The sequence below is a fragment of the Capra hircus genome, chromosome 4, assembly GCF_001704415.2.
Source record: "Capra hircus breed San Clemente chromosome 4, ASM170441v1, whole genome shotgun sequence".
Lineage (NCBI taxonomy): Eukaryota > Metazoa > Chordata > Mammalia > Artiodactyla > Bovidae > Capra > Capra hircus.
Genome location: NC_030811.1, coordinates 2,700,049 through 2,770,420, shown reverse-complemented (window position 1 = coordinate 2,770,420; position 70,372 = coordinate 2,700,049). Strand labels below are relative to the sequence as shown.

General features: G+C 55.2%; 1 protein-coding gene and 1 long non-coding RNA gene across 2 annotated transcripts; one reads left to right on the top strand and one right to left on the bottom strand.

Annotated features, from left to right (window-relative positions):
• INSIG1 (insulin induced gene 1) lies at positions 12,618–23,404 on the top strand (the record flags this gene model as incomplete). Its single annotated transcript, NM_001286088.1, is given in 5 exon segments — positions 12,618–13,030; positions 15,589–15,713; positions 16,898–17,064; positions 17,601–17,700; positions 23,218–23,404. Coding segments are annotated over 5 exon segments (831 nt in total). The 5' UTR covers positions 12,618–12,621.
• Positions 31,817–36,015, bottom strand: LOC106502073. The gene is made up of 3 exons (XR_001295643.2): positions 35,873–36,015; positions 35,637–35,790; positions 31,817–32,186 (listed from the first exon to the last, which is right to left on the bottom strand). It is a non-coding gene; the product is annotated as an uncharacterized LOC106502073 (long non-coding RNA).

Below are 70,372 nucleotides of genomic sequence, written 5' to 3'. Positions count from 1 at the left end.
AGTAGCACCACCCGTGTGCGTCCAGTCCAGAGCGCCACAGCCCCTGGTGTGGCTTATAGGTAACCCTGACCTACAGGTGTGCCTGTCTGCTGCTGGTTTCCCGGGGCCTCTGGAACAAAGACAAACCTAGACAGCATATTAAAGAGCAGAGACATCACTTTGCTGACAAAGGTCCATACAGTCAAAGGTATGGTTTTTCCAGTAGTCATGTATGGATGTGAGAGTTGGACTATAAAGAAAGCTGAGAGCCAAAGAATTGGTGCTTCTGAACTGTGGTGCTGGAGAAGACCTTTGAGGGTCCCTTGGACTGCAAGGAGATCCAACCAGTCCATCCTAAAGGAGATCAGTCCTGAATATTCATTGGAAGGTCTGATGGTGAAGCTGAAGCTCCAATACTCTGGCCACATGATGCAAAGAGCAGACTCATTGGAAAAGACCCTGATGCTGGGAAAGACTAAGGGCAGGAGGAGAAGGGGACAACAGAGGATGAGATGGTGGGATGGCATCACCCACTTGATGGACATGAGTTTGAGCAAGCTCTGGGAGATGGTGAAGGACAGGGAAGCCTGGCATGCTGCAATCCATGGGATTACAAAGAGTCAAACACAACTGAGCAACTGAACAGCAACAGATACCTATCCTCTCACAGTTCTGGAGGGCAGAAGTCTGAACTTGATTGCAGGATATAAAATCAACACACAGAAATCGCTTGCATTCCTATACACTAACAATGAGAAAGCAGAAAAAGAAATTAAGGAAACAATTCCATTCACCATTGCAACGAAAAGAATAAAATACTTAGGAATATATCTTCCTAAAGAAACTAAAGACCTATACATAGAAAACTATAAAACACTGGTGAAAGAAATCAAAGAGGACTCTAATAGATGGAGAAATATACCATGTTCATGGATTGGAAGAATCAATATAGTGAAAATGAGTATACTACCCAAAGCAATCTACAGATTCAATGCAAGCCCTATCAAGCTACCAGTGGTATTTTTCACAGAGCTAGAACAAATAATTTCACAATTTCTGTGGAAATACAAAAAACCTCGAATAGCCAAAGCAATCTTGAGAAAGAAGACTGGAACTGGAGGAATCAACCTGCCTGACTTCAGGCTCTACTACAAAGCCACAGTCATCAAGACAGTATGGTACTGGCACAAAGACAGACATATAGATCAATGGAACAAAATAGAAAGCCCAGAGATAAATCCACACACATATGGACACCTTATCTTCGACAAAGGAGGCAAGAATATACAATGGATTAAAGACAGTCTCTTTAACAAGTGGTGCTGGGAAAACTGGTCAACCACTTGTAAAAGAATGAAACTAGAACACTTTCTAACACCACACACAAAAATAAACTCAAAATGGATTAAAGATCTAAATGTAAGACCAGAAACTATAAAACTCCTAGAGGAGAACATAGGCAAAACACTCTCCGACATAAATCACAGCAGGATCCTCTATGACCCACCTCCCAGAATATTGGAAATAAAAGCAAAAATAAACAAATGGGACCTAATTAAACTTAAAAGCTTCTGTGCAACAAAGGAAACTATAAGCAAGGTGAAAAGACAGCCTTCAGAATGGGAGAAAATAATAGCAAATGAAGCAACTGACAAACAACTAATCTCAAAAATATACAAACAACTTCTGCAGCTCAATTCCAGAAAAATAAACGACCCAATCAAAAAATGGGCCAAATAAATAAATAGACATTTCTCCAAAGAAGACATACAGATGGCTAACAAACACATGAAAAGATGCTCAGCATCACTCATTATCAGAGAAATGCAAATCAAGACCACAATAAGGTACCACTTCACACCAGTCAGAATGGCTGTGATCCAAAAGTCTACAAGCAATAAATGCTGGAGAGGGTGTGGAGAAAAGGGAACCTTCTTACACTGGTGGTGGGAATGCAAACTAGTACAGCCACTATGGAGAACAGTGTGGAGATTCCTTAAAAAACTGGAAATAGAACTGCCTTATGACCCAGCAATCCCACTGCTGGGCATACACACCAAGGAAACTAGAATTGAAAGAGACATGTGTACCCCAGTGTTCATTGCAGCACTGTTTATAATAGCCAGGACATGGAAGCAACCTAGATGTCCATCAGCAGATGGATGGATAAGAAGGCTGTGGTACATATGGAGTATTACTCAGCCATCAAAAAAAATACATTTGAATCAGTTCTAATGAGGTGGATAAAACTGGAGCCGATTATACAGAGTGAAGTAAGCCAGAAAGAAAAACACCAATACAGTATACTAACACATATATATGGAATTTAGAAAGATGGTAACGATAACCCTGTATGCGAGACAGCAAAAGAGACGCAGATATACAGAACAGACTTTTTGACTCTGTGGGAAAGGGAGAGGGTGGGATGATTTGGGAGAATGGCATTGAAACATGTATAATATCATATAAGAAACGAATCACCAGTCTAGGTTCGATGCAGGATACAAGATGCTTGGGGTTGGTGCACTGGGATAACCCAGAGGGATGGTATGGGGAGGGAGGTGGGACGGGGGTTCAGGAGTGGGAACTTATGTACAACCATGGCGGATTCATGTTTATGTATGGCAAAACCAATACAGTATTGTAAAGTAAAAATCATAATAATAATAATAATAAAAAGAAGTCTGAACTTGAGGTGCATCAGACTGTGCTCCCTCTGGAGGCCCTGGGGGAGGCTCCCTCCTGCCCCCTCCAGCTGCAGGGGCCCAGGGCTGCCCTCAGCTTCCTGGGCTCACAGCCACACCCTCCCTTGGCTCTCTTCCATCATAGCCTGGCCTTCCCAGGAGTCTCCTCTCTCCGTGGCTCTTCCCCTCTTATGAGGACACCACCGTACTGGGTTAAGGGCCAGCCCTGCTCCGAGATGACCTCAGCATGACTAATCACAGCTGCAGTGACCCAATTTCCAAAGAAATCCTGTATTTGTCTTCTGAGGTCCCAGGAAGGACCTGGAATGTGGGGGGACACTCTTGCCCAGGGTCATCCTCTCAGCTACAAGCCCACCCCCCCCCCAAGTCATGGGGCCTTGAGGGCAGGCCCAGGCCTCCTGCACAGACCCTCTGGCCTAAGCAACTCCATCTCAGAAGAGCCAACCCCCGGGTCCGCCTCTCTGACCCCTGATCCCGTGGCCCGGGTGACTCCTCTGCGGCACGGCACCGCCCAACCCCAGGGCCGCTCTGTGACTTGTTACATCTGCAGCTGCTGTCCCTCTGAATCCTCCTGTCTGGCTGGAGTCTCTCCTCCTCCAGACTCCCTATCCAGTAACTTGTGTGTAGGTGCTGGGTCATGCCAGTGGACAGAGCGCAGATCCCCGCACGGAGGAGGGAACGCCGAGTTCTCTGCCTGACACCCCGTCCTGGGAGGGCAGGGGGGTCGCTGTCCCTCCCTGAGCCCACTCTCGGCTTCCTCCTGGCCCTGTTTGGACTCTGAGAGCGCCACGAGCCACTCCTCAGTTTGCTGCCCTTCCAGCCCTGGGGTTCTTCCTTTGTTCCACTTGGAAAAGCCCAGCTTCTCATGCCGGGGATGCTGGTACAAAGGACTCACCTCACCACCCTGCAGACCTTGTGGAATCACGTCCCAAAAGGCTGAGGAGGCCCCCAGGCTGAAACGCAGACTGCTTTCAGTCCAGCAGCTCCTCCTTCCTCCCCAACACCTCCCACACGCCTGAAACCCTGGCCGGCAGGCCCACCTGGTGGCCCACCCACCTGGCCCCAGGCCTCCCTGAGGGCACCCTCCTGGGGACAGCAAACATTCTCATCCAACCTCCCTCCAGCCTCTGCAGGCTCCTTGGGGGAATTGCCCACACTTTCTCCTTTCTTTCTCCCTTTGTCTACTGCAATCTTCCATAAGTGCTGAAAAGCCTGTCTCTCTCCAGACCACGCTCTGCTCCAGCCTGGTTCTCCCCTCCTCATCCACACTTGCCTCCTCATAAAGTACCAGCGTGACTCTTTGCCGTGCCCCAGCCCACATCACTGTGTCTTTCCGCCAGGAGCGAGCCTTTGTCCCTGCCGACTCCCCTTCCTGCAACACACCTCCCTGGATTTCTTTTTTTTTTTTAACATGGAAGAGATGTCTATAAAGTTTGCTTGTAATCCTTGCTCAGGGGCTGCGCTGATCTCTACATCCTCCCAGGTTAGTGCGCGTGCTGCCAAAGGGAGCGCCTCCCTGGCTTTCTTAAACATCCTTTCTTCCTGCTGTGAGACCTTCCACCCCAGTGCCCTCTGCCACCTCTTGGTCTCCTCTCCACCCCTAGGCCGTCGTGTCATCCTTCGTCCCACGTGCTCTGCCTGGGCCCGTCCTCGCCAGTGGCTCGGGTCACCATAGGGAGTGGTCTCAGTGAGACTCACCAACAGCTTTCCACATCAAAGCCATTTGAAACAGGAGGGCAGGGGGCAGGGCACAACTTTTGAAGGAATGACACAGTCTGAGGCCACAGCAGAAACTGATTAGAATCAAGTCCGTCCAAGATGGCAGACAAGTCGACTAGACCTTGATCCTCAGTATAAGCTCGTTGTAACACATCAGCAAGCTAAACGACACACCCAGTGGTGCCATGACAGTTCCAAGGTCAGCCATCAAAGATCAAAAGGGGGGCGGTGGCCCAATTTCTGGAAATCTCCACCCCATTCCCAAAATATTGTTGCTCTTGTTCAGTTGCTAAGTCTACGTCCAACTCTCTGTGACCCCATGCCCAAATTATTAACAGCTGGAATAATCTTCGCACTCATTAGCCTATGGAATCCCCCAGACCATAAAAGCTAACGGCAGCAGATTTTGAGAAGTACTCGCCCTCTGTGATGGCACACTGTGTCTGTGGAGTGTGTTTCTCTCTGAATAAACCCACTTCTTACTTCTCACGGTGTCTCTCACTGAATTCTCTCTGTGATGAGACACCCAGAACCTGAACCACGTCTGTGATCTCAGGCGGAAGGCCATGGTTTTGGCTCAGCTTGAATCCCGGAACATGGGTTCAGGGTTTCCCGGGGTGACGCTAGTGGTAAAGAACCAGCCTGCCAGTAAAGGAGACTAAGAGACTTGGGTTCCATCCCTGGGTCGGAAGATTCCCTGGAGGAGGGCATGGCAACCCACTCCAGTATTCTTGCCTGGAGAATCCCATGAACAGAGGAGCCTGGTGGACTATGGTCTGTAGGATCGCAGAGTCGAACACGACTGAGCGACTTAGCACACATGCTCATGGGTTCAAGTCCCAGTCTGAGGTAAAGGGATTCCGGCATCGCTCCTGAATCTTCTGTTCCCTTTGTGAGTGACTCTGACCCACCTGGATGTACAGCAGCAGCCCTGGCCTCCTCCCACCACTGCAGAAACTGAGCTGCACTCACTGTTGGCATGGACCCTGGCTGCCCAGTGGACACACGGGGGAGTTGAGTACCCATCAGGACAGCAGAGGACACACAGTGACTGCGAGGAAGATGTGACCAGCCAGAGAAGGGAGTCAGAAGGCTAAAAGACACTCTTTCTTTTCTCCAAAAACATGTTTCTTTCTTGCAAAACATGTTTCTCCATAACCCTTATGGGTGACGTTGTTGGCACGACCAGCCCAGGGGATGGGTTTTTCTTGGGCTCCAAAAATCACTGCAGATGGTGACTGCAGCCATGAAAATAAAAGATGCTTGCTCCCTGGGAGAAAAGCCATGACAAATCTAGACAGCATATTAAAAAGCAAAGATATTACTTTACCAATAAAGGTCTGTCTAGTCAAAGCTATGGTTTTTCCGTAGTAAAGTATGGATGTGAGAGTTGGACTATAAAGAAAGCTGAGCACTGAAGAACCAATGCTCTTGAACTGTGGTGTTGGAGAAGACTCTTGAGAGTCCTTTGAACTGCAAGGAGATCCAACCAGTACATCCTAAAGGAAGTCAGTCCTGAATATTCACTGGAAGGACTGATGCTGAAGCTGAAGCTCCAATACTTTGGCCACCTGATGAGAAGAACTGACTAACTGGAAAAGACCCTGATGCTGGAAAAGATTGAAGGCAGGAGGAGAAGGGGACGACAGAGGATGAGATGGTTGGATGGCATCATTGACTCGATGGACATGAGTTTGGGTAAGCTCTGGGAGTTGGTGGTGGACAGGGAGGCCTGGCATGCTGCAGTCCATGGGGTTGCAAAGGGTCAGACACAAGTGACTGAACTGAACTGAACTGAAGGCTGGGGAGTGGAGGCTGGCAGGGTGGGGTGAAGAAAGATAAAGGGAATGATGTCTAGGCACAGTTTCTTTTTGGGTTGATAAAATGTTCTCAAATTGACTGGGGCTTCCCTGGTGGCTCAGATGGTAAAGAATCTGCCTGCAATACAAGAGACCTGAGTTTGATCTCTGGGTCAGGAAGATCCCCTGGAGAAAGGCATAGCTACACACTCCAGTATTCTTGCCTGGAGAATTCCATGGACAGAGGAGTCTGGTGGGCTACAGTCCATGGGGTCACAAAAAGTTGGACACAACTGAACAACTTTCACTTTCTTCTCAGTTGACTGTGGTGATGGTTTCATAACTCTGTGGATGTACTAAATGCTATTGAATGCTCCAAAGGACTAATTCCACTGTATATGAAGTATGATTCTCCTTGTGTTTTGTTTTAAACACACATACGTGCATAGGAAAAATATCTGGAAATACCCCAAGAAGTTATAGTGAGTATCTCTAGATGATGGCATTATGGATTTAAATATATTTTTTCATTTACTTTCTGTATGTTTTATCTTCCCTGGTGGCTCAGAGGGTAAAGCGTCTGTCTATCATGCAGGAGACCCGGGTTCGATCCCTGGGTCGGGAAGACCCCCTGGAGAAGGAAATGGCAATCCACTCCAGTACTATTGCCTGGAAAATCCCATTGACAGAGGAGCCTGGTAGGCTACAGTCCATGGGGTCGCAAAGAGTCGGACACGACTGAGCGACTTCACTTCACTTCTTCTGTATGTTTTATAATAGGCACATAATCGCTATTAAAAAATAATATACTTAATCATCTACCCTATTTTTAAAAATAGATTATTTAAATAGGTTATTTTTTAAATGGCTATTAATGTTATCAAAAGTATATCAGGAATAGAGACTAAAGTCCATAGAGTGCTCACTGCATACACAACATCTCAAAGTCCTTAGAACACGTCCCCCTACCCCCCCCGACACACACCCCCACGATCCCATGATTTGTCTGGGTCCAGAAGACCTACTCAGCATCATGCCCTCAGTGACTGATCTGGGGAGACAGCACAGTGCTGGGCTTAGTTCGTAAGCGAGGGTAAACTCCCCTTGTGTAACAGCACATCTATAATTGAAAACTGTAATAAATGGTACCCTCGTGAGCATATTTCCTCAGATAATCAACTCCGAGTCACTGGCTGGGGCTGGAAAGAACAGATCCCATTATGCTCAACAGAAAGACTCCATCAATAACAGCCTCACTGCAGATGATGGCACTTCAAACCCCAAAATACCTGGATATGGTTTCTGGTAGCGAGGCTCTGGTCTCCAAGGCAGTAAACTCAGCTCCTTCCATCGTCATTCCCTGGACTGACTTCTCCATTCATGGCCCAGACTCCACAGGCATTTAGGCAAACCACACACCTGGGGGTGCAGTGATGAACACCAGGTGGAGGCAAGGCCACACCGACGGCCCTAGCAGGACCTGGCGAAACGCAGCCCACAGGCATACCTCCTGCCTTCCCCCAGGTCCGTGGGGTCTCTGTGTGACTCGAGGGGGACCCTGGTTCAGAGTGTCACACAGGAGAGGGGATGGAGGGGCAGAGGAAGGGCTATATTAACCTCGGCGTGGGTGGAGAGAGGAAGGTGACTGAGTGAACAGACCTTGATATGCCAATTACCTAGGAGAATTGACAGCACTCCCCCAGACAGCAGAGACACAATGCAGGAGCCCATAGCGTTTTTATAAGGCATGTACTTGGTATTAAAGATACTGGGATAGTCTGGATGGCCAGGCAGAAGGGCACAGGGAAAAAAGATGAAGTAAACAATCTCAGATCCCGCAAGACAGGTGAACTGCAATCCGTGCTGTCGGGAATGCCTGTGAACAGCAACTTGGTAGCTAAACACTGACCTGTCACCTCACTGTCTTAAACCTCACACATCTGAAAATACCAGGTTTTGAAAGAGGATGTGCGAAAGAGAAGCTCCCTGAATTTTCTAGGGTTTCCCAGTTGAGTCCATGGCACACCTACATTTCAGAGTCATGGCCGTGAGGCACATTCGTCTCCCTGAGGTTAAGAGCTTGATTTCTATCAGTGCTTCCTGACCTATGTGCATGGGATTTGAGCCTGAGGTTGGAGTAGGGGAGACTCAGCATAGGCTTCTGATGGTTAAAGGAATGGCTCTCAGTTACACAGCATCTCATCATATTAGTGTGCCATCATTTATCGAGCCAGTTTCCTGTCAGTTGATACTGGGCCAGCTTTTTGGAACTTTGTGGGTCCCAATGTTACTGTGATGGTATATATATGTATATATATATATATATATATATATATTACATGCATATATACACATATATTACATGCATATTTATGTATATATATATGTACTCTTTGTGACCCCATGGACTGTAGCCCACCAGGATCCTCTATCCATGGGATTTCCCAGGCAAGAATACTGCAGCAGGTGGCTGTTGCATTTTCCAGGGGATCTTCCTGACCCAGGGATCGAACTTGAGTCTCCTGCATTAGCAGGAGGATTCTTTACCACTGAGCCATCTGGGAAGCCCACAGACATCCTTGTTGTTGTTGTGAACAACAACTGACTGTTGTTCAGTCACTAAGTTGTGTCTGACTCTTTACAACCACATAGACTGTAGCATGCCAGGCTTCCCTGTTCTTCACTATCTCCCAGAGCTTGCTCAAACTCATGCCCATTGAGTCGATGATGCCATCCAACCACCTCATCCTCTGTCACCTCATCCTCCTCCTGCCTTCAATCTTTCCCAGCATCAGGGTCTTTTCCAATGAGTCAGCTCTTTGCATCAGGTGGCTAAAGTATTGGAGCTTCAGCATCAGTCTTTCCAATGAATATTCAGGGTTGATTTCCTTTAGGATTGACTGGTTTGACCTCCTTGCAGTCCAAGGGACTCTCAAGAGTCTTCTCCAACACCACAGTTCAAAAGCATCAGTTCTTCGGCGCTCAGCCTTCTCTACAGTCCAATTCTCACATCCATACATGACTACTGGAAAAACCATAGCTTTGACTATACATCCCTTTATTGGCAAAGTGACGTCTCTGCCTTTTAATATGCTGTCTACTTTTGTCATACTTTCCAAGGAGCATCTTCTAATTTCATGCCTGCAGTCACTGTCCACAGTGATTTTGGAGCCCAAGAAAATAAAATCTGTCACTGTTTCCACTTTTTTCCCCCATCTGTTTGTCATATGATAATATATATATTACCTGTGTGTGTAGTGGCTCAGCAGTAAAAAATCCTCCTTCAATGCAGGAGACACAAGTTCAACACCTGAGTTGGGAAGACCCCCTGGAGGAGGGCATGGCAACCCACTTCAGTATTCTTGCTTGGAGAATCCCATGACTGAGGGGCCTGGTGGGCTATAGTCCACAGCGTCGCAGAGTCGGACATGACTGAAATGACCGAGCATATATATATATAACGTGTATTAATATATGTATATATACCTACAGAGAAACATATCTCCATGGACTTATGTAGGAAATGGAAAGAATGGCCAGGATCCCAACTCCCTTAAGTCAAAAAAGCTTTGAACTTTTGGGAACAAAGTACATAGTGGTGACCAGGGCAGAGACGGGAAACCTGTCCTGCCCACTCAACAGGCAGAGCAGAAGACCGAAGACTCTTCTGCACACACTCCTGCTTTGGCTGGGCCAGGCTCAAGAAATGAAAATAAGTCACATTATTAGCAAATGCTGTCTTGATTGAACATAACCATTCAAAAGCAGTTTTGGTTATAACCCAGTGTCAGCATTCTTTTACGCTTTTATAGAAGTAGATTAGGTGAGGTTCATGCCAGGTTGGCACCTTGGACCGAGGTGGGGGAGGGGGTAAGGGGGGAGGCGGGGGTGTATGACATCCACACAACCAGGCTTTGTCTAGCCAGTCAGGCAGAAGAGATTTAGAGAAACCAGTTCTGACCCTGGTATAACAGGAAATGTCTACTCAGCACTTCTCAAGTTATGTAGTGAAACATCCTTATGGTCCAGGAGAGTAAACACACCCCCTGAAAGCATTACTTTTCCTTGAAGTCTCTGGATTATCATTCATGTGAATCCCATCCTCACCTCCACCCCCAAAATGAAGTTTGAGAAATGTTGGTGCCTCAGGAAGGCTTTTTTAATCTTCTGGCATTAAGTCAGAAACCCCAGAGATCACACAATATGGCATTTCACACTGCCTAAGCCTGTAGGGTCTCTTGGCTGTGAGCGGATTTGCTATTTAGAGCACAAACTTCCTCTCAATCTCTGCTCACCCGCAGACAGTGGGAAAAGGCCAGAGTTCTTCTACTGTTGTTCAAGGACATCTTAAAAATACAATCTTGCTCAACGAGATGTGGATTTTCAGTTGGCATGGGGCCTGCCCTCCTATTTAGATGGCCAGACTTATGTGGCAAACAGGATATAAATATATGACATCAACAAGATAAAATAATCTCTTACTTTTACCCCAAGTGGTTTTGATGGTTTGTTTTCCACTGAGAGACAGTTAGAAACTAGAAGAAACTATTTTATGAGTGAAGATTCCATCATTTACCTTTTCGTAAAGGGGCTTGTGTCAGAAAAGTTTTCTAAATCACTCTGGTGCCTCGGAAACAAGTCTGAGCCCTTAGACGTGCCAGCACCTTCTGGTCACTGCAGGCACTAACCCACTTTTTATCAGCAGGTTTGGTGGCCGGTCAGGAGCCTCAGACAGCAGGGCATGGAACGGAAGTCAGAGCATCACCACGTGACACGCCGGGGCAGAGAGTGACCATCTGGAAGGGAGGCTTTTGAACGGGTCATGCCTGGGACAGGGTCCGAAGACTAAGGTCTTCCACCACCGGACGCCAGGCCCGCGGCTGCCAACTGCTGGGAAGCCGTCCTCCCGCGGCCGCCGTCCACCCGAGGCCCCGGGCGCTCTAGGCCAACCCCGTCCGTCAGTCCGTCTGTCCCTCCGTCCGTCCGTCAGTACTCCCTCCCCTCGGCCGGTCCATCGGCCCGTCAGTCAGTCAGTCAGTCAGTCAGTCAGCGCTCCCTCCCCTCGGCCGGTCCATCGGCCCCGTCAGTCAATCAGTCAGTCAGTCAGTCAGCGCTCCCTCCCCTCGGCCGGTCCATCGGCCCGTCAGTCAGTCAGTCAGTCAGTCAGTCAGTCAGTCAGTCAGTGCTCCCTCCCCTCGGCCGGTCCAGCGGGCCGTCCGTTAGCCAGCCCCCCTCTCCCGCTCCATCCTCTGCTCAGTCCGTCGGTCCCCCCGCCTGCCGTCTTCTCGCAGCTCAGTCGGTCGACAGCCCGCCCCCTCCCCTCGAGCCGGTCGGTCAGGCCGTCCCCCGTCAGCGCCGTCACCCGCTACCCCCCGCCCTCAGCTAGCGTCCGGCCCCCGGGCGCGCTCAGCCGGCCGGCCGTCCGTCCGCGCTCCCGAGCCAGCGCGCCCGGCGCGGGGCGGTGGTGGCGTGTGGTGACGTCATATGGGCCGCCTGCCCGCGATTGGCCGCGGCCGCCTCACCAGACCCCGAGCGGCCGGGCGCGCGGGCGGGGCGGAGCGCGCGGAAGCCACGCCCCCGGGCGGCGGGCCCGGCGGCCTGCCGGACGCGGCCACGTGACCCGGGGCCCCGCCGCCCGCCTTATAAGCGGCGCGGCGCGCGGACCGCTGCGGGCCCGACTTCTGGCGGTCTGGGCCGGTACGCTCCTCTGCGTCCCTCCTCGCTCGGCGAGCCCGCAGGCGGGCGCCCCTCGGCCAGGTACGCGGGGCGCGGCGAGGGCGGCGGGGTACGGGCTCCGGGACGGGCCGGGCTGGGATGTCCGGGTGCCGTCCCCTCCACTCCAGGCAGCCGCCCCTCTAGGCCGCCTTCCTTTGGGGGACCCTCGGGCCTGGGCGCCAGCCCTGACCCAAGCCCCGGACCTTGCGCGGGGGGCCAGCACCCCCGACCCCCAAGTGCGCTCTGCCGGTGCGCCTCCCGGACCGGGAGGACCCCAGCAACTTGTCCTGGGACGACCTGCCCCAGGTCCTGCCAGGCTGAGTCCGCCTCCTGCAGGCGGCCGGGGTCTGGAAAACTTCTGGACTGGACGGGCCAGAACTTCAGGGCTTCTGTGGAGGGGCGTCGTGGCGGGAGCGCAACGCCCAGGTTAACCTGCCTGCCGCGGAAAGCAGTCGGTGCATTTGCCTGGCTGGGGCTGTGGGCAGGGTCCTTGCAGCTGCTCCCCACCCCGGGGCACCTGCCCGGTGTGACTAACTCCCGGAGGGCCTTAGGGGTTTTCCTGGACCTGCTGGTGGTGAACCAGAGCAGAGCCCTCCTTCTTGAGTGGACTTCCCTGGACCTGACCTGCTTTGGAAGTGAACTTGATCAGGGTTCCACCTCCACGCCCCCTTTTCGTTCTAGGAAAGCCTGCAGGCTGGTGGCTCATGCCCAGACTGGACGACCACCTCTGGAGAGGTCCCTGTGCCAAGGGCACGAAGCACAGAAGCCACCCGAGGGCCAGCGCCAGAGGGCTGGTGGCCAAAGCGGGAGAGATGATCAACTCCTCGGGGTCAGGCCCCTCTCTGCTGGCAGCCCATGGCGCCCCGGGCACTGACCCCACTCACGGGCTTCAGAGCACTGATGTGGGGGGCCAGGGCAGCAGCGGCCACGTCAACAGCTGGCATCACCACTTGGTGCAGAGGAGCCTGGTGCTGTTCTCGGTGGGGGTGGTCCTGGCCTTGGTGCTCAACCTCCTGCAGGTCCAGAGGAATGTCACCCTGTTCCCGGACGAGGTCATCGCCACCATCTTCTCCTCCGCCTGGTGGGTTCCTCCGTGCTGCGGGACGGCAGCGGGTGAGTAGACACTGGAGATGTCTGTTGGGTTAGGAAGTGTGTTCAACCTCTGAGAACTGTTTATTTGAGAATGGAACCATCCACAGAGGGGCGGTGTGCCTCTCCAGGGAGCGTATCTAGAGGAGAAGGGGTGAGAGGCAGAAGCCCAGATGCCAGGACTCTGGACACTGGTGATGGGGATCAGGCGGGGCAGTGACTGGCTGTTCCTCGCCCGAGCCAGGCTGACTGAGGTCCTTCACTCTTTCTGATCTGGCCCTGAGGACAGTGTTGAGGGGCCCACAGCTGTCACCCCGAGCGAGCCGTGCCATTGGCCACCAGCGGAACTGGTGAGCCGAGGAACTGCCACGCGATTGGCTGGCCCTGGGAACACGCTACCCGCCGGGCAACCGAAAACAAACTGTCACGTGGGCGAGTGGGCAGAGCTGCCCCAGTGGCCTCCCGCACTTCCTTTTTCTGGATGGCCCTGTGAATGTGCCAAAGCCAGGCCTCGCCCCCCCCCCCCCCCCGCACAAAAAAACGCCGGGGTCCCTGGATGAAGGAAAACAAATGTCTTATTCAGAGTTCAGCCTTTAGTGCACCTGGCCAGCCACAAAGCCTGACCCAGAGTCTGCAGTCTTAACAGACTAGACAGATGGACTGTATCTCTGAGTAAAATGTCTTGGTCGTCTGGCTGGTTTTAGGAAAAAACGCTGAATTGATCTCTTCCCAATAGGGCGCTTAAGACTTCTCTGGCACCCAGCATTTGCTGTGGCCTAAGGTCTGCCGGTGGTTGAAGTGCAGTGAGCAGCCTGCCTTTGGCAGGCGTCCTGGGCTGGGGGGCCGGACAGGTGTGGACCTAGGTGACCAGGCCGGCTCCTGTCTGCTCCGTGGCTGGCATTTACCGACTGTTTGATATGCTTTGCTCCCCCTGGTCCTTACGAGACTCTGCTGCAGCTCCATTTCACAGACGTGGGAAGCATAAGGGGCCACGCTGAGTGGCAGGCCCGCCATCCATAGCTGGCTGTGTCCCCTGCACTGGGAACGCAGTGCCTTGTCAGCAGCCTCCCTTAGAACGGGGAGGCCCCAGGCTGGAGTGGGGACCCTCGGGAGCGGTGCTGTGGGGAGAAGGTTCTCGTCGTTCTCAGGCAGTTAGGCCCCTGCTCTATTTTCTAAGCCCCGTCAGTACGCCCTTTTACTTTTAAGACGCCTCTTGGGGCACTGGGCCTAGGTGCACACTCCAGTTTTTCATTCTCATGTGATATAATAGTTTCTTTGACTGGAACAGTTGATCTCAAAACCATTGAACCATTTGGTTTAGGCTTTATTTGTAACAGAAGCTTCAAGGAATTCCAGGGATATCTGATACATGATGTCTGGTACCCTAGCTGCTTTTTTTAAGCCATCAGTCAGGAGCATAAAGGGAAAATTCCATAGTACGTTTTCACCTACTTGAATCTGAAAGCCTAAGATTAAGATATAGTGACTTAAGTGATGGAACTGTTTGGGTTCCATTTTTGGAGACTCCAGAATTATGGGAGTTCCCTGGTGGTCTAGTGGTTAGGACTTGACGCTTTCACTGTGGTGGTCCAGGTTCAATCACAAGCTATGCCATGTGGGTCCCCAACCCCCCAAAAAAAAGTCCAAAATCAGAACTTGATAAAATGTATTATGAAATTGAAACAGTCTCGTCGACTCTTGGGCTGAGGCCGTGTTGCTTGTTCTCTGTTCGGGACCTGAAGTGGGCCCTTCTCGTGAGACACCAGGGGCGCCGTGCATGCCTCTCAAGCCTGGTACCTGGCTGACTCCACCTGGCCTGCCTCCCAGCCAGCCACCACGCGCCCCAGTCCCTCTTGCTTTGGCTTTTTCCACTTTACTTCGCCCCGGAACACTGAGCCTCCCCTCATCTAAACCCTCTGGGAACTCTGAGGCTTTAGAGTCCTGTGTCTGTGAAGACAGTTCCCGACCACACAGTAAGCTCCTCCTGCGTCCTCTGGTTACGTAACCCTCATCGTTTTACACACGAGCGCCAGGTTCCAGCAGGGCGAGCGGGGCGTGAAGCTGTGTGTCCCGTGCTCTGCCCGTGGTTTGGGGCCTGGATGCAGGGACGGTGGGGCGAGGTTGTGCTGAGCGCTGACCCATGGCAGGGGCGCACAGTGCACATGCGGGTCTCCTGCAGAAAATGCTGCAGAAAACTCCCCTTAACCGTCAGGGGCAGGGCCGCCCTCTGGGACCGTGGCACAGATGGGTCGACACAGGGGTGCTGGGCCTGGGTGGTATCAGAACGGGTGCCGTGGCCTCCGGGCCCTGCGGGTGCTCCCTGCACACTGGGCCAGGGAGGGGCACTGAGGCTGCAGTTTTATTTAAAATTGTACAAAATGATGTGGATTTTTCAGTTTGCATTCAAGGAGAACAAAGATGTGACATTAGTTTAAAAGCAAAAGACGCAGAGTTAGTTTAAGCGTCTGGTGACTGGTAAGCCTAGGGAAGGGGATGGCTTGAATAGCGCGGTAATGATCCCCGCGTGGCAGCTGCATCTCTGCCAGCGTGCTCAGACCCTGCCGTCTTGTCTTCTCCCGCAGCTGTGGTCGGCCTGCTGTACCCCTGCATCGACAGTCACCTCGGAGAGCCTCACAAGTTCAAGCGGGAGTGGGCCAGCGTGATGCGCTGCGTGGCCGTCTTCGTGGGCATCAACCACGCCAGTGCTGTATCCTAAGGCGTTACTGTCAGTGGGTGTCCGCGCGTCCTCGGTCAGTTGAGTGGTCCTCTTACAAGTATGATTTCAAACCACGTTGCTCAGTTTCCTCTCAGCAGAGCTTTCGAAATGGTCCTGAAAAGTCTTTTCAGTTCATTTCAGGAAACAGTTAAAAATGACCCTGGGAACAGAGTGGACATCTTTATATTCTGTCCCTTTCTTGGTCACTACCTGTTGGATCCTCGGAGATCGTTTGGTAAATTCCTCGTACAATTCTGCCTCCCATCCTTCCACCGTGCACACCTGGTTCCTGTGGTGCAGTGAGAAGTTGCGAGAGCTTCACTCTTCTTGGCCGACCCTTCCAGAAGGCAGAGCAGAAGCCCATCTGCTTCTCCGCCTTTCCCAGTCATGACCAGGGAAGGCCCAGGGCTGATCAGAGGAGGTGGCCTCAGGAATAGGGTTCCCAGCGGAGGTTACATTCAAGGTCAGGTTCTGGCATCCACCAGTGGGCTGCCTGGCGAAACACAGTGGAGTCTTTAGGAAGATGGGCCATGGTTTCCCAGGTCTCAAGAGATTTATGGTTTATTTCTCACAGCAAGATTATATTTTTAAATTCTGGAGAAAGCTGTTTTTAGAGTTTCTGCTGCTTAAATCTGCTCTACCCTGATTTTAATGATAAGAATGTTAAGAAAAGGTATTACAAGAGAGCCTGGCTCTGACGCATTTGTTTTGTCCCCAGCTGATAAAGCGGTGTTGTGAAGGAGGCCAGCTGTGTCCCCATCAGCTGTGACCGTGTTGTGTTGAATGCCTTTCCGATGAGGTGTCTCCTTGCAGACACAGTAAAGACTGTGCTTGCTCAGTTCAAACTGCTAATAAGAACAGGAAATAAAAGTGGGACTGTGGATGACTTATTAGAATATAGTTGTTTAGTGGTTGAAATAAACCCAAGCAGGGTTTTATGCATAGCTTTTAGGTCTTTGACTGGTAAGGTCAAGTTTTCGACACAGGGGTCCCAGAGATGCCCCAGGTCATCCTGATCAAGTAGCCCTGTACCCAGCACATGCTCTCTGCAGCTCACCTGGCAGCTTCTGTGGCTGGAGAATCCGGTGGTGCACATGTGTAGGCCCCGGGGCTCGCTTGCATGTCTTTGACTGTATTAGAAATTGTTGCACTTTTCCTTAACTTTGCGTCACCAGAAACTGGATTTTGCCAATAACGTTCAGCTCTCCTTGACATTAGCAGCACTGTCTCTGGGCCTCTGGTGGACATTTGACCGTTCAAGAAGTGGCCTGGGGCTGGGCATCACCATAGCCTTCCTGGCCACCCTGATCACGCAGCTGCTGGTGTACAACGGAGTCTATCAGTAAGCACGTGCTCTCAAGTATCACTTCTGCCTGGAAGCTGTTGCTCCACTTTTACTCGGAATACCCACGAAGCTGAGATACCATGTTCTGTTTGTAATTACACGGCATGAGCTTAGACCTGAAATCTTCAAAAGTGCTGTTTATTGTTGACTCACATAAAAATGCACCATCTATAATTTAAGGAAAACCAAGCCATGGTGGAGAGCTCTGCATTGCTCTTCAGTCTCGTAAGCCGTGTCCAGGTCCTTGTGACCCATGCTGGGCTGCAGCACAGCAGACTTCCTTGTCCTCCACCATCTCCCGGAGCTCGCTCCAGCTCATGTGCATCGAGTTGGTGACGCATCCAGCCATCTCATCCTCTGCAGCCCCCTTTTCCTCCTGCCCTCAGTCTTTCGCAGCACCAGGGTCTTTTCCGAAGCGTTGGCTCTCCGTGCCAGGGGGCCGCGGTGGGTGGTGACCGTGGGTGTTGCTTGCTAGCGTGGCTGGTGTGTGTGTCTGCCCGCCACGCAGGGCTCATGCCTCCCTCTCCCTCCAGGTACACGTCCCCAGACTTCCTCTACATCCGCTCCTGGCTGCCCTGCATCTTCTTCTCGGGAGGTGTGACCGTGGGAAACATAGGACGACAGCTGGCCATGGTGCGTAAAGTGGTCACATTGGCGCCTGCCGGGAGCTTTCCGCTTGATCAGCTTGTTTGCCTAAGACATTATCATTTGTGTCAATAAATGTATAGTCAGGAGCAACAGTTATTCAGATAAGCATACACTTTAAAAAAAGGCACATCCCCAGGTCATTCTTGGCTAACTTGTAACGGTTCAGGGATTTGTAAGCTCCCAGTGAGACCAGCAGAGGAACCAGAGCTCCCCTCCCATGGTGGATGCTATCAGCACAGGAATGGCTAACTGAATGATTAATGATGAGTTTCCTCCTGGGCTTCACAGCGCGGGTATAGACAACGCCGTGCTAGGGGAAGGGTGCCACACCAGGCCCATGAGAGCGTGGGCAGGGCTGGAGGCCGCTGAGTGTCCCTGGGTGGGTGGACTCCGTCCTGGACCTTGTCTAAGGACTAAAGGGAGAGACACTGAGTCCTGAACGGAGCTGTTTCCCAAGAGCCAGAAAGGCAGACAGTCAGGATGCCTTGGCAATTCTGTTTGGGAGTGAAAGATCGCGACACTTGAGCACTTTGGTGAAGGAGTGTGCAACATGGACATTTAACTGTTTTGAATGGACTTCAACTCAAAGGATTAAATAAAATGAATTTTAAAAAGAAAAGGAAACTAGAGTCTTATAAGGGCCATTTCTCTCAGAGACACACTCTGGGACTTTCTTAGAAACTTGTCTTGGTCCCTCATGCTTTTATTTGTAAAAAGAGGACATTTATTTGTGCCCGCTGAGCTTGGCTTGGGAACCACCTGCTTGGCTGTTTGACAAGAATGGAAATAATTTAAAAAGGGGAATTTGTGATGTGTCCCACTGGCTCCCGAGTCCACGCCATCCTTCCCCCACCCCGACCCTTGTGATTGTCTGGACCCGCCGCCAAAACAAAAGCTGACGATGGTTTGTCTCTGGACCCCTTGTGAGCGTGCGGGCGGCCCTGCCCTGTGACCACAGCCTCGCAACACCCTTGTGCTGATCCCTGCGGCCCCTGGTGATTCCAGGGAGAATGAGGCAGCTGCATGCTCGCCATCCGCCTTGAGATGTTCATTTTGGTAGTATTTAGTTAGTATTCTTAAGAAGGGTTTTGAGATAAGGTTGTCTTCAGCTCCTGTGACTCTGCATGGAGTTAAAGTTGACACCATTCAGCCAACTGGTTATTACTTCAGGAGGAGGGGTGGATGCTGTCATATGTCTATGATGAAGGTCTTTTGACAAATTTTGTAAAGAAGCGTCCTTTCGATAGAGGTAGACACGGCACGCCACGCACAGGTTCGTAACACCAGAAATGGTCGGAGGAGACTCACGGGAGCGGCACGGCCACGCCTGTGGCAGCAACGCTAAGCCAGGGTGCTTTTAGTAGCTGTCCTTCCATCCTTGCCTTGCTGCTGCTGTCCAGTCGCTCAGTCGTGTCCGACTCTTTGCAACCCCATGAACTGCAGCTCGCCAGGCTTCCCTGTCCTTCACCGTCTCCCAGAGCTTGCTCAAACTCAGGTCCACTGCGTCGGTGATGCCATCCAACCATCTCATCCTTTGTCACCCCCTTCTACTACCTTCAGTCTTCCCAGCGTCAGGGTTTTCTCTAGTGAGTTGGCTCTTTGCATCAGGTGGCCAGAGTACTGGAGCTTCAGCTTTAGCATCAGTCCTTCCAATGAATATCCAGGGTAGATTTCCTTTAGGATGGACTGGTTTGTCGTAGACACTTTCATTTTTTTTGAAAAGATGAGTGAAAGTTTTAAACAGAACTTAAGATAACTGGCATAATGGTTATTCCCCCTTCTTAAAGGTGTTTCTTCTTTTTTACTCTTCAAAATTGGGGACAGTCTTATCTTTGGATGTTACTGTTGTGTTTTGAAACTGGAAGAGGCTGGTGAGCATTGCAGTCATCAGAGGGAAAGAGCCCCGCCCCAGTCTCTGAGTCCAGCCCTCCCGCTGTCTTTCCATCCATGCACATTTATTTGTGTGTGTATTTGGCCACGCCTCACAGCTTGGTGTGTTAGTCCCCAGCCAGGGCCTGGACCCCAGCCCCAGCAGGGCGAGCTGCTGACGGGGAGACTGGTAGACTCCTCAGACGTGTGAAGCCAGAGGGGCAGTCACAGCTGGTTTTACAGATGCCCCCTCTGCTGCCAGCCGCTCGAGGGAGGGCAAGAGCAAAGCTCCTTTCCCTGAGTCCTCAGACCCCACCAGAGGACACGGTCCACGTGATCACAGACAGGGCGGTCACGGCTCGGGTCGCAGCCCTGTTTCTGGCAGAGTCGGGGAGAGGATGAGGAAAGGTTACTCCTGTTAGAGCTACTTGGGGCCCAAGAGTGAGGCTCGCGGTTCAGATGGCCTGAAGGGGTCAGCCGGTCGGACTGGCAGAGGCGGGCTGTAGTGAGGAGCCGTGTTGGTGGGGGTGGGCCGGGGAGCGCTCTGCAGGAAAGAAGTGGCTGCTTCTGACAAGTAGGTGGTTGGGGTTGTTCTTTTCTCTTTTGCAATTTTAAAGTTTTCCGTTGTTCTGCAGTTGACCTTTGAAGAACAGGTGGATTAGGGGCACCAACCCTCCTAGAAGTTGAAAACCTGAGTGTATTGGATGAATTGTATATTGACGGATACAGCCAACTAGGGACTGTATTGAAGCCTTGCTCTCAAAGCCTTGTTGTTCAAGGGCCAGCTGTACTTGGTAACCGGAGCACCGGCCTGTGTACAGGAGCCCGTGGCCGTGGTCTCTGCAGCAGGCAGACCTGTGTCGGGAGGGGGGCAGGCCCGCGTCTGGTGTGTTCAGCGGAGGGTGTCCGTGGGATGGTCACCGCAGGACTGTGGCCCTCTGCAGCGGGCAGACCTGTGTCAGGAGCGGGGCAGGCCTGTCCGCTGTGTCCCGCGGAGGGTGTCCGTGGGATGGTCACCGCAGGACTGTGGCCCTCTGCCTCCGCATAGCGCCGTCTGTGCACTGGGAGCAGGGCCTTGGCCCTGGGCTGTGGGCGACAGGAAGGCGGGGAATCAGGCCCCCACCCCTGGCGACAGGAAGGCGGGGAATCGGGCCCCCACCCCCGGTGACAGGGAGGGGGGAATCGGGCCCCCACCCCCTGCAGAGCCCCTAGACCCTCATCCCCACCCCGGCCTCCCCTCCTTCAGTCCATCCTGCCTGGCCCCTGCCTTTCTGTTTGTCTCTTCCATCCTTCAGGGCGTCATGAATGAAAGTGACGTGAAACTCACTCGGTCTTTGTGACCCTCGGACCACACAGTCCATGGGATTCTCCAGGCCAGAAGACTGGAGTGGGCAGCCTTTCCCTTCTCCAGGGGATCTTCCCAACCCAGGGATTGAACCCAGGTCTCCCGCATTGCAGGCAGGTTCTTTACCATCTGAGCTGTGAAGGAAGCCCTCTGTAAATGACTCTCCCCTGAAAGCAGTAGGGAATCTTAAAAAGCTCCCCTTTGTCTGGCAGGAATTACACAGCCTTCACAGCCTATCAGTTGACCTCTGAACCTGACAGTGACCCCTCTTTACAAACCCTCCATCCACTTCAGCCTTTCCTGCCATGTTCGTGGGATGGCAGACCGCCTTTCCGCAATGTGCTGTTGTTGCAGGAGCAAACAGATAAGTGTGTGAAGCCAAAATTGTATTTTTCATGAGACTAGAATTGGAAGTGTAGGAAGTTATATTTGCTTCAAATTGCATCAGGGCTGAAGAACGAAAAATATATTTATAATAAGGTTTGTCTTAGAAAGCTATAACCGCCCGTGACTTGACCGTCCCTGCCGGAAGGACCTTCTGCTTTTCCCCACCACCCAGCGGCCAATGGCTGTGATGGGCTGGAGCAGGGCCGTGGCCTCTGCCCTCTGCCCCTGCCTGACCACCCACCGCCCAGTCCTGGTCCCCCAGAGCAGTGCCCAGGGCTGGGCACAGAGGCTCGTGCCCCTCAGCGCGCTGGGGTGTTCGTCCTGACGGCTTGGGTTTGTGTCTCTGTGGGGTCTCAGAGCTCGGCCTGGACAGCGCAGCACCTCACTAGACTCTCCTGAGCAAGTTAAACAATTTTTTAAAGAAAGAGTTCGAATACTTTAGCCAGGTTTTTATTTTGTTTCTTTGAAGAAAGGGAAAATACTAACAGCTGATATGTGACAGTGAGCTTACTCTTCACTTGGAATTTGAAAGGACTCAGAGCCTTAGAAATGGGGTCGCTTGGCACCTCGCTGATGGCCCTGTTCACACGCCCGTGGCCACTGTCCTTGCTTTCAGAGCAGCCTCCCTGCCGCCGTCGGACAGAGGACACTTCTGACTCATATTCCAGCCGCAGCGTTTCAGGATGGATTTTTGGTTTCAGACATCTCCAAGTGAGGCTTTGTGGCGGAATGCACAGAAGACAAAGGGCTGAAGGCGTCGACGCGAGGTGGGCGCCGGTCAGCATGGGGCCGGAGAGTCCCATGTGACGCGCCTGCAGCCCGCCCCTCCCGTCCACTCAGTTCTGCCCTTAAACGTGCTTCCTGGCCTGAGCAGGCGTGCCGCAGAGCCACAGGCTGGCTTTGCTCGAGCGATCAGTGGCTCGTGTAGCTTTTTCTGCGGTACCTGCCCCCGCCTATGGGTTTAGACGTGCTTCCCGGCCTGGGCAGGCGTGCCCCAGAGCCACAGGCTGGCTTTGCTCGAGTGTTCAGTGGCTCGCGTAGCTTTTCCTGTGGTGCCTGCCGTCCGCCTGTGGGTTTAGACAGGAGTCTGCAGCCTCATTTTATCGGGCTCGTGTCTGTTGTTCACAGATCAAAGTCTCTTCTCAGAAACAGTGAGGCTTTGCACTGCCGCGTGAGCAGCGTGGCCCTGTCCCCAGAGCCCCGGCCCCGGACGCCACGTCCCCAGGGTGCCTCTCCCGTCTGCGATGCAGCGGCTCCTGGCCATCATGGCTGTGGTGTCGTCAGGGGCTGACGTCTGTTGGCACTTGGCCGAGTCCTGTGGCGGCGGTCTGGGGGCAGGACTGTCAGCCCGCTTTGGAGATGGGGGTCGGAGCCCAGGAGGCTGAGCGCCTGGCATCTGGTGCAGAGCGGGCTGGCCCATGTGGCTTGCTCGGACTCTCAGCAGGGGTCAGGGTGGACGCAGGGGGCTCTCCTCACACAGGCCCGTGACCCCAGGAAGGTCAGCCTCTGGTCTGGGACCTGCTTCTCCAGTGGGGTGTTTGTCCTCGATTGAGGGCCCATCAGGCTGGGCCCAGACAGCAGCCAGAAGCACAGGGTGCCCTCCCCGGGTGTCTGCACTGATCGGTGACAAGACGTGCATAGACACGGCTTCTGGGCAGCGGTGCCGCCTCCCATCCTGCCTAAGCGGGACAGACCGGGTCTGCTGAGACGGCGGCTCCCAGCTCAGGGCCCCGAGGGCATCGCTGTGGGGCTGGGGGAGCCCACCTGCCGCCCCTCTCCACCCTCGCCTTCAGCGCAAAGGAATTCTTCATCTCTCTTTGTAGGGTCCGCTTAAATTGCTAATTAAAACACACACACATCCAGCGCTAACATCCTCTCTTTTTTTCTCTTTCCCCACATAGGGTGTCCCCGAAAAGCCACACAGTGATTGAACCTTCAGACCCACGGATCCTGAAGAGTGGCAAGGTTTGGGAGGAAAATCCATGATACTGGGTAGTGACGAAGACTATCTCTTTTCCTCAGTAATCTTTTCAGATGGGGCTGACTGTACCAGTGACTCCTGGAAAACACTTCACCTGTTTCAGAGCAGCCAAGCGGGTGGATGGCCGCTGGTGTTGAGACGGCACCTTGTGGGACAGTGTCTGGGCCCGCGTCCGCCGGGGGGCACCACAAGCAGGCCGGCCGGGCACCAGGCCCTGAGGACTCAGTTTCCCGTGTTATTAAATGCCAAGTTGCCATATTTCCTAAGCCTCGAACTAAAGCCTAACTGCCAGCTCTGGTTCCATGTCAGGGCCCTGGGGATGGCTTGGTGGTGCTTATGAAGATGAAGTGTGGTGAGATAGGAATATTACTCATCCAAAAGATTTTAAAAATAGGGCTGTGTTGTGAAAAAGAGAAGGCAGTGGTGGCAGCAAGTGCTGGGTGGCCATGCCGGGCAGGCGGGCACGGCGTGCCCTCGGTGCCCGAGTGGGGCCCCGCGCAGACAGTCCTGCAGAGGAGGCAGTGAGTGGGAGGTCGTGGCTCTGCGCTGTGATGGGTTGGACTTTCCACCCCGGTATTCACAGGGTTTGCCCGGAATCCACGTCGTCTCGAAGGGGGCACCCGCCAGCCACACGTCTCCGTCTTGGCCCAAAACTTGCGTTTTCTCTGATACTCGGGAAGAAGAGACAGCTTTTTCCCCACAGCCCTAGGAGATCTGCAATCTGTGATTGCCTTGTAAAAAGAAGAGTGCGCACGTCACTGCATCAAACATTCGGTGTCTCTAAACCCTCAAAGGACGCGGTGAGCACAGTGCACTCACTCGATGGCACAGCCCACGTTGGGCCCGGTATGCAAGTCCTGGGCCTTCGACTTCAAGTGCAATGTATAGGAAAACCAATCTGAGCCTTGTATTCTCTTTAAATATTTATTATTATTTTTTTAAACGTATGCGGTGTTAAAGAGGGTTCTCCATTTCAGTGCTGCATGGAGGCAAGATTCAGCAATAATTTCTTTCCACTTGTGAAGTTACTTTGTCATGCCCTCCCGCTGAGCCCCAGTCTTTTGAAATACTCCTAGTTTGGGGGGTTTAGTAAACTTGTAATTTTTACTTACAAATTCACCCGTTCTGTATTTTGCAATTTAAAACATTTAGGTTGTTTCGAATCCTGTGAATGTGGCTTGATGGTAAGATTCCTCTGGCAGCTGGCAGTCGGGGGGCTGGGGACATGGGAGCCCCTACCGGCAGCTGTGGACTCTGTGCGTCCCCGGCTCCTCTCACCCGATGGTCCCCATCTCAGTTTGCTTTAGTTTTAAGGAGAATATCCTGGAGTAAATTTTAGGTTACTGTAGCAACTTTGTTTTAGAGGAATTTCGTTTAAAAGAAAATAGGACCATTCTGAGCTTTGTAATGACCCCCTGATGACATTTTCTGAAAACCATCAGCTATGCGAAAAGATTTTTCAATGAGGATGTCAGCGTTTTTGTGAAAAAACCAGAAGTTATTAGATGAAAGCAGTCATTGAATCTTTCCAATATACTTGATCATGCACAGTGAGTATTTTTCTCTCTTAAACTGGAAATAAATCTCTGTCTGTTAGAAGCAGTATAGCCAAAAGATGTGAATCTGAAGAATTTCGTTGCCAATATTTTCTAGCAAGTATGTGAACCAAAGTCATTTGAGTTCGTGAAAATGTTAAAATAGTATGAGCAGAATTTGCACTATACCAGATTGGAACATCTAGTGAGATTCACATTCATACTAAGTTTTCAGCATTGTGTTCTTTTGAATTCATTTTTTTACTTTTATTAAAGGTTCAAAACCAACCATTGGATTTATGGGTTTTTCTTTAAAGGGAGGAGGGGGAATTCCCTCTGTAGGATAGTCACATTTGGAATGGAAGAATATTTTATAGCTTTCCAAAATTTACTAAGTTGCCACACAATCTTGGGAATAATATTTTTTCCCTGTGGTGGAAATGGAGGTGTTTAACCTCCCGCCCCACCCACTGATTCTGGGAAGTGGGATGTCTTCTCCGGCCCGCCGACCCCCAGGAATGCTGTCCTCCGTCTTGAAGTGAGAGGGAGGGCCCTTCTCCTCGTCCTAGGAAACGGGGTGTCTGGGCACCCAGGAAAAGGGCAGAGGGAGCCTCCAGGCTGTTGGCAGCCAGTGCGTCCAGGGGCCCCGAGTGAGGGTCCACATGGCAGAGGTCCGCTGTCCCTGGCGCCCGCTGCACGTGGTCACCCCAGTTGAAGTTGTCACAGATGTGGTGCGTGCACACACACCGCCCGCTGTAAACGCCCGCGCTGCCAGGGCTGGGTGGACAAGAATCAGAACTGGCCTCAGAGGCTCTCATCCCAGGGTGAGAAGCACAGGCCCCTGGGCCAGGCTGGGGGGGAGGTGGGTGTGACGGAAACGACCAAGTCAGGTCACTTTCACTCTGAGACTCCCAGCACAGAATAGCACGTCCCCTACCTAACAGTGAGTGGTGTTCTAAGAGCGAGTATGCCAAGGCCAGTTTGTTCTGAAGTCCAACAGAGCTAGCCTAGGTACCCAACTAACACAATCAACTGTACTGTACTGTAATAGGTTTGTAATACTTTCCACGCAAATAAGACATTAAAAACCAACATTTTAAATCTTAGGATACCTTGCAAAGTACAGTAGTACAGTACATCAGGGGCCTCCCAGGTAGCGCTGGTGGTAAAGAAGCCACCTGCCCATGCAGGAGACGCGAGAGACTCAAGTTCAGTCCCTGGGTCGGGAAGATCCCCTGGAGGACGGCACAGCAACACCCTCCAGTATTCCTGCCTGGAGAATCCCATGGACAGAGGAGCTTGCTGGGCTACGGTCCACGGGGTCATAAAGAGTTGGAAACAGTTGAAGCAACTTAGCGTGCATGCACAGTACTGCAGCTGGCATCAAGTGAACAAGAAGTGTTCGCATCTTTGAAAATTTGCACTCAAAGGTTCGTATGTAGGGGCCTTACTGTGATGCCTGCTCTGAACTAGTCTAATCCTGTGTTTCAGAGTAAAGTTTGGGGAGTGAAATGTTTTCTGGAATTTTTCTGGTCTGTGAGCAGGTAGCTAAATTACCCCAGTTCACTAAGGTCGGTCTGTGAGTCAGCAAGGAATTCCATGTCCTGTCTCTACAGGTGCAGATGCGCGGCTGAGCAACCAGGAGCTCACGATGGGGATACAGGTATTGTGTTTATTTAGCCAGTTTCCAGAGTCTCCTGAGATCCTACCCAAGGAGTGCTTCTGGAAGTTCGTCTAAAGAACAGGATTAGACATAATCAAGTCGTGTGGATTATAGACAATGCCTTTATCTTGGTGGTGAAAAGACAGGAGGGAAAGGGGCCAATGTAAATCTAAGCCTGCCTTTTCTACTCCATGTTTTAAAATAGAGCTTTTGCTAAGAAAATTCACCTTCTGAGAGTTTCAGATATCTTTGTAATACTATAAGTAGCAGATAAAGTCTTAGAGTTGGAATATACCTTTGAAAAGTGTTAATATTGTTGTTCAGTCACTAAGTCGTGTCCAACTCTTTGTGACCCAGACTGCAGCACTCCAGGCTTCCCTGTCCTTCACTATCTCCAGAGTTTGCTCAAATACGTGTCCATTGAGTCAGTGATGCCGTCCAACCATCTCAAACTCTGTCGCCCCCTTCTCCTGCCCTCAATCTTTCCCAGCATCAAGGTCTTTTCCAATGGGCTGGCTCTTTGCACCATGTGGCCAATATCATAAAGTATTAATAAACATATTCAAACTCAACTCATACATCATATCTTATACAGAACCTGGCCAACTACCCAGTTACCTACTTACTGGATCCCAGTTACTTCACGCTTACCCCTGAAGAGGCAGCAGACTGACTGACAATAAACGGGCCACAGGGGGAGTTTCACACTGATCGCTGAACACAGCCAAACCATGCAAAGAGAGATGCGTGAAATGTGCTTCCAAGCCGTAGGACCCACTTGTTCCTCTGTCGGTTTTCTGTATAGATCTTTAGATACTAATGGGAAGAATCTCGTCCTGAACGATTTTAACACCGAGTGTCTGGCTCAAGGCTGCTGGCTCTGGGAAGAACAGGGCTGCTGAGACGGTGTCCTGGGTGTGGGGGTTCCTGCCTAGGTCTGTGAGTTAAAGACGGTGGCATGTGAAAGGCAGTTACCACCTTTTCATTCATCAGCCACCGTTTTTCCAGTGCTTCGGCTCCGTCTCATGAGTTCTCTCTGTGGGAGAGACCATGTTGTCCCCTGTGATATGCCTCCCACAGTTCAGGGTATAAGGCAGTCAGGGGCGATGAGTTGAAAGTTCACTAATTTTCTCATCAGAATCTAGCTCCTTGCGTTGTGTGTCTTCTCTCAGGTAAGTTCTCTGTTGAAAGTTTTAGAGTTTAGCTTTGGCGGAAAGTGGCCTCAGTTCAGTTCCGTCGCTCAGTCGTGTCCAATTCTCTGCGACCCCATGGACTGCAGCACGCCAGGCCTCCCTGTCCATCACCAACTCCTGGAGTTCACGCAAACTCATGTCCATTGAGCGGATGATGCCATCCAACCATCTCATCCTCTGTCGTCCCCTTCTCCTCCCACCCTCAATCTTTCCCAGCATCAGGGTCTTTTCAGATGAGTCAGTTTTTCACATCAAGTGGCGAAAGGATTGGGGTTTCAGCTTCAGCATCAGTCCTTCCAGTGAACACCCAGGACTGATCTCCTTTAGGATGGACTGGTTGGGTCCTTGGAGTCCAAGTGTCTCTCAAGTGTCTTCTCCAACACCACAGTTCAAAAGCAGCAATTCTTTGGCACTCCGCTTTCTTTATAGTCCAACTCTCACATCCATACATGACCACTGGAAAAACCATAGCCTTGACTAGACCGACCTTTGTTGACAAAGTAACGTCTTTGCTTTTTAATATGCTGTCTGGGTTGGTCATAGCTTTTCTTCCAAGGAGCAAGCATCTTTTAATTTCGAGGCCTCTAAAAACAGTTCGCTATTCACTTGACCCAGAAAACGCCACGAAATCACGCAAATCAAGAGGTTCAAGCTCTGTGTTTACTTCAGGAATCATCGTGATGCTGCCCGGGGCCGTGAAGGGTGTGTGGAGACTGTCCCCGGGCCCAGGGCGCCCCAGCTGCTTGCTGTCCTCCTCATGTGCTGGGTCACGTGACCGCCGTCCTGCCGCCCTTCAGACTGCGTCTCATGTGCCATCCGACGGCTCCCAGGCCCATCGTGACCCTCCTTCCTGCCCAGGGACCCTGTGACTGTGCCAGTGGGAACTGCTGGCATCACCCTTTCCCCTAATTCAATCTTGTTAGTTGCGAAAGGACCCAACTAGGACGGGGCCAGGGGGGCAGTGGCGGTTGGGTGGGCATGAGCAGACAGGCTCTGAGGGAGTCTGAGGTGAGGGGGCGGCTTGGCAGGAGCCCCCCAGCCTACCCCTAACGGTCTGCTCTGGGGCCACGGCGTGTTTGGGCGGACCAGCCCACCACGGGGCCTGGCTCCGGGGGGCCCGCCGACGGAAGGGCAGCATGCCAACAGACCCCTGGAAAGATCATTTCCAAGCTCCCAGGTCCGAGGTGGGAGTATGCACTTCACTGCCCTCACGGGATCAGAAACGGCCCTCAGGTCCTCTCAGAAGCTGGGGGTACACGAGGAAGCCCTGTCCGGGGGCTTCTCACGAAGGAAACCCTTGTTTCCCAACATCCACAGACAGCTCTTTGTACCCGTTTAAATGGTCGTCGAGAAACAGATAGAAGGTTCCTGATCCCTCAACCAATGTGCACCAGCAGGTACAGCGTGTGCGCCGGGGTCCAGCTCTTCACCCAGGGGGCCCAGTTTACGCTTCCAGAGACACAGAGATCTTTGGGGACCCTGTTTCTGCTTAGCAACCCTGACCCTTCTCCGTAACAGGTTGGTGAAAGGAATCTGGGAAGGAGGAAGACCGGTAGGTAGGTAGGGTGTCAAACACTCAGCTGCCGGTCATCATGAAACCAACTTTTAACTTCAAATAGCCCAGAGTTTTAAATCCAGCACCTAGCACTTGGCTGTAGGATAAAGGCATTGGAAGCCCTTGGCTCTCCACTGAGCAAGAAGAAAAGTCAGGAAAAGCTTTCTTTTTTGAAACAGTGTTGCCTCCTGTTTTCAACCCAAAGGCTGCTTCCTCACAGACTCCAGGGGTCTCGCCATCCTTCACCCTGTGCGTCGTGGGAGGCCTACCCCCAGCCTCGGATGGGACCTTACTTGGGAAGAGCCTTTGAGGATTTAAGCTGACCCAGCAGGATGAGGGGAGCCATGGGGGCCTTCCCTGGTGGTCCAGTGGCTGGGACTGGGCGCTTTCACGGCTGGGGCCCCAGGGTCAAGCCCTGGTTGGGGACAGCGGACACAGACCAGGTGGAGGGGGCAGGGAGGACTCCTCTGAGGCCAGAGGATTGGCCCCGAGAAACGCCGGAGGCTGTCCCAAGCACAGGAGCCCTGGGCCTTCCTACACCTGGACGTGAGATTTCTGGCCTCTAGAACCGGAAACAACAAATCTCTGCCGCTTTCTTTGGTATTCTATAGCTCTTACTTCTCCAGAGGCATAAATGGATGTCCTATGTATTCGATCATTTCACCTGAACTTGGAGAGCTGCTTTTTCTGTACACTGTGTTGAAATCTGGGAGTCTCTTGTGGCTCAGCGGTGAAGAATCTGCCTGCAATACAGGAGACACGGGTTCAATCCTGGGTCAGGAAGATCCCCCGGAGAAGGAAATGGCAATGCATTCCAGCATCCTTGCCTAGAGAATCCCATGGACAGAAGAGCCTGGCGGGCTATGGTCCTTAGGTTCACAAAGAGTCAGACACGACTGAGCGACTAAACCACCAACCCCCACCATGTTGAAATCTGATTCGAGTCATCCGCCCTGCCCTAAGGTGGGCTCTCCAGCCTGCACTACAGACGGCTGAACACAACAGAAGTATTTGTCACTGAATTGACTCTGCCAGATTTCTTATTTGGAAGTCTCTCTTGTGTGGACCCACTTTATTTCTCAGGGAGGGAAGAGAGACAGGTGGGAAAATGCCGCCCAGTAAATCAAGTGGAACTAAGAGACTCGACTTAGTCAACAAGGAAGAGTTTGCAGCTCTTTGAAAACTTAATTGGTCAAGATTAAAATCAGCACTAACCAGGTAGGATTTCAACACCCAGGGTCGAATTCTCCTGCTGAGAAGCTCAGTTAATCTCCTCTGTGCCACTGGCCCTTAGGCAGCTGACTTGAACACGTAAAATGGGGAAAACAGAGGCCAGGGCTCCCTCCCCTGGGGCCCCTCACCCCAGGCTCAGTCCAGACTTGGCAGCCAGTCCCTCTCCTCCTGCCCCGCAACTGCCCAGGGGCCCACAGAAGCTCCGCCCGACCGTGGGGACACAGGGCTGGAATGCTCCTTTATTACTGGGCACACAATCAGGGTCGAGGGGAGCATCTCAGGAACCGCCCACACCCTCCCCTTCCCCACTTCCACATCACAGCTGAGGAGCTGACCGCCCAGCAGGAGACTGCGCGAGCCGAGCCTGTCTAGCCAAGATCCCCGGACCTTCTCGACCTGGGGACTGAGCCTGAGTCTCGTGGGCCTCCTGCGTGGGCGGGCGGGTGCTTTACCGCCGCGACACCCGCGTCCCCGGCTGTCTGTTCTTCCTGCTCAGTCGCTCAGTCGCATCCGGTGCTTTGCGACCCCGTGGACGGCAGCCCCCCAGGCTCCTCTGTCCCTGGGGATTCCCCAGGCAAGAACACTGGAGTGGGTTGCCATGCCCTCCTCCGGAGGATCTTCGTTTGGTCTTTAGTTGTCAGTGTGTCTCACCTGTAGGGCCTGCTTGTGTATTAAGATGCTCACTCTGTCTTTCCGCTCAGGGGGCTGCATGTTCTGGCTTCCTGGGACAGTCCCAGCTCCTGCCTATTTTCTCAGCGTGATTGCTAAGTATCTCTCCCTTCATGCCCTGAAGTGTCTGAGTTGGAGGGATAAATAGTATCTAATGAAATTAAAAGACGCTTACTCCTTGGAAGAAAAGTTATGGCCAACCTAGATAGCATATTCAAAAGCAGAGACATTACTTTGCCGACTAAGGTCCGTCTAGTCAAGGCTATGGTTTTTCCAGTAGTCGTATGGATGCGAGAGTGGGACTGTGAAGAAGGCTGAGCGCCGAAGAATTGATGCTTTTGAACTGTGGTGTTGGAGAAGACTCCTGAGAGTCCCTTGGACTGCAAGGAGATCCAACAAGTCCATTCTGAAGGAGATCAGCCCTGGGATTTCTTTGGAAGGAATGATGCTAAAGCTGAAACTCCAGTACTTTGGCCACCTCATGTGAAGAGTTGACTCACTGGAAAAGACTCTGATGCTGGGAGAGATTGGGGGCAGGAGGAGAAGGGGACGACAGAGGATGAGATGGCTGGATGGCATCCCTGACTCGATGGACGTGAGTCTGAGTGAACTCCGAGAGTTGGTGATGGACAGGGAGGCCTGGCGTGCTGCAATTCATGGGGTCGCAAAGAGTCGGACACGACTGAGCAGCTGAACTGAACTGAGCTGATAGCAGCACCTGGTTGTCTTTAACTTCATCGGAAACAATTTTGTTACATTGTATTGTGACAGCTGTCATATCAGCATTTAAAAAACTTATCAGAAGTGGTGAATTTTTGTGTGGCCATTTTAATTTAAAGATGGAAGGAAGAAAGCAACATTTTCAGCATATTATGCTTTATTATTTCACTAAAGGTAAAAACGGAACTGAAATGCAGAAAAAGCAGCTCTGTGCAGTGTATGGAGAAGGCGCTGTGACCGGTGGAACACGTCAAAAGCAGTTTGCAAAGCTTCATGCTGGAGGCTTCTCGCTGGATGATGCTGCAGGATCGGGCAAACCAGCTGAAGTTCATAGAAACCAAATCAAGACATTGATTGAGAACAGTCAACGTTATGCCACACAGGAGATAGCCGACATACTCAGGAATATCTAGATCAAGCACTGAAAATCACTCGCACCAGCCTGGTCGTTAATCGCTCTGATGTTTGGGCTTAACATAAGTTAAATGAAAAAAGTCACCTTGATCGTACTTCTGCATGCGATTTTCATTACCATTTTGAAACAAATTGTGACAGAGGTAGAACTGGAAGCCAGTTCTGTGTCCTCCCCTGAGTGGACCGTGCTTTATGGGGTACCCTCTGGAGAGAGCCCCAGCCTCCCCAGCGCAGGGGAGGAGGGGCCAAGCTCGTTGGGAGGGCAGAGGATCACTCTCTCCTGTAGCAGCAGAGATGTGTGGGTTCCAACAGGCTTCAGGCCGAGAAAGGGGGGTTCTCCCAAAGGGGGTGTGAGACCCCCCTCTGCCCGCTGACCCAGGGGGCCATCTCCAGCCCCCAGTGCCGCTGGCCCAGCTCCCTACCACAGAGCAGGGCCAGCAGTGGGGCCGGCCAGCCTGGGTGATCAGCGCTCAGACCTCTGGGGCCAGGCTGCCCCAGCTCAAGAGAGCCCCACCCACTGTTCAGGACCTACAGCTGAGAACCCACACAACCAGGCTTCCAACACTGCCCTACACCTCACACGCAGACCCCTCTGTCCTGGTCACTGAACCAGCAGTTCAGTTCAGTTCAGTTCAGTCGCTCAGTCATGTCTGAACTCTTTGTGACTCCATGGACTGCAGCACGCCAGGCCTCCCTGCCCATCACCAGCTCCTGGAGCTTGCTCAAACCCATGTCCATCAAGTTGGTGATGCCATCCGACCATCTCATCCTCTGTTGTCCCCTTCTCATCCTGCCCTCAATCTTTCCCAGCATCAGGGTCTTTTCAAATGAGTCAGTTCTTCGCATCAGGTGGCCAAAGTATTGGAATTTCAGCTTCAGTATCAGTCCTTCCAATGAATATTCAGGACTTCTTTCTTTTAGGATGGACTGGTTGGATCTCCTTACAGTCCAAGGGACTCTCAAGTCTTTTCCAATTTTTCTGTGCTCAGCTTTCTTTATAGTCCAACTTTCACATCCACACATGACTACTGGAAAAACCATAGCTTTGACTAGACAGACCTTTGTTGGTAAAGTAAGGTCTCTGCTTTTTAACATGCAGTTTAGATTGATCATAGCTTTTCTTCCAAGGAGCAAGTGTCTTTTAATTTCATGGCTGCAGTCACCATCTGCAGTGATTTTGGAGCCCAAAATAATAGTCTGTCACTGTTTTCACTGTTTCCCCATCTGCTTGCCAAGAAGTCTCACCAGATGCCATGATCTTCAGTTCAGTTCAGTCGCTCAGTCGTGTCCGGCTCTCCGCGACCCCATGAATCACAGCACGCCAGGCCTCCCTATCCATCACCAGCTCCCGGAGTTCACTCAGACTCACGTCCATCGAGTCAGGGATGCCATCCAGCCATCTCATCCTCTGTCGTCCCCTTCTCCTCCTGCCCCCAATCCCTCCCAGCATCAGGGTCTTTTCCAATGAGTCAACTCTTCGCATGAGGTGGCCAAAGTATTGGAGTTTCAGCTTTAGCATCATTCCTTCCAAAGAAATCCCAGGGCTGATCTCCTTCAGAATGGACTTGTTGGATCTCCTTGCAGTCCAAGGGACTCTCAAGAGTCTTCTCCAACACCACAGTTCAAAAGCATCAATTCTTTGGTGCTCAGTCTTCTTCACAGTCCAACTCTCACATCCATACATGACTACTGGAAAAACCATAGCCTTGACTAGATGGACCTTAGTCGGCAGAGTAATGTCTGCTTTTGAATATGCTATCTAGGTTGGTCATAACCTTTCTTTCAAGGAGTAAGCGTCTTTTAATTTCATGGCTGCAGTCAGCATCTGCAGTGATTTTGGAGCCCCCAAAAAATAAAGTCTTAGTTTCTGAATTTTGAGTTTTAAGCTAACTTTTTCACTCTCCTCTTTCACTTTCATCAAGAGGCTCTTTAGTTCTTCTTCGCTTTAGGCCCAGTGACTTCAACCAGTTCAGGGGCCACATGGTGGGCCAGAGGGGGACTGTCCCAAAGATATGGAGTCTGATGGGAGTGTTCATCCCCAGACAGGGGACTGCCTGTAGCCCTTTCTGCTACAGGGAAGGGCAAGACAGGGCTTAGTGGGGTTGGGGGGGGGGGTGGTGAAGTGGAGAGACAGAGTAAGGTGAGGGGAGATACAGGTACAGTGACCACGAGGTTCTGACCCCTGTTTCCAGGCCCTGGGGACAGAGGCTCAGCCAGACCCTGTCTCAAACCTACTTCTTGGGCTCCAACTTGGAACCCTGCTGACTTCCCAGAGAGTGCTGAGGCAGAGACGCCCGTCCAGGATGCCTCGGGTCAGCTCCTCCAGCCCAGTGGCCACACAGAGGAGCCTGCGGCTGATCTATTTGACCAGCTTCGTCCCAGGTCCTGCATGAGGGCCCTCACAGACCCAAAGGGTCTCCGAGATGGAGGGACCTTCCCTCAGGTCTGCGTCCAACAGCCCAATTGTGTAGAATGCCTCGTTTCCTGACAGGGACCCAGTGGGTACTCCTCCGCCCAGCCTGGCACAGAGCAGGTGCCCATAGGTACCTGAGGGGCGAAGGATAGGAGGGGTCCAGGTGGTGCTAGAAAGGGGCAAATCCAGTGCCCAGAGCTGAGGGGTGACGGTGCTGTGCCCCCTGCCCAGACGAGGGGTGTCTGGAACGCAGCCCCGGTGCCCACCCAGCCCTGGGGACCCAATGTCAGGACATCTCCCCCGGATCAGGGCTCCCCAGCCTCAGCATTGGACATGGGGACCAGGGACCCGTTAGCCGTGGGCTGCCCTGGGCCCTGCAGGGCATTGGCAAGCATCTCAGGCCTCTGCCTAGCTCCTCCTTCCCAATGAAGAATGTCCCCAGACGTGCCCAGTGTCCCCAGGGGTATAGCCTCAGGGATGGAAGCACAGACCTGCCACCTGTGTGCCTGGCAGGGCCAACCCCACACCAGAGCCCAAACCCTAGGCCTCCCCTACCTGCCCCCCAGCACACACCCGGGGAAGAGAAGGGGACCCTGCTTCCTCAGACCCTGTGTTCCAGAAAGATCTGCCCTTCCCTGGCCCCCCCGCCCCACCCCACCCCACCCCACCCCGTCTCCCCCCACCTCGTCTCCCCCCCCCCCCGTCTCCCCCCCCCCGTCCCCCCTCCCCTCTCCGTCTCCCCCCCTCGTCCCCTCGTCCCCTCCCCGTCCCCCCCTCGTCCCCTCCTCCCCCCCTCGTCCCCCCCCGTCCCCCCCGTCCCCCCCCGTCCCCCCCCCGTCCCCCCCCGTCCCTCCCCCCCCCGTCCCCTCCTCCCCTCCCCGTCCCCTCCTCCCCTCCCCGTCTCCTACCAAGCCCACGTAGATTTCTGATGACCCGGGACCCACCTCCCGGGAAACTACTTCCCACTGCTGCAGGCCTGTCCGGGCAGGGCCTGTCTCTGCTTCTCAGACCTGTCCGCGGCTGCCCCCGGGAGTGACCCTGTTTTGTCCGTGGTCAGCGAGCTCCGTGGAGGGTGGGTTTTCCCGGACCCCTGGGGGGCTGCATTTGAGGAGAAAGGGGTTCCTGTCAAAGACCACCTCCATCACTTCACACCCCTGCACCCAGCCTGGAACCCGGTCACCTCCACAGACACATCCCCCAGGATCCCCGCGGACCCCTGGTCGCTGGCTGCAAGGCCGCGGGTGGAGGCGCAGGGTTCGTCTCGGATAATGTGGAGATTCCCGCTGGGCGGTGCTGGGGCCCCCTAGTGGCCACTGCGGCACCTGCGTCCTCCCCCGCATCCCCCGCACCCCCGACCCAGCCCACTCCTCATCAAAGACCAACTGGAGGCTTAGAGGTACTTTTTTAAAGGCAAATCTCAATGGGAATTTGATGCTGAAAAGAAAATGTATATATCCTATTCTGTTTCTTAAGCTGCACGCAAACTGGATGGAGCTCTTGGCAATTTACTCACTGAGGTTACAGGGGCTGGGGCTGGGGCTTGGCTTGCCAGATTGTTGAAAACGACAGTTTGAGAAAAGGATGACACGTCAGCAGCCAAAACATAAACCAGCAGAAAGTCAAGTTCTTTATGCAGCAGAAAGAAACACCGGATCCACCCAGACCGCAATCCCACCAACTCACAGCCTGCCAGGTTTTAACCAGCTGCCACACCATGCTGCAAACTGACTCCCTTCAATGGGTTACTAAGGTCTGCAGGAGCGCCGCAGGGAGCGTCCGGGCACCCCCGAGTCCCAGGAGGGAAGTGAATTCTCACCTAAGCCCCGCGTTGAGGACTCAGTCGGGGGGAATCAGAGCAGTGGGCATCATCACGATTCAGTAATGACGGGAAGGGGCACCAGAGCCCCCGCCAGGGGTGCACACCTGCCTTCAGGTGTCCGGGGCTGCCAAATCCGGCTGTTTGACCTGGCGGGGGAAGGGGGCCTCCGTTAATTCCCAGCGGCTCCTGCCTGCTGTCGACACTCAGGGAGGAGAGAGTAGACACTTGTGCACGACCCTCTGAAGCCGGCAAGGTAAGAACCTTTGCCCATGGGGCCCAGGTAAAAACGGTAACAGATGCTGCAGCCTCTGCCAGAATGAATCCTAAATGAGTCGCTCTGGAAGCAGGCACATTAATGAAGGAAAATGAACTTGTTTTTCCTTCATGGAGGCAAACAGCTGGAGATCATATTAGTAAGGTGGAAACACAGAGAAAAGGATGGGAATTCTTCCCGCACACCAACAACTGGGGAGGGGTTCCCGCAGTGCCGGAGGGGAGGGGGTCATGACGCCTGCCCGGTCCCCTCAGGCTCCAGCTTGGCTTTCCGCTCACGTCGCTGCCGTGTCACTGCACAGCTTTGCCCTTTGCAGCCAAGGACAGACCGGGAGCAGGGGGATGATGGAACCTGGCCAAGCCTGACGGGTAATGGTGGCTCTCACCCACTAGGGTCCACGGAAGCCCCTGAGAACACAGACAGAGCTCTCTGGGAAAGGCACAGGGTCCCCAAATGCTGTCTACAGGCCCCAGGAGCCTGTCCTGGGTGCCTCTCCTCCTGCCAGCAAAGGGTCAGCTGCCCATGGGCAGGGACAAGCTCCCTTCAGCCCTTTCCAATGGGACCCTGGTCCAAGGGAAGCTCACCGAACCCTGGTGTTGGGGTGTGACAAGCAGGGGGGGACGTCCCCTCAGGAGCGGCTGTTGGACAGTAGCAGCTCCTTGGAGGCTGTGGCAGAGATCAGCCCCTGCCCCCAGAGCCCTTTCCTCCTCTTAGAATCTTCTAGAACATGGGCCGCACCTGGGGTGCACTGCAGACTGCCTCGCTCTCCGGATCGCCTGCCATCGAGTGGATGCTGAGAGCTCTCCGGGGCTCGTGGGTGGACACCAAGCTTCTGGGCCAGTATTTCCAGGAGGCAGCTCCTCTGCTGTTCTCTACAGGGATTCAGACGCCCCGCCAGACCCAGGGAGTGCCCTGACCCTGGGGGTGGGGGAACCGTCCACATGGGGCCCACACCGCAAAGGCTGGGGAAGGAGAGGGGTCTTCTCTCTAACCTGAACAACTGTGATGAGCACTTCCAACACAGCAGAAAGGCGAACCATTCATTGTTTTCTCATTAAGAGTCTAAATTGCAGATCGGAGCAGGTGCAATATTATCATTTAATCTGTCTCTGTTCCATTTTTCAGGCTGCAAGGGCTCTCTTGGGCCCTGGGAGGTACCAGTCAGTCCAAGTGCTTTTCACAATTTCAAAGCAGCGAAATAGCAGAGCCTCCCACCACCAAGATATCAGCGCAGTGAAGCCGCTGGACAAGACACTACAGGATGTTACTTGAAAGAGCGCTTCATGTAGACACAAACGCAGGCTCCGTCTCAAAGGAAGCGACAAAAATGATTTTCTCCTGCGCGTGGGCAGTCTCGCCTGCAGATGCTAGGTGTCCAGGCGCAGGTCTGATTGCCGACCTTCGGAAAGGGCCCCGGGCGTTCAAGGTGCCTCTGCATTGGGTCCAGGAAGTAGACCGCAGCCAGGCTGGGCACAGTGGACCCCAGAGACCACCACCCAAACCGCCTGGTGGCCTGATCTCACCAGCCACTCACAGGTCAGACAGAGGGGGACCCCGGGAAACGGGACCCCGTCCTGGGGCCCAGTACAGACCTCCCAAGTGAAGGGGCGCGCCCGGCATCCTGACTCAAGTGATGGACCTGGGGAGCGGGCTGCTTTGAAGAGATGAGCACAAGTGGGGGGCCACGTGGGAGCCCCCCACCCCCGCCTCGGGTAACGCGGTGGTGGAAGGCGACCCCCACCTTTTATTAGATTTTAATCAAGAATGATCCTCTTAAATATTTCAGATTGCCTGCTGAGGATGTATTTAAAAGACTACGTGATGAAGAGAAGAACACGGGAAGCATAAATTTTTAAAATTCATTCCCTCCGTATTATGATCCACGGGGCGTTCGCGGCCGCTCCTCACAGGGAGAGCCAATGACTAGCATCTTTCATGGGGCCAATTACTCCCGCCCCTCCGGCCCCGTCCACCCGCCCACCCAGGTCTGCCGACATCCACAAACCAGCCCAGACTTTATGAGAGCCTCTTTGCAGGCCCGCCGAACCCACGGCTTCTCTTGGGGAACTAAAGCTTCTCTCTGCTGATGTAGGAAGGCCCAGTCAGAACACATGCATGCGTACACACACGTGCACGTGAACACACACGGGCCTGCACACGCAGCCTCCCCTCACAGGCTTCGTCTTGCACCCTTGCAGCTTCGTCACCAGCAGAGCCCATTATCAACGCCTGAGGGATACATATAGAATCTGGGTAATAAAAATAATCTTTTTACGTATATGTGTGTTTATATATAGACACATTTTCTTCCTGGTGTTTCCTGTTATTCCACTTGCTCACAGCGGGCCGCATGCAGAGGCCTCGCCCCTCACCCCGCCCTTCAGATCAGAGTTTCTGCTAAGAAATGGCTGCGTGGGGCACCTCACTCAGGGCCGTGTGCAGACACACTGCACACGGCCCCGGAGATGGCGGCGGCAGAGGGCCGTGTGCAGAGGCGCTGGGTGCGGCAATGCCATCTGGAGCAGGAGCCCCGCCCCCGAGAGCCCCGCCCCCTGCCCCTGAAAGTGAAAGTGTCAGTCGCTCAGTTCTATCCGATTCTTTGCGACCCCACGGGCTGACGCCCACCAGGGTCCTCTGTCCACGGGATTCTCCAGGCAAGAAAGCTGGAGTGGGTTGCCACCCCCCTTTCCATGGGATCTTCCCGACCCAGAGACTGAACCCAGGCCTGCTGCATTACAAGCAGATTCTTTACCGTCTGAGCCCCCAGGGGATCCCTGAGCAGACCCGATAAGGCCGCCTGTCCAATGCCTGGCGGGAGAGCGAGTGCCCTGGAGCCTGACTGGCGCCTCCGGCCCTTCCATCAGAGGACGGAGCTCTCCTCCGCTGCTGACTGAGCTCCGTCTCGTTCTACCGGCTCTAATGACACGGGGTAGGAGACCCTGGGCTGGGGACCGGCTCAGGAGGGTCGGTAATGAGAGCAGGACAGAAGGGCAGGAACCACAAAGGGTCACTTGCTCCTGTCTGAGTGCCCAGGCTGGAACCCAGGGCGCGCCCCCCCTCCAGCTTCCTCTCCTACTGGGAAGGCAGGCCTCCAACACCCCCTTTATCCACCATCCTCAGCCTCAGAGGCACAGACGCAAAGACACGCCACCCGAATTTAGGGACACCTGTGGTAGGCACCCCGCCTGCCCCCATCTTTCGTGCGCCATCGCCCTCCCCCTGCAAACACCACTGTTTAGACCTTTTGCCCCCAGCTGGAAACCCTGAGCCCCCCACCAAGGTGTGACAGACACCCAGGAGAGATTACCAGGATGTTGGCCACGCTGATTCAGGGGAGCATTCCCTGGATGCTCTCCTGAGGGTTTAGTTGGAGACTGTTTGTCTCCCAAGTGTGGTGGTGTGATGCAGGGGTGAGGGGCTGGTGCTTCTGCCCCTCGAGGAGCCCACAGCAGGTGCCGCCCTGATACATCCTAGGGTCACTGCCACCCCCAGTGTATGGGGCACACGCCAGCCACAGGAGGGTGGAAAGTGGGCAGGGCACACCTGGTGCCCACCTGCCACACAGCCTCCTGCCCTCACCCAGCTGAGGGGGCACCAGAGCCAGGCCCCTGTGAGCAGCTGAGCCCCTGACAAACAGGAGAGCGAGTCTACTGTCCACGGGAGAGAGGCTGTGTCCACGGAGACGGTCCCTGTCTCCACCACACCGAGGAGGAACGTGCGCGGGCCGCTGGGTGATCCCCACACCGCGGGAAACAGCTGAGGAAAGAGAGACGAAGGCCCATCTGCACTTGACCTTGTGACTCAGGAAGGAAAAGCCTTCCTGCTCCCAAACTCCAGATGGTGGGCTTGGAAGCTGCCTTGGAAACCCCAAGGGCAGCTGGGGAGAGGGAGGGAAGCTTGTAGGTGGACACACTGGATCCCCACCCCCTCACCCCTCCTCCGACGGCAGTGGCACGTAGCTGAGACCCAGGTCATACTGCTGGGCTGGGCCGGACAATCTTTGGTGTCCCCAAGACACAGGGGGACAGGGGAGGGAGTGGTCCTCTGTTGTGAGGCAAACAGCCCAGGGCCTCTGGGTGGTGTGCACAAAGCCGCCTGCCCACACCAAAGTTAAGCACTATCAATGGGCTAGTCATTTACACATTAGTATAAACAAGCTTTCCATTCTGGTCATGAAAGGTGATTTCAGAGAGCGGAAACACCGGCAGAATCACACCACAGGGGATATGAGCAGGTCAAGGACTGCGGACACTTACAGGGAAGAAGTGGACAAAAAGTGAAGCCCACAGGCCGTGGAGACAAACCAACTCTGCTCCATCATTTCCCCCAGGATCAGCCCAGACGACAGCCCTCCAAACCTCCCGGTGGGCAGAGCTGCTCGGTTACAAGGTCACAAAACAGAGATTATATGCCCGTCTGATTTGCTCAGACCATTTCCCATCCACATTGCGAAACAGGATTCTCCCAGACAGTTGCAGACGTGGAGATTTCAGTATTGCTCCCTGGGGAAAGATGCCAGGGAAGATGCCTGTCTGTTTACATAAAATCACATGGGCGTGTTCACCTCCAGCCTTCTCAGAGCCTTTACTATGCGTACAGGAGGAGACCCTGACCGCTTCTTCCTTGGAAACCTCCCCCTTCCCTTCTGCAGGACAAATAGCATCAACACCTGGAGAAACTGGTGTTCCAAGGGACATTGTTTGGCAAACACTGGCACAGAAGTCCGATCTCTGCAGGAAGTTCCCAGGGATCCCAAGGAGGCGCCTCACCGCGAGGGTAATTGGGCGCAGGGAGGCCTAAGTGAACATCGGCTCTGAGTGACAGTTTCAATCATTTTGATGGAGACGCTGCAGGCCTGGAGCCACACGGCAGACAAAGACATGCATGCTTTGGAAAAAAAAGGAAGCAGACAGCAAGTCGTGACGTGGGAGGAAGGAAGGAAGGAGGCTGAGGGCCGTGGCTGGAGCGGTGGGCCATCCTGAATGCATCCTGGGCTTATACACGGGCCCACCCTTCCCCCAGCCCTCACGTCCCAACCCCTGCAGTGCAGCAGTGGGGGGACCGGGCCCTCTTCTCTGCCTGGATGTCACCTGGTCTCATCCACATATTTCCTAACAGACGTGCAGCCAGATCCCACCTGCCCCCCAGAAGGGTGCCTGGCATATCACAAAGCTGTGTCCCCCTTTCAAGGTCATGCAGCACCAGCTCCTGCCTGCTCTAAGCAAAAGCCCATGGAATGCTGGGGGGCTGATGGGCAGCGGGCAGCAATGTCAAGTCTCCTGCGGGCTCTGCCACACCACGACATGGCCAGGGACACCACGCAGGCTGGGCGGGAGCTTCAGGTGGGGCCTGGGGGGGCAGGGCCAGAAGGAAAAGGCAGAGGGCTTTCAGGGTGCTCAGATCACACCCTGAAGCCCCGAGGGCCTGGCTCACCCATCACGGGCACACAGGGCATCAGTGGGCACCAGACCACAGTGCCGTCACGGCCAGTGGGAGGGACCCCTAGCCCCTGGCCTTGAGGCCGCCTGCCAGCCACCCATCTTGTCCTCTCCTGCAGGGCGTTTCAGCCTCGCCCAGGGTTTCCTGGAGCCAAGCCCCACGGGCCGGGCGCCTGAAACAGCAATAACGTGCTCTCCACGGCTGCAGGCTAGAAGTGCAGGGTCAAGGGGTGGGAGGGCCACGTGCCCCTGAAACCTGCCAGGCCTCCTCCAGCTCCTGGGGGTGCTGCGTCATTGGCTTCCTCAGCTTGGATGAGCCGCCCCAGCCTCTGCCCACACAGTGCCCAGAGGCTGCGTCCTCTGGGGGCCTCCCTGAATCCTCTGTTCTTTTTGTAAGGGCACCAGTCGGTGAATTCAGGGTGCACCCCGAGCCCCGGCCCAGCACCCTGAGCCTGTCCCAGCACGCTGAGCCCATCCCAGCACCCCCGAGCCTATCCCCAGCACCCCGAGCCTGTCACAGCACCCTGAGCCTGTCCCCAGCACCGCGAGCCCGTCCCAGCACCCCAAGCTTGTCCCAGCACCCCGAGCCCGTCCCAGCACCCCGAGCCTGTCCCCTCCCAGTGCTCATACCTCCTCTGATCCTCCACTTCAGATGCATTTCTAGTCTCTGGATGTGGCCGGCAGTTCAGCTCCAGCCAGTGGGTGTTTGCAGAATGAAGACACAGCAGTAGGGGAGTGAGCCGGCCACTGCAAGGAGGCTGGTGGTCCTCCCCCGGCACCTCCCAACCTCCAGGGGCCAGAGCCCCACCGGATCACAACTGTCCACAGACACTGTGGCAAAGCTGCCTGGAGTCCACTCACTGGACTCCCGACAGGACAGAAGTACCCCACAGCCTGCAGCACCCAGCCCTACGCCCATAGCAGCATTGCAGGAGAAAGCGGCCACCGCCTTCTGGAGCCAGGGAGGCCAGCAGATGGCCCATTTCCCCCCGCCTCTTCTGGTCTTTTCGGTTCATCCTAATGGTCTGCTTTCTCCGGGTGCCTTGGAACGGATTCAGCACCTAAATCAGCAAGACGTGGGCGCTCACCGTCAAGGTCTCCAGCAGGCGAGGAGAGTCCCGCAGACGCGCTCCCACAGCCCCTCAGAAGCTCCAGATGCCGAAGCACGAGAAGGCGCGGGAGTCTCCAGCTAAGACCGCATCTACCCCGGCTGTCGCCACTGGTTACAAACAAGCACTCCACGTGCAGACGGCACAGGGGCTGACATGTCACCGGCGCTTCTCCAGGGACGTGGGAGCTTCACGCCTTGTCGGCCCATCGTCCGACGAGACTGACGGGGGCCCTGCCCTCAGGAAGCACAATTTCCCAGGCTTCGCTGGAAGTGTGGCAGCTGCGTGCGGGAAGCCCCCAGGTGCTCTGGGGACCCCCAGGGGCACCTCCGAGACCTCAAGAGACACTATGTAAATAGACCGTGTTTGGGTTTCAACACCCTCGTGGGATGCTGAAGCAGTGCTCCGGCGCTGGGCTTCGGGACGTCCGTGGGGGAGAGGGCGGAGGGGCGGGGCACTTCGGGGCTCAGGCTGTGGTCGTGGGGCAGGGACAACACTGCCCCCGGAAGCAGTCCTCCTGCCCCTGACGGCCAGACGTCAGCGTCTGCCCAGCTTCTCACGCTGGGCACCCTCTCGAGGGACTGATTTGGCTGAATGACAATCCATTGGTCCACCTGCAAGGTGCACAAACGCTCAGCCCCCAACTTCGAAGGCTCCCCCTACCCTGGCCAGCCCCCAGCCCCGCACAGCCTCCTCTGCACAGCGAGAGCGGCCCCTTTTAATTTAACTGTAATTTCCCATCTGGCTGCAGTTGCTGTCGTCAGGGTAGGTTTTTTTTTTTTTTCCAGCAAAGGTCGTGGGAGGCTTGGTGAACGTGACCGAGGGTTTTCATTTCTTTTACACGAAAGAGACGACACAGGCTCCAGAGGGGAGAGCAGGGCCATGGGAGGTGTTCCTTGGGCCCGTCCCCCTCCCCCGGCCCGGCTGTGCCCGACATGCTGCGCTGCTCACCAGCGCCTCCTCCTGGGCTTCCAGAAAAAGGCCACGAAGGGGAAATCTGAGCCAGCCAGATTCCCCTCCAATCAGAGGTCCAGATTCCAGCCCGGAGGTTTCAGACACAGGAGGGCTCGTCCAACTTCGTGGACCAGGCTGAAGGAGAACTCGCTGGCAATAGGTCCTCTCCCCGACTCACCAAGGTTCTTTCCATCTCGGGCAGCCTCTGACTTTGAAACCTGGAATCTGAATGGAAGTGCAGTTTTGTTTCCCAGGCAAGTGGGGTGCAGCTGTCCCGCCAGCCGGTAAGGGGACCCATCCTGCGTCCTCTGCCTGCCCCTGCTCCGCCCAGGCCCACCTCTCCCTCCAACCTCTCCTGCCCTGCCTGCGCCTGGCCCTGGCATCCAGGCCTGCTGGATCACAAGGACTGGAAGAGGGCTTCCCTGGTGGTCCAGTGGCCGAGACCCTATGTTCCCACGGCGGGGTCCCGGGTTCGATCCTTGGTCAGGGAACTAGATCCCACATGCCTCCACTAAGACTTGGTGCAGCCAAATATAAGTAAAGACAATTTTTTTTTAAAAGAGTGTCCAAGAGGAAAGCGGTGACGACAGGCATTGAGCCCCAAGCATTTCGCAGCAACCCCTGATCACTGCTCCTGCCCCACTTAACTGCAGGAGACAAGACTCAAGAGGGTGGGAGATTCAGGCAAGGCCACACAGCTAGTGAGGAGCAGGGCAGGACTCTAAACCACATCTGCTGGGCCCCAGAGCCATGCAGGCAGCCACTGTCCTGGAAGCCTCTTACGTCTTCACTGGTGTTTTCAACTTTGAGGTTGAAAGCCTTGAAATGAACTAGAGCAAAATGCTTTGTTTTCTCAGGGACCTAAGTTTTCTAGAGTGAGTGAGTGAGTGAAGTTGCTCAGTCGTGTCCGACTCTTTGCAACCCTATGGATGTAGCCTGCCAGGTTCCTCCGTCTGCGGGATTTGCCAAGCAAGGATACTGGTGGGGGTTGCCATTTCTTCTCCAAGAGTCTCATAGGAAAGTGCCTAACTTTTAATATTATTTTACCCACTTCAGAGGAAATCATCCAATCTGTTATTGAAAACACTGCCTGGCTCCTCTCTGCTGTGTATTAACTATGCTTGACTTTTTCTTGACTGTTTAAGGGACATTTACTTGGGGAGGCGGGGCCTGGGCCACCCTGTGGGAAGGGGGGAGGTTTGGGGAACAAGAGTTGCCGGTGGGAACAGGTGTTCGGGCCAGAGAATCCCAAAGAGGCCAGCGCTGCTGCCTGGAGAGTGGACAGAAACAGATGGACAGAGGCCGGGTCATCAGCAGGGATTAAGACTCATCAGATCAAAGGCGAGGAGGAGAGGGAGCAGGAGCCGGGGTTGGCATGTGGAACCCCTCCCGGCGGGGGTGACTGGGCTGGTGGGGCCAGCTGTGTCCCTTTGTCTGGGAAGACTCGAGGCATCCGCCCTCCCAGACAGCACTGGGAGGCTGAGGGTGACAGGCCGGCTCCCGGCAGCCAAGCAGGCGAGTGGACTTCTCCTGCCCCTGCTCACCGATGGAGGTGGGGCTCCTCCTGGGGACAGGGGTCACTCGGCAAGAGGTGACACTGCACAGGGCCAAGCTGGGCACAAACCTAGGCTCCCCCACTTACCAGGCGGGGGGCTCTGGGGCAAGTCACGGTTTCCTTGCCTGTAAAATGGGAAGAGTGAGCACAGGCCCTCTCTCCCTGGCTCACTGGGGGGCTGCACTCGTAAGTGCAAGGAGGATGAAGTGCATGAGGGAGCCATCCCGCCACCAGTCAGCGTTACGGCAGCGGCAGCCGGCGGGGCTGTGCTCCTCCAGGCCCCCACTGGCCTCCTAGGAGTCGCTCGCTTCCGGGGTGGACAGACTGTTCCTGCCCAAGGCAAAGCCCTAGCAGCGCTAGGCTTCCACCTCCGCTCCGCTGCCAGATTCTCCACCGCCACCTCCGGCGTTCTCCATCCACAGAGGGCGCACCTGTGTACCTGGTGCAAGAGGGGACACGCTTGTCTCCCAGGCCAGACACAGGCTCTGCAGGTCCAGGGGCATGGTCCCCAAGGGTCTGGACTTCTTTGCAGAGTGGGTGGGGGAGGGGAGGTAAATCTGCCCTGGGGCCCTCTCCCTAGGGAGGCAGGACTCATTCCCTGGAGAGAGTGCTCCAGGTGGCGCTGTGCTCAGACCCCGTGGCGATGGACCGGGCCTGTGTTCCGGGAAGGCGGCAGAGTGATTGCCCTGTGCACAGGCTCACACATCTCCCAGAAACACCGGCCCCTCACCAGTCCCTCACTCACCGGTACGCACAGGCAACGCTGCAGCCGGGCAGCTGCCGCTTCACCGGGCCAGACACGAGAAGAAGCCGCGGATGCGCGACGCAGGCAGGCCTGTCAGGGCGGTTCCGGGCAGATGGTGGGGCTGTTTGTGTCCAGTTGTGACTAGGAGGCTCGTGGGGGTGGGGGGCACCTCCTCTGGGAACACAGAAGCTGGAACAAGCATGGGGGCTTCCCCCCATCACCCTGCACCCCCCCTCCACAGTGTGCCAAGTGTAATATTGGACCCATGGCAGGAACTTAATAAAACCTGTTGGTCACAGACACCGAAACCCTGGAGTCTAGATGGCTTCACCCACAAGACCCCACCTCACCCTCCCTCTAACCACCCCAGCTCTGAAACTCCCCAACTGAGATTCTCTGATGACATCAATAATTGAAAGCTACCAAGGTGCAAAGTGCTGTCTTAGGGGGGCCCCACTGCTCCAAGGGGAATGGTCAGGACCACTGCACTCACCCACATCCTGTCTGACCCACCCCGGGCGAACCTCATAGGCTAGGACGGTTCTCCTTCTGCAGAATCTGGGCTTCAGTCCACGATGAAGTCAGCAGGGTGGACAGGTCATCGTCATGTCCCAGGCCAGCAGCCTGAGACCCGGCCGAGCAGGCTCGGTTGTGAGGGGTCCCTGAGGGCATCAGCAAAGGAGCAATTCTGGAGGCCAAGTCTTGCTCAAATTCAGCCCCTAGCTGCGCGGCCTGAGTTCCTCAAGGGTGCAGGGGAGACAGTCACCTATCCACCTCAGTGAGTGTCTGGAAAACTTTAATAAAATAAATCGGCTCCCCTTTCCCCACAGTCCCGGAAGGATGCACACACCTCCAAGCCCCGCGGACGGCCCTGTTTCGGGCAGGCTAGGTACTTTCTGCTAGGGTTCTGCAGGGCTCTGGAAGGCTCAAGGGAACAGTTTGGGGCCCCAAACGAACATGGTCGGGATCCGCGGAGGTGTCCCTAACCCAGCAGCCCCTAAACCTGTAGAGGGGTGCGGGGACCCCACTCCTCCTGGACTGTCCTGGCAGGCGGGCGTCCAGGTCTTTGTCAGCCGAACAAAGGCTTCTCCGCTCCTGTGCACCCGGGAACGCAGAGTTTCGAGGAGTAAATGAGTCGTAACCCGAACGGCGGTTGTTGGCGGGAGTTGAACAAACTCCCCTTGGCGTCTTCTGGCTGCGTGATCGTGGACGATAGAGCAAGAGGACACAACAGGAAAACCACCCCCCCTCCTCCCCTCGCCGCTCATTCGCAAAAGGCGCTGCGCGAGTGCGGGCTGAGCGCGCTCCGCGCCCCTGGGGCTCGGAAGCCTGCGGCGGGGGATGGCAGGTGTCGCGGCCGGGGGCCTGGGGTGCGACACTCCCCAAGTGCGGGGACCACCACCTGGGCACCCAGCCTGACCTTTGCGCGGAGCCATCAAAGGCGCCAAGGCTTCGTCAAAGGCTCCATGGTTCCCTCCCTCCCAGGTTCTGGAAAATCTGCGCCCCCGGGGTTCCAGCCTCCCCAAGCTGGAGGCGCCCTCTCTGGGGGTCCCACCCAACGTTTGAGCAGGTTCAGGAGGACAAGAAAGGTCAGGCTGGGTGGGACAGCGGCGCCAGGCCACACAGGAGCCTGTGGGTGCCCAGAGTGCCCCGCCTCCCACCCTCCTCCCTGGCCAGCCTTCCTCTAGCTTTACAGTGGAGGCCCAGGCTCAGGAGAATCGGGCTAGCTGTTCGGTCGGGATTTATTCCCGAACATTCTAGAGAGGCTGAAGATCCTCCTCGAGATTTGGCCGGAGGGTTTATGTAAGGAGTGGCGGTAGGGCTGTGTGAGTGCCACGGAATGTGTGTCTGGAAGGATCAGGGTGCGTGTCTGGGTGGGGCCCTAGACCTACCTAGCACACTTTCTCCCCATCCTGGGACAGCAGGGCAAGGGAGCCGGGCTGCCCTGCGTGCATCACCAGCTCGGTGCCAACTCCCAGGTCCTGCCCACAACTCCAGCCAGCCCACCTTCCCCGGCAAGCACTCCCTCTCCCAAATCTATGGAAAGTGATCCACTGGACAGGAGCCCATGTGGTCGGCAGAAGCACCCCCACTCCCAGACCAGGCTAATTCGGGGGCCAGCAGGGCTGGAGGCCGATGGCACACAGTGGGGGCATCGCCACCTGCCCTGGGGAGGCCTTGTTCCAGCTGCAGAGAGGAGGAAAGCTCGCCTGTTACCAAAGACTATGTATTTAGTTTTGGAACAAAATCTCCTGAACTAAGAAAAACAAAAAACCAACCAAGTGGGAGTGAAACACAGTCAGTGTTTCCCCTCAAGTGTCGATAGGCCACGGGGGAAACGTTAGGCCACAGGGGAAATGTTAGGCCACGGGAGAACAGAACTCCTGCCCAGCCTGCCTCCCCCAGCAAAGCGGAATCCTCTTGTGCTGGCCCACCCCACCCATCGAGTCCGTCACTGCTTAGACAAAACTTTAGGACTCAGGGCATCTGTGAAGTGTGAAACTTCAATAAATTAGAAAGCAGAAGCTGGGTTTCAAAGGCCACCACGCCTCCAAACATCGGCCACACCAACGGCCTTCTCCCTAAAAAGGGCCACGCTGCTCAAGCAAACAGACTGGAATGCGTATGTAACTTGGCTGGGACCCGTCCACAGCCCAAGGCAGCAAAGCTTTCACCATCATGTCACTCCTTACACTCTAGGCAGCAAAGGAGAATTGCCGCCACCACTTGGAGTTTTGCAAACCCTGTTTCCTGCATTCCCTGGGGTTTCTTTTGGAGAGCCTGTCGCCTAGACCTCTCCTCTGTGCCCACACCCTCCGCACCCCCAGGCCCTTCCCAGGGATTACTCTGCTCGGAATGCTTGCACTCAGGAGCCTCCTTCCGGGTCCTAAATCCCCTGGAAGACCCCTGGGGCTCACATGGCCTCTGTCTGGTCTCGGAGGACGCTGAGAATCTCTCAGCCGCCGGCCTCCCGGCGCGGAGACCTGACTCGAGGCCCGAGTCCAGATGCTCAGGCTTCCTTGCAGCCCTTTCAACCCTCCGAACACAGATTCATTTATTTATGTTTTTTAATGTAGTAAATGGACAGCTAAATGAATTGCAATTTGTAATTTTTATGGTTAATTTGAAATCTCGCTCTCGTTGGCTAATCCTGTTAGTTGGTAGCAAAACAAGGGGAAAGCCGTGTAGCAGCAGCAGTAATTCTGATAGGCATTTTATGTTAAATTACGGCCACCGGCTAGAACAAAAGGCGCGGCCGGACTTTCGGGCGGAGCAACCTCGGCGGGTCCGCGCGGCCTGCGGCAGACAGAGCGGAGCGCTCGGAGCGCGGAGCTCGAGCGCTCCCAGCCACACCGGTCCTACCCGACTTTGCAACGAAGAAGCGGCATTCGGCACCCGATTGTGTTTGTGAATAGCCTACGCGTCCCAAATCCGCGACCCGCGGTCTCAGAGCCTCCCCAGCCCCACACGAAGCGCGGGGCGTTTGGGGCGCGGAGGCCCAAGGGCGGGACGCACGCCAAGGCCCCTCTCCCCTCCCTCGTCGCCTCTCTCTTTCTCTCCTTTCTCTCTGCGTCTTGGTCTGTTCTTCGCGCGGGTCCCCACAGGAAGCGAACTGGGAACGCGGCTATTGGGGGGGCGACGTCCTTTCCCCCCCTCCCCGGTACCCCAGCCCCCGACTCGCCAAGCGCAAGCGCCCGCGCGGTTCGCTACCGAGACTGAAGCGAGGGGCGCGGGCGCCGGGGGCGGGACGCAGGGGGCGTCCCTGCGTCCGGGGGCGACGCCGCGGGCCCCAGCTCCTTCGGCGACCGGCGCGGGCCGGGTGGGGTCGGGCGAGCAGAGCGCGCGTGGTCGAGGGCGCTGGAGCGCGCGGCTCGGCATGTTCGCGCGTTGTAGCCCGTGCCGTGTTTCTTGTCCCTGGCGCCTGCTCGGTGCCATCCCAGTGAGTTTGATTGAAACGCGGCTGCAAGAAGGTTCGTCGAGCGGGGAACGCGGGTTGCCGGGCGGGAGGGGCGGGCGAGGGGGCCCGGAGCGGCTCCGGAGGGCGGCGGCCGGTCACCGCCGCGCGGCGCTGCTCGGGGACTGCTATTTTGAAACCGGGCTGCTGTCCCCTCCAGGGCGCAGGATGCAAGGGTCAAGTGTCACTTCCTCTGGCAGTCAATCTCCAATATTCCTTGTAATGTTTCTAAATGGACGAATTCATTACGCGAGGACGGGTGAATGGGGGAGAGGCCGCCAGCGCGCTCGGTCAATAGCGTCCGCTAATGGTTCATTTTGCACCGCGGAGCGCGGCCCCGTGGAACCCAAGGAAGAACCTGATCAATATTGTTTACTTCCTCGCCGCCACGGGCGTAAAGGTCACTTAGGGAAGGCGGGAGAGTGCAGGCACCCCGACAGGTCCTAATTGTCTCTCTTCTTTCCCCTGGACCCGCTGCCCCTTCGACCTCTTGCACCCTCGCCCGCCTTTCAAATGCAGTCTGCGGCTGCTGCGCCTGGAGGACCGGTCTGAACCGCGGACGCCTCGCACGGTGCCCGTGCACACGCGTCCCCGTGCACGCACAACGCGCCCACGCCCGGACCCACGTGTTGGCAGCCAACGCAGCTTGATTCAGCCAAATCTTACAGCCGCGTTTCAAGCAGTGTAGGGAACGGGGTCGCTTTTTACAGTACAGGGGCAGCTCTTAGCTTAGGCGAAGGCAGCGGGGATGGAACGCTAATAGGGGAGCTCTCTGTCTGCCCCCGCCCTGCTGTGTTTAACAGGCAGCATCAAGCAAAAGTGAAAGGGAGGTACCCCCTTGTCCCTTCCTTTGCCACCCGTTTCCATCACCAGCCCTACCAGGACAGGAGCGAGCCAGGAGTGGGAGCGCACAGGACTTGAGTCTCCAGTAAGATCCGGGGGAGAAGATTCAAAATAATGCTGGAAAGGGGAAGTCTGCCTTCTTCACTGTGTGCCAGCAAGGGCTCCCCCAAGGCGGTCCTAGATGTCAGAGAGAGGGAAGCTTCTCTTGGAACATTTAAAATGGTGCTGGCTACAGAGTACGTTCTTGAACGAATTACCTGATGACCTGCTAAATCCCTGAGTTTGGTGAAAAGGAGCGACCCCTAGAAGCCCTGCCATCCCTGTGCACCTTGGAGACCTGAAAGCTGTGTCTCCCTTTCCTTTCCGCCCTGGGGTGGAGGGGGCTTCGTGGACTCAAGCTGCCTGCCGGGAGACCACAGATGGTTGTATTCGACCAGCTAGAACCTACGTAGCTCTGGTTATACATGGCCAGCTTCTCTGCCTGTGCGTCATGCAGGGGACACGTGGATGCCGTAAAGGGCAGACTCCACGTGAACCCTGCTTGGCTGAAAAGAGAGGTAGGCAGTTCAGGTCACTCTAGGAGGTGCAAGGGGCGTTAATCAGGAGAGTTAACACCTGGTCTAGGGCAAGAGAGGGCCCTTAGTGTGTGTTCCACAAGAAAGGAAAACGAGCTTCCCCTCGAAGAGGTAGGCAGGCGGCATCTTTGTTTCCTTAAGAATTGGAGGATAAAGCAGAGACCAGGTAAATAGCTCCCGGTTAAGGCTGTTACTACGTGACTGGTGTGAGCCTAATACCCATCTCCCCAAGCATTAGATGCGTCTGTTTCCCAAAAGGGCCCTTTAAAAATCAGATATGAAGATGTGGGAACACTGATTCTTTATGATGGATCCTGCCTTGGTTTACGGTCAGACGGCACCTCTTCCATCAGACGCAGGATGTTAGTTTGAGCAGGGTTTTTAAACTGTTTGCAATTTGATTAGCGTGGAAACACCCCTCCGCAGAGAAGACAGTTCTCTGTGGTTCCATTCCCAACGATGTCCAGGTCAGATGTGAGGTTATTTCCAAATCTGTTCATATTCTCTGTCACTTAGTTGCGCTCAGTGAAGAGCGATTTGCTAACTGAAGAAAGTGACATGTATAAATAGGTAAATGAAAAAAATGCAACACAGCTAAAATATTTGGCAAATTAAACCCTGAAATTCTTTACAAAATTCCAAATTTACTGATCCAATCTTCTGTTATAATGTTGAAAAGGACAACTGTTAAGAGGACTTTGGTGCCAATATTTTCTGTGAAGTAAGCCCTTTTACAATTTCCTACAAAATACATTTTTCTACTTAAACTGCTCTATAATCAAGCTACTCAAATAATAATATGAATGCTGTGTCCTCTGTGTCCTGCCTCCTGGACCAAAGTACCCTGAGGTCAAGCACTTGCTCTTTATTTGTACATATTAAAATTTCTTCCAAGAGTGGAGTTTTCAAGCACAATGTGTCTGGGCAGGAAGCAAATGCTGTTTTAAGGGAGGGTTCTAATAACAAGTCCATTTATGCATGCATATTAGAGCAGAAAGAATCATTTCTGTTAGTTAACATGTTTGAGCCAGAAAATTAAAAACAAATATTTAACTTCTCGATTTGGAATTTGGGCTGGCATTTGACTGTGAAACTTTTACAGTGCATACCCGATGAGTTAAAGTCTTTACAAACGGAATAAAACTGCTTTCAAAAAATAAGTTTTAATAAACTGTAGGGTAAATAAAATGCATGGAGACGCCCAGGGAGAGAACTGATGTATGTGAACTTGGCCAGGAGACAGCTTTTGGACTCTGCTCAATTCAAGGGGTGAAGACACCCAATGAAGCTATATTTAGAGAAGACTAATATGAAGTAAGTATATATACTTAAACACATTAATAGATTTTGCTTTGTTCTCTTCAAACCTACTGTACAGCAGTCCAGTGGAAATGAATTTGCCTTCCCCATCTCTCATCACTGGAGTGGCAGGTTTCCAAAGCTCCCCGTCTCTCCCTTTCAGATTGGGGTTCCCCACCTGATACAGGGGTCTGTGGTTGTGCAAGGACTTAATCTCTCTAAGCGGGCCTGCAGCGGGAAGAAGGGCTCGTTCAGTGCCCATCTTCCAGGCTTGCAAAGGAAGTGTCAACCCTGCAGACCCAACGTGGTCTCTCTCTAGCGCCCACAAACCTGACCAGGGGTTCCTAAAACCTGGCTTTACTGACCTCCTTGGCGCTGGGGCTGGATTCTTGCCAGCATCCTCCTCGTATTTCCCCTAGGCTTTGCAAGCATGTCATGTCTCCAAAACCCCTCTCCGAACAAAAACAAAACCCCTCGGAGCTCAGCCTCAGGCCTGAACCGTGGCTTGGGCAGCCATGCTCCTCGAGGGCCTTTGCCAAGGAGAGCCTCTGCAGCACCTAAAAGCCCCAACCCTGCAGTCAGCAAGCTCCCAGAGCCCAGAAGCAGAGTGAGTTCGAGGTCGCCAGTCCCAAGGCCAACAAAGGCACAAAGGCCAAGGGCCTGCCCACCTCTCCAGCGGTGGTGGTGGTGGGGTTATTATCTGCAGTATCTGTGGGCTGGAGATGGAGAGGCAGGGGGTGCAGGCCCAGGTCCTGAAGGGAGTCTGGGCTGTCCTCTTTCTCCCTGGAGGATGCTCCATCTTTACTTTTAATTTCCAGATAAAGCAACAGTGCTGCTAGTAGGAAGGAGGACAATATCCCCCTAATAAATACATCCACTGGTTATAAACCAGCTGGCAAAACCAAAAACCAGCAGAGGGATCCGAATCCCAAGCTCAAAGACGGGTGTGCGAGCGAGTGTGCGCGCTGATGCTTCCTGCATATCCGTCAACACACAACAGCTCTACAACTCTCCTTCTGTCCTTTTCTGCACGAACATTTGTGCAACGTGTTCCAGTCCGGGAACCATAAGCTCAAAGCTTCAGCACCACGAGGCAGAAGAGGAGCGTGGGGAGGAGGGGAGTGGACCACACCTCCTCCTGCCACATCTGGCTGGGTACTGGAGCCGACAGCTGGGAAAATGGAAACCTCACTTACAGGTATGGGCTTTGCAGCCTAAAGATCACGAGAGAGAGGAGGAGGCAAAAAGGTCCAGACTCTCCAGGCCTTTAGAACCGTCTGCCGTCGAATGGAAATAAATAACTTTAAAAGTGTAGGTACTGGATAACCAGAGCAGAGTTTGGACTCAAAAGGTGGTGAGTCTTATTCCCACCTAAGATAAAATTACGGGTCCTGGACCTCGGCGGCCTCCGCAGTGAGCTAGGTTATTGATCAGTTGGAGAAGAGGCATTCGTGCGTGAATCCGCCGATGGAATCGGCAAGATCTGGCTTTGCAAAAGCTCATTCCTTCTCACATACACACACATCTGCATTCAACCCCCAAAAGAGGCAGACATCTTTAAAAACCTGAACAAAACAAACCCAGACTCTCTTTTCACTAATCAAAATGGAATTATAGACTTCTTGGGTTTACTAAACGCATCACCCAGAGAACACTATAGAAACACACCATCAGGAATTCTCCAGCTTAGCTGCGGAAAGCCCCCAGGTAACAAGGCAGGTCAGAGCCAGCACTCAGACAGAACAAACTTCTCCGTCACTTCTGCAGAGCTGATGGGAGCCCAGAGTTCCGGCCCTGCCTAGTTCTCTTGGGGACCCTGCTCTGTCTCTGGAAATTCACGTTCCCAAACCATGCCCTACCACATACGACAAGTCTGAAATGGAGGCAGAAATCCTGTGACTGTCCCGGCCTCCTCCAAAGGGGGAAGCGCTCAGCAAGCAGAACTTTCTTTTCCTTTGGCCTTGAGTTTTCTCAAACACGTTTCCCTCTCAGCCAGAACTTCGAAAGCCTTTGGGGTGGACTCCTTCCCTTCTCACTTTCTGTCTGCAGTTCATCTTGGAAAGGACCTTCAAAAACAGTGGCAGAGGCAGCAACTTCCTTGGGACTATCCAAGGAACTGCAGCCCCCTGCCAAGTTTATTGCTAGCGACCTGCAAACTGAAACAAGGATAAATGCCCCCTTGCCTTGCCCCAAAGAATTGCATTAATTTAGGACAGACGGAGGAGCCTGATTAACAAATGAAGACTAAATCGGCACGTGGCAAAATGCAGGGCCGATCTGTCTTTCCAGTAGTACAAACAACCCGTCTTTGCCATCAAACTCTCTGCTCCCCTGGCTTCGTGATCGCCAGTCCCTGCTCATAAGTGTTTAAACCCCAACTTAGGGTATTTAAAAAGTGGCTGGGCCAGCAGGCATCTCCCCGGTTGCCTGAGGGGACGGAGCCGGCAGGCAGACGCTCTGCTGCAGCGCGAGGGGGTGTCCTTCCATCAAAGCAACGCCAGGGGGCAAGAGGCGTTAACAAAGAGCCGTCGTCGGCACTCTGCCTTTATCTGCCCGAGCGTGTCACACTCTACAGGGCGAAATGTCATTTTGCAAGGTTATACGTTTCCAATTCCACACAGAGCCTTATCGCTCATCGTCTACCTCTTGGGCACAAACAAACAGCCTCTTTAAATAAAACCAGGGAAGGGAAACATATACCTTTGTAGAATTAAAAACTGTACAGGAACGCCAAAATGTATCGAACCTTGCTGTTAATCCGACTTACCTTGCTGATACTTTTCCCTAATCCTATTTTCTCCTCTCGTTAGCATGATTCTGGAAGGCCTGTTTTGTTCTTCCAGAGGACAGCTTCCCCGGACAGAGGGCGGAGGGCCACGCGGAGGCCCAGCCGGCTGGACGTCCGAAAGCGGAGCCTGCTCAGCGAGACAGAAAGCAAACGAAATCACTCAAGGGAAACTTGGCTGGAGACAAAACAGATTCAATTTCCCGACTCCTCTGCTTTCTCTCCCGAATTATTTGCTTTCGCAGAGGCACATTAAACAAATGAAACACTAAAAATGGAAGCTCCTCTGCTCCCTGGCTCAGAAAAGTGTGTGTGTTTTTAAAAGGATATAGTAGTAATAATAACAAAAATGAGAGGAAAACAATAGCACTCTAGCTCTTTAAAATAAACTCATTTTGTCACCTACAGTAACAAATGTCACCTAGACCTTGACAAAAATGTCATCTTGCCGGGCAGTGCAGACAATGGGAGCTTGTGCTAATGGCTTCGGCTTTGCTAATAGTCCCGGAAGCTTCCACAGTGCTTGTTTGAGCATCTTTTCACACCTTCACCTTGCAGCCCCTGGCGACGCTGACTCCATCAGCCCGGCCCCCAGTGCAGTTGTGTCTTGAGAAAGGGACTTGGTCTGAAGGGCTCTGAAGGGGGCCTCAGAGGAAATCCGGGGGCCAAGGAGTCAAATTTTGTTATCTCCTTTTTGGATTTTGTTTCTCCTGCCCACCCTGCCCTCCCCCTTCCTACCCCCCACTCCCGGTATCGTTTCTCTTTGAAATGTCATGAACTTGGCGCTTTCAGACCAAACCGCTGGGCTCAGGCCCCAGACAATAGGATTGTCAGAGGGCCAGCGCTGAGCTTTTTCTGCGTGTTCACCGAGCGTTAAGCCTTTATCCCACAAAACGGCTGTCTGACCAGGTCAGACAAAAGCCAGCTTCCATCTTCCGCCTCCAGGGGATCTGGGCAAAGCCAGGCGGACAGGACTGTGCTGCTCGGGGCAGGGCAGGGAGGGGGCGTCGGCGCGCGGGCCCCAGCGCCCCCACCCCCGCCCCGCGCCCGAGGGCGGAGGCCAGCCTCGGTCAGTCCTACCAGCCCTCGTCTCCGCGGGCACCGGCTTTTCGCTTTCCCTGCCCGAGGCTCCGGGGTCCCAACTCCGGCCCCTGCCTTCCGCCCGCTCGCGGGATTGGAGGTGGACCGGCAGAGCTCTCTGCGGCCGCGGCCCCTCCCTTCCCGGGGCCCTGCGCGGGGAGGCCTGTGGATCCTTCCTCTGCACCCCAAGGGCCAGTGCCTGCGGTCCCCCCCCCCGGACCTGGCCTCTGAGGGCCAGTGCGATGCGCGGGGCGCTTGTGCAAGTGGGCCTGTGTTTCTGCGCGCGTGTGTGTGCACGTGTGCGTGTGTGCAAGGGGCGGGAGGCGAGCCCAGGGGAAGGCTGACTCGGACATCGGCTCTCAGAGGGGAAGGAAGCCCCACCCCCCTGCTTCCAGAAAGAGCGCCTGCGGTGAGTGTGGGGGCGACACTCCTTTTCCGGCCCTGGCCCGTGGTCGCCCCTGCTGGCGAGTCCGGGCGGGCGGTGGGTGGGGGCCGACACCCTGCCGCAGCCCCGAGGAGCCCGGAGCAAGCCCGGGGACCACCCGGCGGACACTGTTTGGTCTCGGCTCGCGGTCGGATATCCAAGGCCGCCGAAGCGAGTGTATGGGGCAGACCCGGGCCGGAGTCACAACGGGGACGCGCCCCGGGAGCCCGCAGCCACCACGCGGGCGCCTCGGAGCGCGGGTGAGCCGGCGGGAACCGCGGGCGGCAGGCGGGAGGCTCAAGGCGGTCCAGTACGTGTTCCGGGCAGCAAGGAGGCAGGGCCTGGCCGGCTTCCCCGCTCCTTCACCAGGGCCTTGAGTTTTTGGTGATGGGCCGGGGGCTGGATGCAGGGAGCGAGAGGCGGGAGTTAAGACCACCCGCCCCCACCTGCAGACCTACTTGGATTCAGGCTCTCATCCTAAAGCCTCTTCAGTAGGTCTGGGAAAGAGAGGCCCGCGGGCTTCCTGTAGGGGGTGGCGGAGGAGCAGCGGGGCTGGGACATGGAGGGCCCCAGGCCGGAGGTGGGGACAGGTGGGAGGATGGGCTGGGGACCTGGTGGGAGGGGGCAGGGGTGGCCATGAAGGAGCTGGAGAAAGAAAGGGGCAGAGGAACAGGCAGGAGGGACCCGCTCCTGGGGATGCCCAGCTGTCACCAACCACCTGAGCGTGACCCTGAATGTGACCCAGTGCCTCTTGGTGTGACCTTGAGCAGGTCTCATCCAGGAAAACCCTGAGTGTGTGGTCACTTCTCAAGTTGCTTCCGGCGGGAATATTTTGTTTCCTGTGCAAAGTCAACCCGCCAGGAAAGACTAGTGCAAACATTTTGCTTACACCCCATCGCTGGAGTGGTGGGGTCCCGGAACGTTCCCAGAGGCCTCAGATACCCACGTCGGGGATGGACCACCTAGCGTGACCTGGTGTGGGGGAGGGGCTCGTATAAGAGATGACGGGAGTGTAGCTAAATCAAAACAGAAGTATTTCTCCAAGTGAAACAAATCAGGGAGAGTGGGCACAGGCTGGAGGGGAGGCGAGAGGGTCAGTGGGGATCCTGGGGCCATCCCTTTGGTGGAGTGGTCCTGGCCGGGCCAGACTGGGCAGGTGAGTTGTAGGGCCGCATGAAAATAAAGATATACTTTGTCCCAAGCTCCTTCCGTTCCCACCCTGGAGGCCGAGGCCCTCTCACTGTCTGGCTGAGCGGCTGGTTTCATTTGGGGAGGGAGTACCCCAGCGCTGTTCTCAAATCTCTCAGGCTTCAATGTCTTCCAGGCTGGGATGGGGAGGGGGCCAGGGGTCACATGAGTGCCAGCCAGTCCAGGGGCAGCAAACGGCCACTGGCTTATTCTGAGCCTCTTCTGTGTCCCAGACACCCACTGAGGGCTAGGGAGGCCAAGAGGGCAAGGGTCATCTTCCAGGGGCTCACACCTGCCCTGCTTCCCAAGAGGGACCCCCCAGGTGGGGGCTCTGGCCTCAGCCCTCTCTACCCTGGTGCCCTTGCTGGGCTGCGCCTGGCTGTCACACGGGGTTATGAACTTGGGCACCTCTAAAAGGTCCCCCGCCTCCGTCCGCCTCCATGCACAGCCTCCTGGCAGGTATTGGGGTTGCTGGAGCTGGCCTGCACAGCCTTCCCTGGCCTCCCCGCGGTTCCGTCCAGTGGCACTTTACCCATCTCTGACAGCTTCCTGGGGCGACCGTGGCAAAGCCCCACGAACCGGATGACTTGGGACCACAGACAAGAAGTTCTGGAGCTGGGCGTCTGAGAGCCTCTTCCAGGGCCTGGTGTGCCCATTGGCTCCAGTGCAGCTTGGCCTGCGGGTACAGCACCCCCAGACCGGCTGCCTTCTCCCACTGAGCCTCCGAGAATCATTTCCCCTCTGTGCTCTGCTCCTCTCGGGCCTGAGGGTGGACCCTGGGGGCCCCTGAGAGTGGACTGTGAGTCCCGAAAGGCCATGAGGCCCTGGCAGCACAGGGTGGGCGTCCTGGCGGCCCCCTCGTGGCTCCCAGGGAGCAGGCTGGCCTCCTCCTTGGCCCCCTGTCCTCCAGGAGACCTAGGGTGCTCCAGCCACCTTTGTCCCTGGAGCCATCGCCCCAGCCCCTGGTCCCTTGGGAGCTGGCATCCAGGGGGCGCCGGGACTACACGTGGCAGCCAAGGCTTGCAGCCCCCACGAGGCATCTGTGATGAAACAGCTCACCCCGGGGAGCGGCGGGGCCCTGTGGCCCCCTTGAAAGCAAGGGGTCCTCGGGAACTCACAGCTGTGTCCTCGGCAGCAGCTCCACGGAGTCCGGAGACTTACAGCCAGGACCTCTGGCCGGTGGGGGGGCAGGCACTGGACTCGGGGACTCTACTCCACACCTCTCGTCACATCTGTGATGTTTGACAGGCCCCTTGGCCCCCGCGGGTAGGCCTCCTCCCGGAAACGGAAAAGCCATCCTCTGTCCCACACATCCAGCAGGCTGCACACACGAAATAAGACACGGGAGTGAGCAGCAAGGTCTTCCCGTGGAGCACGGGGAGCTATATTCAATATGCTGCGATAAACCACGGTGGGGAAGAATATGAAGCGCATGAGTATAGATTTGCCGTAACTGGATCCCGGCTGGATGGCAGAAGTTAACACACCATCGTCAATCAACTAGACTTCAATTTTAAAAAAATATTAAAACCTAAAATAAACCTGGACACAGGATATCCGGTTTTGTGCACCAAGCTCAGGCCTCTGGATTCCAGCACCTTCTGGCTGCGTGCAGAGCCCCCAGGGAGCATATTAAAGCCCTTCTGGTGATTCTAAGCAGCGCCAAGGTGGAGACCCACTGGCTTACCTTTGGGGTCTCTTCCCCCTAAGCCTGCCCCTGCTAGCTAGTCCCTGGCAGAAGCACCCAGGTAGCCACCTTCCCTCAAAGCCCTGGGAGCAGGAGTACGCCTGGGGGGGCCAGGCTGGGGGCCTGGCGGGGGCGAGTCACCTGTGAGCCATGCCTCTCACTTCCAGAGAGACTGTCAGGTTTTGTGTTTTTTTTAACTGTCAAAACGTCCTGAACACAGAGGTCTCTTTCAGTTCGGAATCTGTATCATAAAACAAAGCTAGACGCCTCCCTGAGAAGGCCTCTTCTGGGTACTATTCCCCAACCGGCTCCCCATCCAGGCTGGGAAGGGCCCCGCCCCAGGCTTCCATAGCACCAAGACCGAGATCTGTCGGGGTGTGCACCCCAGGGTGCCGTGGCACTGTGTTTCCCGGCCTGTCCTGACACCGAACCTCGCTCCTCCTGTATCCCCAGGTTGACAGAGCCTTTCACAGGCATGCCTGCGTAGCTGTCTAATTAATGCAAGTGCAAGCATCTCTGGGCCTCCCAGGTGGCTCAGCTGGTAAAGAATCCGCCTGCCATGAGGGAGACCTGGGTTCGATCCCTGGGTTGGGAGGATCCCCTGGAGAAGGGAAAGGCCACCCATGCCAGTGTTCTGGCCTGGAGAATTCCAAGGACTGTATAGTCCCTGGAGTTGCAAAGAGTCGGACACAAACGAGCAGCTTTCACTTTCACAAGTATCTCTACCACCTCTTTGTCCGTGGGAATAGAAGGGGCATTTTACTGATTTAAGCCCCTTTGCCTGGAAATTGTGTCCCAAGAAGACAGGACTTATGGTAGCGTAAATTCAAACATTTCTTTTTCTACCCTAATCTCTGGTGTACAGGGAAAAGAATGTCTTGTTGCCATATGGAAGGAGATGACGCAGATTAAAACCTGGACAAGCAGTCCCCAACCCAGAAAATTCAGGGTTCCAGCCTGCGTGTGCTGTAGTTCACATCCTGCCTGGGCAGGGTGGTGTTGCAGAGGGCATGCAGGTAGACCAGGTGGCTGTGGCGGCTCTGTAGCCAGAACTTCTGCACCCCTGGTAAATGATATACGAGGTCAGTGGCTGGAGTAAAAGTGAGACTCGGCCCCCAACTACGGGTCGATGCCTCAGGCCAAGGAAGCATTCTGACCTCAGATGGAGCCCCTTCACCTCCCAAAGAGCCTGCTGCTTCCTCCAGCCTGTGGAGGAAGCAGATGCCCTTCCCTGCCAGCCCATCGTTTCCCCGACCTTGTGCACAGGTGGAATTGTAGGGTCAGTGAGGCTTGTCCCCGCACAGCAGAATTCTGAGTGAGTGCTTGTCCAGAGCTGAGACGCTGCCACGTCATTCAGACGCTCAGGCAGCAGGTACCGGGAACCAGCGCGGTCCCACGCACACTCCGTGGATCAGTTCACATGGTCCTCGTGGCAAGTCTGTGATGGTGGCATTTTCATCACTCCCCGCTTTCTAGAGCGGGAGGCAGGTGTGTGGGGGTTAAACGGCACCAGGCCAGTGCCTGCAGGAGCGTCAGCTCTGCTGTTGGGAATGAGGGGTTATCACAAGCCCCTGCCCAGGCTTTGATGTCTGGACGGACCTCTCAGCTTGACTCAGTGGCCACCCCTTCCCCCTCCTCCCGACTCAGACCGGACACTGGAGTTCCTCTGGTGGGGTGTCTGCACAGAGTGTGTGGGTCAAGGCGGATCCACCTGGCCAGCACAGGACGTTCTGCAGAGCTCGGGGAGTGTGCCAGAAGGGGCTGGGCTGCTTTGCCTGATCCATGTGTGGAAGGGGCGTTTCCCCTCTTCACGCAGTCTCTCAGGCAGGCTGTTCTGTCATCACAGAACGAGGCTACAAAAGCCAGCTCCGTGGGTTGTTAGATGCCTCAATGGGAAAATGGAAGCGACTTTGAAGAGTGTTAAGCGGTGTCCAAAGGCAGCCACTTGCCATCGTCACGGCATGTCATCTTGGAGGCGTCCTCACCAAAGAGCGGACGACCTGGGGCAGGGGTTCTGGTTTCTTGGACCAGAGCGCTCAGCCTTCCATCCCAGCGTGGGGAAGACAGAGTTGGTGTGTGGGTCACACCGTTGGGCGTCAGCCTGTCAAAGCCTTTCGAGTTTTCTGGCCTGTCCAAGGGCGTTTAAAGTTAGCTTACTTTAAGGGTTCTTTTGGGCTTCCCAGGTGCGCTAGTGATAAAGAACCCACCTGGCAATGCAGGAGACATAAGAGACCTGGGTTTGCTCCCTGGATTGGGAAGATCCCCTGGAGGAGGGCATGGCAATCCACTCCAGCATTCTTGCCTGGAGAATCCCCATGGACAGAGGAGCCTGGCGGGCTATGGTCCACGGGATCACAAAGAGCTGGACAAGACTGAAGTGACTTAGTGCACCGCACAAGGTCTCTTGTGGGAAAAACTGTTTGGCATTTTTAATTTGGAGATGGGGTTGTGGATATACCGTCATCAGAGCGTGAGTGCCATGGGGCTGTTGTGCTAAAAGTGGTCAATTAAACTCCATTTCATCTGTTCTTTCCTTCAGTTCCCCTGTGTATAAAAAGCAATGCATTTTTTTCTTTTCTTTTTTTGCGGCAAGGCATGGGGGAATCTGAGTTCCCTGACCAGGAATCGAACCCTCGTCCCTGCATTGGAAGCGTGGGGTCTTAACCACTGGCCACCAGGGAAGTCCCAGTGGCACATTCTTGCTGGGGATGCAGTCATGGTCATGGAAAAGCCTTTGGCCTAAGATTCCTGGGGCCACAGGACCACTGGATAAAGGAGTGTTGGGAGGAGGCAATCTGAACTGTGAGTCAGAACAAGATGAAAAGGACAGTTAGCTCTAGGAGGGAGAAATTCAGACTGGAGGGGAACATAAGGTCCAGCCCCAGGGTCTTCCCCCTCTGATGAAAGGTCAGACACTCCTCCAAAGCCACAGTTTCTCAAAGAAGAAACCGAAGTTCCGAGTGGTCCCGTGATACCTCAGACTGCCCAGGTCGCGGGGCCAGTGCAGGGGCCTGAAGCCAGGCCACCTTCTCCCTGGGTCAGGTGAGAGCGGGGTTGGGGTCGCCCTACAACCCTGCAAGGCAATGCGAGGAATCCCAGGCCTGAAGGTCAGGTCCTGGTTGAGGTGCCCAGCCAGCAAGGCGTGGAGGCAGAATTTTAGCCCTATGTCTTGGGGCCAAAGCCTGTCAACGCTCCGTGATTCTGCCGAGTCGACCTTTGGTCCCGGTGCAGCCCCCAGCAAGGAGGCTCATGGTGACGCCCTTCTCCTGAGTAGAAGGAACCACCCCCAATACGCAGGAGGGTCCAGAGGCCAGTCAGCGCTATCCCCCCGCCCAGCAGCGGGACCTTGAGCTGTCTGTGCTGGGGCGGGGGTAGGAGGGTGGGAAGGGGGCTGCTTCCAGGAACATGAATGTGACGCTTGCCTCAGTACTTGGTCTGAGATCAGGGAAGGATTCTGGCAGGAAAGGACATGAGAACCAGGCGCCGGGTCATTAAAGGTGCTACCAGGGTGATCAGGTGGATACGGGCCAGTTCTGGCCAAGGAGCAGCCTCGGGGAGGCCGGGAGGAGGTGAGCGTGGCCTGCAGGTGCTCCTGGAGGAGGTGCTCCTTGGCTGAAGTCAGCATGGACCGGTGGCTTGGGAGCCACCCATGGAGAGGGCCTGTGAAAAGGGGGTGCGTGCCAAGTCGCTCAGTTGTGCCCAACTCTTTGCGACCCCATGGACTGTAGCCCACCAGGCTCCTCTGTCCGTGGGATTCTCCAGGCAAGAAGACTGGAATGGGTTGCCATGCCCTCCTCCAGGGGATCTTCCCGACCCAGGGATCGAACCTGCGTCTCTTACACATCCTGCATTGGCAGGCAGGTTCTTGACCATTAGCGCCACCTGGGAAGCTGTGAAAGGGTGCGCTTCACCCCAAAGATAACAGGTTGTCTGTGAACGACTTTGAGTTAATCATCAGATGGCAGGAAGTGCCAGCCCCTTCCTAAGGGGGAAACAGAGAAGCGTGGTGAGTCGTGGGTTCAGTGTCGGGAGCCCAGGTGACGGTACAGATGGTGTGCCAGGGAGCCGTCACCACCAGCAGCCCGAACCGCAAGGGCGGGGCGGGGGAACAGGCGGTGGCCCTCGGGGACCCTGCAGACACCTCTCACTCTCCTCCACCTCTGGCTTCTGCCGGTCCTCTCTGCCCGAGCCCACCCGGACCCCAGGCCGAGGAGCTCGCTGGCTGTCCAGAATGTCCATCCCGGGCTGAGAGCAGGTGGAGGAGGGCGCAGGGTGCAGAGCAGGGCGAACCACGATTTTCATTCCCCCGACCCCTGCCCCCATGATGGGGAAGTCTTTGCACACCTCGGCCCCCATCATGGAAAGGGAGGAAAGTCCTGGGTCACTTACTTACTGGCTGTGGGAATGACTGTTCTGCAAACCCAACCCTTCAGTGACTCATGCAAAGATAACAGTCCAGAGCTGGGCCCCCTGGGGGGGGTCTTGTCCCCCGTGTTCCCCCTCCCTTTCCCTGTGCATGGCACTGTCCCCTTCCCCCCGGTCACCCCCGGTGCTGGTGGAGAGGCAGGCTGGAAGCTCCAAGACACGCTCCGTGTGTTGTTCTGCACTCGGGGTGGGGGGCGCCCCGTGTTCAGTGGAGGGGACACACGTCTCTGAGGGTCGTCACGCTGAAGTCATCACCCCCACCCCCCGCCATCAGCCTCCAAGGGGACCTGATGCTCTGAGCCGAGCCAGGGAGACCCGGACTCCAATCCTGCCTGGGAAGCTCCTTCCGAGTGTTTCTCCCGCGGAACGAGAAGGGGACTCTTACAGACATGCTTGGCTTACGCTCAGGAATCTGGTCCTGGAGCCCACAGTGCTCGGCGGTCACCAGCTCTGTGATGTGGACAGAGAGGCCGAGGACGGGTGGATGGACAGACGCCAGGCTGCCTCACTCGGGTCGGGAGTCCACTCTGGGACCCAGCACGGAGGCGGTGGGGCCAGGGGTCCCTCTCCACGGGAGTGAACTCCAAACCAAAACACACTCAATGTTATTTCTTGCAAACAGGGAGAGTCTCTTCCCAAATTGTGCCTGTGTGAGTGGGGAAAAGCATTAACCGTACAAACTCACAGGATGGTGGTTCTCGGAAAACATGGCGGAATTGAAAAGAGGAAAGCAGGTATTTTGCAGTTTTATTTTTAAAAAAGAAACAGCTGTGACAGCCCCTGTGTGCGAGGGCAGAGGGCTGACCTGCAGGCTGGCAGGCCGCGCGAGCTCCCCGTCCCCACCAGGGAGGACCCTCGGCAGCCAGAGCCTTTAGGATGTCAGAGAACCACTTTCGGTATGCAGGGCCCGAGACGGACGCCACGGGATTAGTCCACGCTCCTCACAGGCACAGGTTCCAAAGCTGCCCACGGTGTTCAGAGAAAAGCAGCCAGTGAGGCCTGAGGAAGCGGCCTGCCTGCAGCCTGGGGTCGGCGTTTACAGACCAGACAGATGGGAATCTATGAGTCACCCAGGAAACCAGGTGTCTGCGTGCCTGCGCTTCCATCTCCGCATCTTCGGGGCGGACGGCTGCGGGACTGAAACGTTTTGGGTTTTTTGGTTTTGTTTGGTTTGGCTTCAGGAACTGGGCTTCAGAAATTAGGCTGGACTTTGGCTTCCCTGGTGGCTCAGAGGTTAAAGCGTCTGCCTGCAGTGCAGGAGAGCTGTGTTCGATCCCTGGGTTGGGAAGATCCCCTGGAGAAGGAAATGGCAACCCACTCCAGTATTCTTGCCTGAAGAATCCCATGGACAGAGGAGCCTGGTGGGCTAAAGATCATGGGGTCCCAAAGAGTTGGACATGACTGAGCGACTTCAATTTCACTTTCACTTTGGCTGGAAGAAAAATGAAAATCCGATTTTTAATGAGTGATGCTGTCTTTAGAATCTCCATTCTGAGCCCATCGCCCTAGCCGAGCGAGAGTGCGTTTTCCTTCCGTGTCAAGGTTACCGCTTTACTCAGAAAGCCAAGCACTGCCCTCAGAGACTTCCAGGCCGCCTTCTCCACGTGTTACCAGAGGCCTCCGGGGGCACCCAGCCCCCGTGTGCCTGGGACGAGGCAGAAGCCTCGGTTTTGTGCAGGCTGGGTTTGAAATGTGTGCTCCAGGCTGGCTTTTGGGAAGGCCCGGTTTCACTTTCAGAAGATCTCGGGCTGAGCCGAAACTGCAGCCCTGAAGGAGCCCCCGGTGGCTCTTTCCACGCTGGACGCCCTGGCAGGACTGGAGGGGGCGGCCTGGCTCTCACTGCCCTGGTGACGGAGCCTGGCCATGATCACCGAGACCCAGGGCGTCCGGACCAGCGGGGCCTGCTTCTGCCCTCAGCCTGGAAGCCCACCCTCTCGGTCCCCACACTGCGGCCCCTTCTCAAGTCATCTTCTGGGAACGGCGGCAGACTGGGATGGGGGTCTGGGGAGACAGGCGGGTTCTGGAGCGGCTGTTGCCCCCAACAAACGTCCTTTTCTGTAGTGAGTGTTTTGCTCTGGCGAATCGGGGCGTGAGGGCCTGATGCTCCCCACCCCCAAGAGCCAGCCCCGAGGAGCGAGGAGCGCTTGTCCGAGGGTGTGGACCACGAGGACCGACCCACAGCCCCACCGAGGACGTAGCTGCCCACCCAGTCTCTCCTTTCTCCCCAGACACCGCCCGGCTGCCTCTCTGAATGCTTTGCTCCTCCGACTGCTGTTTCGAACGTACGATATTAGATTTTAGCTCGACGAGAGAAATGACCCCTGCTTGAGGAGCGGCTCATGATGGCAGTAATTGAGCAGCAAGGGTCCCGGGGTGACTGCGGCCAGGTGGAGGGCCTGGGGCAGCCGCTCAGGGTCCCTACGGTCCTGGGGGCCCACGTGCGTGATGAAAACCCTCCTGGAAGGGAGTCCCGCTCAGCTGTGCTTTTAATATCCGCCTTAACACGGTTATGCTTTTAATATATGTCTTAACACGGAAAAGAGCGCTGGGGCTGCACTCCGAAGGCTTTCTCGGCTTCATCCCCAGCTGTAGGCCATCCAGCTGCCAAAGGGCCCGGGGTGGGGGGTTGGTTATCACCACACCCCTCCCCAAGCGACGTCCTCGGTGAGCCTGTTAGCAACACTACCCCAGTGCAGGAGCAGGGGAGGAATGGACCCCTTAGGCTGGCTGCCCTTCTAACACCACGCCCCTATCATTGTCCTGACCGTGATACAGCCAGTCTTGCTTGCTCCTGGGGACAGGGACGTCCGCTGTGCTGAGGGCTCTTATTGCTTCACGCTTCGGCTTTCTTTGAGCCAGGGCGGCTGCTCTGCGGCGGGACCCAGCAGTGTCGAGGAGAGCCATGGGCAAGGTGAAACCAGCCCAGGACAGATGAATATGCACGGGCTTTGCGTCAGGCAGGCTGCGTCTGGGCCCTCCGCTTACTGGCTGTGACAGAAGCAACTTAAATCTTGCTGAGCTCCCCCGTCCTTATCTGTGCCATCAGGCTAGTCCCAAGGGTCGGCAGTAGCGATTAGACGAAATGCTGGCTCTCCCTCAAGTTCACGGTCACGCCCAGCACATGTGGTTTTACCGCTGCCCGCTCTGATCATTCCTGGAGCAAGTTTCATCTTCTTTCTGCATCTTTGCTGAGCACCTGCGAGGTGCTGCTGGCTGTGTGCAGAGAACTTCTCCCCGGAGGAGCTCACGGATCCGGGAGGGACGTCAGGACAGGCAGGTGACAAGGCAGGGTGACTAGCGCTGGCTGAGCCCCTGATGCCGAGGGGGCGGCGAGGCGGGAGGGAGCCCTGGAGAGGAGCTGGCCTTCCAGCCCCGTGTTTGAGGGTGAGCCGAGCTTGGAGGAGTGGATGCGGTAAGGAGGGGCGCTTGGTCAGAAGGAATAGCTGGGAGGTCAGAGGGTGCACAGGGCTTGGGCGGGTGGGTGGGATGGGGGGCCATGGCTGGATCTCTGTGAGCAGCTGGACACCAGACAGGCTTCCCATCAGGGAAGTGATGCAGTCGGCATTTTGCTTGAGGATGGTGTGATTCCTGTAATTCCACCAGGAATGTCTGCGTGGCCGGAGACTGAGGCCAAATCACCCAGAGGGTGGGAAGCACTGGGAGGAGGGGCAGGCCTGGGCGGGGGGAGGGGAGCGGATGCTGGCCCAGCTGCCGGGGCTCTGGGGGCCAAGGAGGTGCTTCTACTTCTGTTAGGGTCAGGCGTGTCCCAAGGACTGCGCCTGGTCTCATCTCAGCGGCCCTGTGGGATCGGCTGGGTATCGGGTGTTTTATACCCATTTTACAGATGCGGCTGCTGAGGCTTGGACAAACGTAGCCCTCTGTCCAGGAGTCTGTCGTGAAGATAAAGGGCAGAAAGCAGAAGGCAGCTTCCTGCTCCCAGCCTGGTGCTGTGCGGAATCCTCCAGGTTTGCTTCCAAGGATTTGAAAACAAACGGTGTAGGGGATATGTCTCAACCCACTCCCTCTGGGACCCGTTCCTCTGTCCCTGGAGACATGGCGGGGCCTCCGTCAGGACTGGCCGTCAGCCCAGCTCCACCCTGCACACGCAGAGCCCCTCTGCCAGCGCTCCCTGCCCAGGGCTCCCACAGGCCGGCTTGGCCCGCAAGCAGCTGGCATCCTGGCTGTTGGCAAAAGTGACGTCCACTCGCGAGAGGGACACGGGTCGTCCCAGGGCTGCTCCGAGGCTCTCGAGGGAGCTGGGAGAAGCCATTTCTGCCCAGTGGGTGCAGTCTGTCATGGGAGCAACAGCTGCAGCAATGGAAACGGCCGGGGAGGCGTTTTCAGAGGGCGGGCTGGCGAGAGGATGAGGCTCTCGGCTGTGGCTCCGGAGCTGGACCGGCCGCCCCTTCTCAGCTCTTCTCACTTGACTCTTCGTGACCACCTGCCTCACCGCTGGGGGTCGGTCCCCTGAGCAGGACGGAGCTCCGGATGCTGTCTTTCCTGTCCCCACAGCCCTGGGCCCTGTGTCTCAGAGCCGTGGTCCAAGCAGGGGTCTCACCTGAGGAGGGAGAAGGGAGCTGCGTCAGAATCACCTGGGCAGTTCTTTCCACCCACACCCGCAGTCTCCGGCAGATGCCCAAGCCCGGGAGGGGCTGGACACAGACGCCGCGGTGCACTCTGCCACGGGGCCAGCAACCAGGCTGGCGCAGGCGAGGGGAGGTACCACTCAGGTCATGCTCCCTTGTCTGCATCTCTCTGTCACTCCTTGTTCAGTCTTCCGTCTTTTTTAACTTATTTATTTTTATTAAAAACAATTTAGTTCCTCCTGGAGGGTAGCTGATTCAGAATGTTGTATTTCAGGTGGCAGCAATGTGACTCAGTTATTCGTGTATAAACACATACACATCTGGGCTTCGCACCCCCCAAGGCTGGCGAGCACCTTCCTCTCCCTTGGAGATTCCCGGCCCACCCCCACCCCGGGCACGTTTCCCCCGGTAGGACACCGGCCACACCCAGCGGCTGGGCCGCCTAGAGGGGGAGCTGCAGTCAGCTCAGTCGCTCAGTCATGTCGGACTCTCTGTGACCCCATGGACTGCAGCACGCCAGGCCTCCCTGTCCATCACCAATTCCCAGAATTTACTCAAACTCATGTCCATCGAGTTGGTGATGCCATCCAACCATCTCATCCTCTGCCATCCCCTTCTCCTCCTGCCTTCAATCTTTCCCAGCATCAGGCTCTTTTCCAGGGAGTCAGCTCTTTGCATCAGGTGGCCAAAGTATTGGAGTTTCAGCTTCAGCATCAGTCCTTCCAATGAACACCCAGGACTGATCTCCTTTAGAATGGACTGGTTGGATCTCCTTGCAGTCCAAGGGACTCTCAAGAGTCTTCTCCAACACCACAGTTCAAAAGCACCCATTCTTCGGCACTCAGCCTTCTTTATAGTCCAATTTTCACATCTATACACGATCAATGGAAAAACCACAGCCTTGACTAGACGGACTTTTGTTAGCAAAGTAATGTTTCT